The 72,089-nt window shown below is 45.0% G+C and overlaps 1 protein-coding gene, 1 non-coding gene and 1 pseudogene across 2 annotated transcripts in view; 2 read left to right on the forward strand and 1 right to left on the reverse strand.

Annotated features, from left to right (window-relative positions):
* The window catches only part of Dctn6 (dynactin subunit 6), an 11,560-nt gene extending 9,961 nt beyond the window's left edge, over positions 1-1,599 (forward strand). Inside the window, 1 exon segment of the mRNA XM_032919082.1 lies at positions 1,185-1,599. Within this exon segment, the coding sequence (XP_032774973.1) occupies positions 1,185-1,283 (99 nt within the window). The 3' untranslated portion in view covers positions 1,284-1,599.
* Positions 1,600-16,042: 14,443 nt separating this feature from the next.
* LOC116914345 lies at positions 16,043-38,473 on the reverse strand (annotated as a pseudogene).
* A 23,142-nt stretch (positions 38,474-61,615) lies between these two features.
* LOC116915196 lies at positions 61,616-61,760 on the forward strand. The gene has a single exon (XR_004389850.1). It is a non-coding gene; the product is annotated as a small nucleolar RNA SNORA29 (small nucleolar RNA).
* The last annotated feature ends 10,329 nt before the right edge of the window (positions 61,761-72,089 follow it).

A 72,089-nucleotide genomic window follows, 5' to 3' on the forward strand; every position in this document is an offset into this window, starting at 1 on the left:
GTTTCTAACTTGGTTTATGAAAGCGCCAGGGCTCAGTTATACACACAGCTTCTGAGGAGAGGAGGATGTTTAGATATTTATCAGGCTCACAGGAATCGCCCCTTCCTAGTAATTCAAGGGGAGGAGATGAAAGGCTCAGGCACCGGGCTTCCCTGAGACGGGAGGCATTCACACTGCGCTTGTAAAGCTCCTGTCTTGCCATACTCAGTACAGATTTCTTAAGCTTCTTTTCCTCTCTCCTCAAAGAAATTATTTTTAAGACATTTGATACTTGACCTTTCTTAATCATATTTTTAATCATAAACTAAAACCAATTCTTTCTAGATTACTTCACTTTTCCATTCTCTGAGTTTAGTGTAGGCCCTGCTGGTCTGGAATTCACCGCCACGGATGACCTTGAACTTCTGTCCTTCCAAGTCCAATTCCCCAGGGCAGGGATTACTGAGGCACCACTGTGCCTGCTTTGTGTGGTGCTGGGACGCAAACCCAGGGTCTCCTGCATGCTGAGCCACACCCTACACCCCATCAACGGGCTACTTCCTCACCCCGTGGATGACCTATGAGATGGTATTCCATAAACTAAAGGGGAAATTGAATTCTTTAAATTATCCTCCTGAATAATAGCAAAAGTGATTAAAGGGGGAAACAAACTAAGGATTGGAGAGAGACAGTGTGAAGTGAGCAAGAGCATCAGAAGTCTCGCAGACGGCATAGGTGTGCAGCCTGCTCGCACGAGTCAGGTGTGCAGCCTGCTCGCACGAGTCAGGTGTGAAGCCAGCTCCCAGATGTCACCAGTTGTAAGGATCAAGCAGTGGCCTTTATTGGGACAGCTTCCTTGAACTCTTTGACACGGCGTCCAGGACGGAGCCCCTCACATGAGTTTACAGTCAGGAGAGGGACAGTGCCAGCCCAGGGAGAGTCAACTTCAGCTGAGGGCATTGCAGGCTATGTGGGAAGCACTCTTAAGGCTTAGAAGCCAGGATAAAAATCTAAACAAAATTTGCAAGTGTTTTCTGTGTGTTTTATATGTAAGATTGTCTGGCTTTGTTCTCAGACTTACTGCATTCCATTACAAACTTAAGGCAGAAAAGGACAGAGTGGAAATTGTGTTGAGCTCCAGGAACTAATACCACTTCCCCCTGGTGTTGCTGACCTTGCTCTCTGTCCGTCCTCACTCTTTTCAGCCCCAGACACTACAGCTGGATTTCTTGATGAAGATCTTGCCCAATTACCACCACCTGAAGAAAACAATGAAGGGCAGCTCGACTCCAGTCAAGAACTGAGAAGATGTCGAGATGGGGCTCCGTCTTGTCACAGGCCCAGTGTGTCAGCATCGCGCTGACTTTACACTGGAGACGAGTTGGAGGGAGGAGGGTCCCATTGTCACTGCTGTTATAATTTATATGGGTCTATTGTTTCCCTCTCCTTGTTCTGGTAATGTATAGACTCGGTTTTTCTTTTGTTATATAAAATATTAGCCATGCAGTTACTGTGTAAAAGACTCCCCATGATAACATGTCATATTATGTGCTTATATCCTAATGTAACCGTATGCTGTAACTAAATACAAGTCTGGCTACTCGCATTAACCTTCCCAAAGCAGCCTCAATTTTCATTATTAATGTTTATGATCCTTCAAAGCTGAGGTCCCTACCTCTCATTCTTGTGTATTTATAGCTGTTTAAAAATGGAGGTGAGGTTCTGGAGAGATGCATCAGTGGTTAAAACACTGCTCTTCCAGCCAGGCTTGACTCCCAGCACCCACATGACGGTTCATAACCATCTGTAACTCCAGTTCCAGGAGATCTGACGCACTCCTCTGACCTCTGAGGGCACCAGGCACGCAAGTGGGGCATATACATATATGTAGACAAACCACATAAAGACTGAATGAGTCTAATGAAATTGTAAAACATGTGAGGGCTGGAAGGCTAGGCTCACAGCTGAAAATGCAGGTGTGATCTCAGCGTCGACTGAGGGTAGAGCTCAGTCTGTTTAAAGGATTATGCATCTGTATGTTTCTGCTCTCAGTAAGGAATGGTCTCTGATTCAAATGGCAAGCAAGTGACCTCAGCTTCGTGTATCCCTGAGCAGCTTCTGAGGATAATAAAACTAAGATTGGGTCTGGAGAGGTGGCTCAATGTGTAAAAGCTAAAGGCACTCGCTATCGGGTCTGCTGACCTCAGTTCTATCCCCAGAACTCACATGGCAGAGAGAACTGACTCCACAGTTGTCCTCTGACCCCCACACATACTCCATGGCACAGGTACACATGCACACACATACACGTAAGTATACAGATATAAATACTAAAATGCTTTGACATTTTTATGTCTATGACATTTTGACACAGTACTAATCACTAACTATTGGTATTTATAATATTGCTTATCTAATTACATAGAGGTTAAAAAATTAAGGACTGTATTGTAATCTTTTTTTTTTTTTCAATGTTGGGGCTTGAACCAAAGGCTTCATATGTACTCAAGGCTTCATACAGTCTACCACCAAGCCATACCTTCAGCCTCTCATATCTTAATAATCCAATCCAATAGAACATACAATCAATAGAACACAACTCTTCAGCTTGTGAATCTGAGGACATTAATACCAAGATACTAAATCAGATGAATACTAAGATAGTGCCTCGATACTTAATATTCTTGTGAATAGGACCTAGAACTCTCTTTATATTTCTGAAACTGGTGGACAGATAATCCAGAACATGGGGCTGGAGAGATGACTCAGCAGTTAAAGAGCACTGTCTGATCCTCCAGAGGTCCTGAGTTCAATTCCCAGCTGCACGTGGTGGCTCACAACCATCTGTACTGAGATCCAGTGTCTTCTGGTATGTCTGAAGACAGCTACAGTGTACTCATGTACATAAAATAAATCTAATAAAAAAAAAAATCCAGACCAGGGCTGGAGCACTCAGCTGTAGTAGGCTAAACGGCCATGGGAACCGGACACCATGGTGCTGATGCCCGTTTTTTTATAACGGTCATTCGATCAGCAGCTCTGATGGTGAAGTCAAAATTCTGTTGCTCATGGTAATTCTCTCAGTACGACATCAAACTTACAGAACTGAACCACCTGCCTATAGGAGCAGCCACAGCCCACTGTTCCTCCTGAGGCCTCCCATGGCTGCCTGGTTCTGCTCTCTCCAGAGCATGAAATCTCAGGGACTCTGAGTGGGAAGATAGAACATTCAAAGTCTGCCTGGGCTATGTTGTGAGTTCTAGGCCAGCCTAGTCAACTTAGTGAGACCTCTCAAACAGTGAAACCAGAGCTGAATCTGTAGCCTGGAGTTAAGAGTATTTGCTGAAGATGTATGAAATGTAGCCTTCCATCCCAGTGCCTTTAAAAAATACTACCTTCGAAACTCTATTCGGGTTCTAAAATGCTCTTGGGCAGGTTCTGCTGTGCTGTATATCTGGTTCTCTGAAATGCAGTTAGCATGTGAGGGCAGCAGTGGAATGAGACACTGCCTAAGGACTTTGCAACAAAGCCCCAGAGAGTTCAACTTAATGAATTCACATGTAGTGAGGGCTGGAACTGTAGCACCTACCTAGCATTGTAGGGGCAGTTCTGATACTCAGGTCCTGTTCTCCACTTGGTTCTTGATCTGTCAGTAAAGAAAGCCATGGCTGGGCGGAAGGTACAGTGAGTCTTCCAGGTCCCTGGAGGAAAAGGGAGACAGACACAAGGGAGAAGAAGTTTACCATGCTTTGGAGAGAGCAGAACCAGGCAGCCATGTGAGGTCTCAGGAGAAGCCGTGAGCTGTGGTTGCAGCAGGTGGTCAAAGATGTTTAGCTGGGACCAGATTCAACTGACCAACCAAGGTGAGGGTAGGTGGGAGGTGAAGAGCTAAAAGTAGTGATAAGGGCTCATTTTTTTTCCAGACGGGAGATTGTAGCACCCAGCAATTGTGCCAAGAAGGCAAGTTGAAAATGAACAACTGGTGTGTGTGTGTGTGTGTGTGTGTGTGTGTGTGTGTGTGTGTGTGTGTGTGTGTGTGTGTGTGTGTCTTTCTTTTATCTGTGGAGTCAAGGGAAGCTGGGAGGGGGCTGTTAGCACAGCCAAATCCTGGAGCTTAGGTGGGGTAGGGCAAAACTACCTGCGACATAGCATGCATTAGGACCAGGTTTTGTTTGTTTGGGTGGGTGGGTATTTGGTGAGAAGAACCTTTCACCATGAGTGTGTGGCATTCCTCATACACTCTGTAGGTTATGAAGGAATATTAACTCATCCGATGGCAGAAAGTGTGAACAGAAACAACTTAGCACAGTAGATATTAGAGAAACGGAACACAGAGAAGGTACAGTGTTCCTCATGCATCGCCAATCCAGGGGCTGTAAGCCATTCTGGACTCTAACTCTAGTTAGAGTTCTCTCATTTCAAAAGACCCGGCTGTGGTTTGAGATAAGCGGAACATATCTGCATGCAGCCAGCTTCTGTTTCTAAAGTGTTAACTGCAGGCCTATCGAGACCACCTTCTAGTTTCAGGCCCAGCTGTGAACTTCATTCTAGACAAAGGAAGGGCTCTGGTCAGGAACACTGAGTCCAGCCTGCATATAGAAACTTCAAAGGAGCTTTCTGGCTTATGTGTTTGTCTCGTGTGAATTTGGTTTCTGTGGATTTGCCCTTGGGCTTTCATTTCCCAGTCTCTGAATATTTTGGTAAAATAGTGTTTGATCCGGCAAGATGAAGAACCAACGTCCAGACATTAGGCTGCTGTCTTCCTTCTATAGCAACCAGCCTCTGTGGCATGCTCCCTTTGACACACCCCTGAGTTGCCACACTTAGCCTGAACAGTAAGTTCCATGGTAGAGTAAGCCCACATGCCCTGGCTGTGGTACAACCAGGCAGAGAAGAAAGAAACTGTTTCTTTCCCTGAATCTTGAGTCAGGGGGATGGATTTTACTAGTCGAAGAGTTACAACTTGAGCCAGCAGAGTGAAGGAGAAGAGGAGTGGGTGGGGTGGGGTGGAGATGTCATGGGCTTCATTTCTTTGGGGCCACCGCCCTCCCTTCATGGCAGCGTGTTGCCCACCGGAAACTCAGTGAATGTCACTCGAGAGGTTTTTGTCCACTCTCCAGCTCCTCTCCCCTCCTTGGAGTTTGTGGGGTGAGGTTGAAGCATCATTTTCAGTCTCAGCGGACATAGGATGGAAGGTTCCAGAAGCTTGTGGAATTCAACACCAGGAATCAACCAAGACAAAGGCCAAATATTTTTGTCTTACCATTTAGAAACGCCCCCTAAATATAACATAAATCTCATTAGGCACCAGTTTAGCTTGTCTAGGCCTAATAGGAATTATTATTAACAAAAGCCTTGAAGGATAATACTCGGTGGGAGAATGCTGGAAATACTAAACTACTTCTGACACTAATAAACACGTTGAATCAGCTCTGACTTTAAAACAAATTGTGTTTATTAAGTTTTCATGGAGGAGCTGGAGAGGTGGTTCAGCAGGTAAGAAAGTAAACTGGTCCTTCTCGAGGACTTACCTGAGCTCAGGCCCCAGCACCCATGTACAGCAGGCAGCTCACAAACACCTCTAACTCCAGCTCAGGGAGGATCTGGAATCTCTGGCCTCCAAGGGCACCTGCACTCCTGTGCACACTCCTGTCCCCTCCATACACATGAATAAAAATAATGAATCTTTACATATGCATGGAACTTACTACACACACACATACACAACACATGCACATAAACACACACATAACACACAAAACGTGCACACACACAACATGCACATGCACACACGTACAATATGCATACACACACACGACAGTCTGTTTATTCCATATTGACTCCTTCAGTTCTTTTAATCTGATAATAGCACCTGTATTTTGCAGATGTGGAAACTGAAGCATGAAAAGGTAACTGCCCGAGGTCCCTAGGCTCGTAAGTGACTTTGGGGCCCCACAAGAGGCAATCTAAGTCATTGGTTGTTGCCTTTGCAAATCTCCCTTCTAAAATCCAGGTTCTGTAGTTTAGTGAGTTGGCTGCTAGGTAGGGAAAGGAGATTTGGATTTAACGTCTTCAGTCTATAAGATTCTTCATCTATGAGAACAAAAATAGGGGAAATTTTTTTAAAGATTTATTTATTTTATGTATATGAGTGCACTGTCCCTGTCTTCCTGCACACTAGAAGAGAGCATCAGATCCCATTACAGATGGTTGTGAGCCACCATGTGGTTGCTGGGATTTGAACTCAGGACATCTGGAAGAAGAGTCAGTGCTCTTAACCACTGAGCCATCTCTCCAGTCCGGGAAATTTTAAAAAGAAAAGCTACTTAATTTTTCTAAAGGATGTGATCAGAATCAACCAAACAGGGGCTCTCTTGCTTGAGGCTCCCTGCCAGGGCACTGAAAGCTCTAAGCCGGGCCACAGTGTACAACTGTGCTGGTACTTTGCACGAGTGTTTTGCTTTTTAGGTCTTGGTTTCTACTGATTAGAGTGATATAATTTCATTTCCAATGGCTTAGGAGGTGAGGAAGAAACCTAATTTCACAGTCCACCCTGGAACACTGCCGCTTTTCCTCGTGAGGGCCCCTTTTAGCATGCAGTCCAGTCAAACGTTGACGAACTGAAGAGCTCCAGTTCTCTTAATCGACCCAGCCACAGCCCATCGTCTGCGTTATCCCTAAAGGCTCCGTCAGTGGTCTGTTGCCTCTTCCTGATGCTTGTAGGTACTGTAGAGGCCTCATGGAGACTTTTATCACCCTCTTCAGACTTTTTCTAACATAAACCAGGAGCAACTTCTTTCCTGCCTCCTCTAAAGAGTTACTATAGTAAACTATTTCAGAGTTAGCAGAGACCAGTCTCCTAACTAAATACATCCAACAGAAGGTATGGGTCATGCTGTCCTATGGGGAAGTGTTACAGTCCTACCAGAGACCTGGCCGAGAATGGTCGGATGATCTCATCACTGGCACCCCTTCTGAAGGCCTCAGCGCTGCTTACCTTCATGTGGTTTGAGCGGTGCTAAGGTCCCAAAAGTACATTTTCCTTGACACCTATATTTGGTTTTTTGGTTGCCATTTGTTTTTGGATTTTTCCAGACAGGCTTTCCCTGGGATGGCTTCAAAGTTGCAATCCTCCTGCCCCGTGCTTTGGGAGTGCTAGGGTTCCAGGTGTGCACCACTAGGCTTGGCTGAGGTTTCCTCAGTCTTCACGTCTGTGTGGCGTACACCTTTGAACTGCCTTTGTTTTGCCTTTTCACAACTATGAGTCGCCTGCCCGATGGTGGGTGGATCGCATCCCTCTCTCCATCCTGAGCTTTCCAAAAGCTAATTATATTCCCTCCCGACCTTCTGTATGCAAGTTGTACTTTGAAATTACATCATTTGACTCAATATCACCCAAGCCAAACAACTACGAGTGTGAAGAGAGTTGTAATCTTATGAAAATAAGTTGAATATTTGAGGGTTGATAAAGGCTTAATTTAAAAGAGAAAAAAAAAACCAAAACCTTGTAGAATTAATTACATGTGGACAAAGCATCCTGAAGGTTTGGGTATGGGAGGAAAACCAAAATCTACAAAACTTTTCCTCTCGCTTTGCAAGTGTCCCGAGTCCTCACATGAGTGACCCTCAGCTTGGTAATGCCCCTACCTGTGCTAGCAGGGGTCTTACACAGTCCTGGTTGGCAGCCCGAAGTCAGAGAAACGAATTATGTCTGCGGGTGACAAAGGAATGATAGAAATTGTCGATGGAGTTACTTTTTGATTTTTGCATTTAAAATAAAATCTTGATGAGCTACAATATAATTTATGAATTCCCCACTTTAAAAGATGACTCTGGTCAAATTCAGACTCTGACTGCTTAGGGAAGTGAGGTTTCTACAGCCCAGTGCCACAAGCTGGCCAGCACAGGAACGCAGCGTGAACTGCCTGTCCCCGAGCGTGTCCTTGGTGCCTGTGTGTACTTTCAGAAGAATATACTCTGCTGCTTATAGAGGGACAACGCGGTAACCCTAGCATGGGGAGGCTGAGACAGAGAGATCCCAAGATTGGGGCTACCTTGATCTACAACGTGAGTTGAGGATAGAAAATAAAAAACAGAAATGCTTCAAGACCTGGCCAAATATGGACTTCTGTAAGAGCGATAATCCATTTTCTCCGTGTTTAAACTAGAAGCAGAGGGGTTGCCTTTACTAGAAAAAGTTTGGGGTCTAAACTGTTACAAAATAACAAGCTCGCCTCCCTACTTGCTGGCGGGTTTTGCTGGTTTAATAAGCACTCCCCACCCTGCGCCTTCTGCGGCTGTGGAGCTGGTGAACTAAGGAGAGACTCAGTGTTTATGTGTGAGGAAAACAGGTCTTGTCTAACAGGAAATGGTGAAGGCTTCGGGATCTGGTAATAAACACATGGACACGTAAAGAAAAAAAAAAGGTTCAGGAAACATAAGACTCACACATAGACTGGATATTAAAGATCCATCTGGCTTCTGGGAACTGCCTGTTCATAGCAGTACCATCCTGGTAAGATCCTTCCTTCCTTCGTTTTATGATTTGGTTTTGGTTTTGGTTTTTGGTGTTTTGGGTTGTATCAAGACAGGGTTTCTCTGTGTAGACCTGGCTGTCCTGGAACTCCCTCTGTAGATCAGGCCAGGCCGGCCTTGAAATCACAGAGATCGACCTGCATCTGCCTCCCAACTGCTGGGATTACAGGTGTGTGTGTGCCACTATTACCAGGCTTGGTAAAATATCGTAAAGTATTAGTGTCCCAGCTTTGAGCTCGACTATGAGCTTGGTTTGTCACCTACATCAATCTACAGTAACTCTGAAGTGGAAAGTTTCCTACACGGTCAAGTCACAGTCAAAGAGGAAAAACCTGAGGAAGGATCCTTCCTCTAGACACCAGAACAGGACTCTCAGTGATATCGTGCAATTAGGAATATATACTTGGTAAAAATCATGATGGTGGTGACAATGGTGATGATGGTGGTAGTGATGATGATATGATGATGACGACGATGATGAACAATAAGCAAATGCCCTCAAAGGGCAAAAATCAGCGTTAATGGGGATGGGGTTAAGGGAGACCACCACCACAGTTCTCACAACAGCACTCACCCTGCCCAGGTCTCAACAGATAAATCCAAAGTCTTCAGCAAATGAAGACAAAAACTGCCAAGCAAGAATTCTGACTTGGAGCTGATGAGACGGCTCAGTGGTTAAGAGCACTGATTGCTCTTTCAGAGGTCCTGAGGTCAATTCCCAGCAACCACATGGTGGCTCACAACCATCTATAAAAGAGTCTAATGTCCTCTTCTGGCATGCAGGTGTATGGTGCAGGCAAAGTACTCCTACATTTAAAAAATACATAAGTTAAGTAATAATAATAATAATGATAATAATAATAATAATGATAATGATAATAATAATAATATTGATGATAACAGCAACAACAACAAAAGAATAAGAAAAAAAAAAGAATTCTAATTTAGGAGACTGGAGATGGTTCAATAGCTAAAAACAAGTACTTACACAGGACCTGAATTTGGTTCCCAGCACCCACATAAGACAGCTCCCTGCTGCCTGAAACTCCAAGGATCCACACCTCTGACCTCTGAGGGTGCAGACATCTACAGTCAGACACACATGCACACACAAACACATAATTATGGGAGTTTTGTTTGGTTTTGGTTATTGTTATTTTGGTTTTTGTTTGTTGTTTTTTGAAACAAATTCTCTATATTCTGTAGCTCTGACTGCCCTGGAACTCAATATGTGGACCAGGCTGGCCTTGAACTTACAGAGATCTATTTGCCTCTGTGTATATGCGCACGCACGCACACACACACACACACACACACACACACACACACACACACACACACACACAGACACACACACACACACACACACACACACACACCTGCCTGCCTGCCTGCCTCCTTCCTTACTCCTTCCATCCAACGAGTGCTTAATTTCTTAAATTTATTTGTGGCTTTGTTCATATTCATTTCTAAAATCTACCCTGTGCCTGTTGGAATGTGTATTTAACCAGGAAAAAAGCATTAATACTACACAGAGAGAGAGAGAGAGAGAGAGAGAGAGAGAGAGAGAGAGAGAGAGAGAGAGAGAATGAATTATGCTGTGATCATGAAAAGTAGAAAAGCGGAGAAAATGGTGTATTTGTAGATCCCCTGCCACACTGTTAAATCCTCCAGCCTTCTTCCTTCCTGGATTCTGGCATTCAAGATCTCTAGAAGAGATGGCTCGGTGGGTAAAGTGCTCACTGGGCAAGAATGAGGAGGGGAGCGCAGATTCTCTAGCACCCACGGAAATGCTAGGGGATGTGGTGGCTCACCTATAATCCCAGCACTCAGGAGGAAACCGGCTAACTCGACCATCAAGCTAGGGAGAGGTAATGCCTCCAGGAAGACAGTCAGTATCAACAAACACGGGCCACACACACATGCAATTAAAAAAAACAAACTTCAGAGTTAATCATAAAAATCGATAGATGTGGCAAAAGGCTGCTTGTACTCCCATGGGGCAGAACTGGAACGCACATGTTTCCGCCGGGATGTCACTGCTGGCGAATGAACTCTTGGTAATCTGGTTACCAAACCTAGCCCGTTTCACCTGCTTCATAGGACTTGGGTCCTGAAGACAAGTATGACAAAAGAGAATTTATCCATTAGGTGACCAAGTGTGGAGATAGTAAGAGCCTGTCTCAAGCCCACCTCCTCGAAGATGGGTTTTTGAGGTATTGATGAGCTGCGGCACTGGGAAAGGGAATCGGAGCTTAGGAAGGGACCAGTGTTTTGAGCATGCGCAGTCTCACTTTATCAGCCGCTAGCATTACAGGGTAAAGCTGTTCTCTGTACTTCAGACGCTGTTGAGTTTTGAAGTCGCCTCACATCAAGCAACTAAGAGTTAAGTGACGAGGGTTAGGCCCAGAAGTTCAGTGCGGGCTCTCCTTCAGTTAAAACTCTGTTACACACAATCGCTTATTCCTTTAATAAAGCCAAATATTCAGTTCGCACGTGGTAGTTTGTAGAAGTGCTTAGCCATGAGGGAGGCAGGATTGTAAATGGTTGACAGCAGGCTGGATTCTTCTGATCTCAAGAAGAGGGCTTTGCTCCTTAGGTCGTGACCTTTATCAATCAGCCCTACACCCAATCTCTCAGCGAAGAAGCAGCAGCTTCTTCATAAGACTTCTCCCCCGCCCCCACCCCTCCCCTACCCCCACCCCTCCCCCGCTGGAATGTCTCTAGTGTGAGATCAAAGCGAAACTACACACAGATATTTTTCTCAGCACAGAGCAGCAAAGAGAGGTATTGGTTCATGGTCCAGAAGCTCTGATCCCAGGGATGAGCAGAAAAGATTAGAGAGCATCCTACTTGATTTACCTTCTGACCCAGAACACCTAAGACCCTGGAGGTCAAGACGCGGTCTCTCTAGAGGTTTGAGTTATGAACCAAGCCAGTCAAGTGGGGTCTGGATGTTTTAAAGCTGGTAGGTGGAGGCAGAATGGCCCCGGATGTAACCAAACCATGTGCTGCGTGCCCCAGCGTACCTCCTCTCGTTCTACCTGCCTTCTTTGCTCTCAAGTGGCTCCGTCCCCTTGGGAGTTTTCTCCTGGTTCCCTTTGCAGCTTTCCTCAGCCTGATCAATCACACCGCAGCTTCCAGCCTCTGCTTAGCTCTTTCCTTCCCTCCCTATCTCAAATCCCACTGTCTCCTCTCCTCAGCAGCTAGCTCTTTAAGTACTTGCTTTTCTTGGCTCCGTGTCCTGGGTGATTTTTACCTCTGCCTCTGGCTTAAATGCTCCACCATGCTACTTATGTGGTAGTTTGAATCTCCTACTGGGCTCCCTCGTGACATCCACACCTGCCTCTCTGCCAGCCTTCCCAACAGTCCACTGCAATGTCCTGCTAGTACACTGCTCAACTTCTTGCATCTGAATGACCGATGTGTCCAAGTTGGGGATGTTCAGAATGTGAGTCCCAGTCTTCACAGCTAACAGTGGTTGACATCGATGGCATCATTAGAGACCGTAGAAAACTCCAGCAGGACTCTCTACCTCAACCCCTAGACTTGATTTCTTTTCCTATGATAACCCGTCGCTCCTACTTTCTGTCTTCTGCCAAATCCTTAGGCAACTGCCTTTTTTTTATTAGCCTAGTAAAGTATCTGAAAGTACTTTATAAAGGGGGAAAAAAACATTATTGTCTCTCAGGTGTCCCAGAATGCTACATGATAGGCAGCCACTAGCAAACTTTCTTTCCCACGCCAGGGCTGCACAGAGAAACCCTGTCTCAGGAAAAACAAACAACCAAAACACAGCATGCCTAAACACACCTAACCATATCCAGTTGCATACTCTTAAAGCACATTCAGAGTGCGGTGCCGCTTTGCATTATGGTCAGTCTTCATCAGCGGCCATCTTGGCTCATTCTCCCCAAATGCAAGACCGCCTGCAAACCCAATTGCCCTTTCCCAAGCACACCCTCCCCGGATTCCCACCATTGTCTCCTCATCTAGAAACCCTTGACTTTGCCTGTCTGTCCGACACCCCTTATCCTTTAAAATTCTGTGCAAACACAGCTCCCAGTCCCCCTGTGGGCAGAGTTCTTTACCCGTGCACCCATGGGCAGGAGAGCACTAGGTGACTATTTTACTTAACCCAGAACCAACTGCGCCCCCTAGTGTGCTTCACGAACCAAGAAGATGAGCTGCTCACCAAAATTAAAGAAGTGATTTGCTAGGCATACTGGAGTATGTCTGCGATCCCAGGACCTCAGGAGGCAGGACCTGCGGATCGTGAGTCAGAGTCCAGTCTGGGCTTTTAAAAAAAAAAAGCGTAGACGTTAGAGGCCTTTGCTCAACCGTTTCATTATACTTTATTACCCCCTCTGACCACCTCAGATGTTACATAAACCAGAATTGCATGTGATGGACATTTCTTGAAATGATGTCTGGAAACTTAAAGTCAGCTTGTGAGAGGGAATTCTTTCTGTGGAAAGCTACAGCTGAGGTGACCGGAATCCCACCATCTATGAGGCTTACAGTGGAGAGCTGAGGCAAAGGTAGAAAGGAGGAAAGGGGGACTTATTTCTCTCCAGTTAAAAGAAGAGGAAGTGGAAGAAGAAGGAGAAGGGGAGGAGAGAGGGGAGAGGGGGGAGAAGGGAAGGGGTGGGGAGGGAAGAGGAGGAGGAGGAAGGGGGGGGAGAAGTTAACTAATGTTGAAAACATTGCCAGGGTTAATGCCTGAGTGTGCAGTGAAGTAGACTAGTAGGCTCCACAGAGTAAATGACAGGACACAAGAGGAGGCCACCGCACAGGACACCTGGAAGCAGGATGCTGAGTGCATAGGATAATGGCCTATGCAGTTGCTATTGATTGACATAATTATTGCAACTGCTCTGTGGGTCTTCAGTGACTTGAAATGACTTGAATGCCCTTGTAACAGACAAGGCCTTAGCAGTGGTACAGACGTCACAGAACTCATAAGTCACAGAGCTGGAAGTAGTGGAGGAACAGAGATGCCCAAGCCCCTTGGGTAATAACTGATATGCTTTGTAAAAACATATGATGTTATGATATGGTGTTATGGTATGGTATGGTGGGAGGGGGTGCCTTAGTGCTTAAGTATCGCCCCCTGAGGTACCAGCTAGTCTAGTATAAAACGAAGTTTATTTGGGGGCATTGGGAGGGATGAGAAGGAAGTGGAGGCAGAGAAAGAGTGGGGACAGAGAAGGACACACACACACACAAACACACACAGAGAGACAGAGACAGAAAGACAGAGAGATAGAGAGACAGAGAGTCCAAACAGCCATTTTATAGCAAGCCAGAGTAGTACCTGGCTGTTGCTAGGTAACTTCGGGGCAGAGCCTAGAAGAAATGCTAATAGACCAGTAGGCTCACATCTTCCTGCACACCTTAAGTCATCATAGGTTACTCACCAAAAGCAAGCAAAACCCACCATGTGGAATCTGTGTGAGTCTGTCACACTCTGCTGCATAGGGGAGTTAGCAGCAAGGATCTGGCTTTGGGGATCACACATACAATTTATTTCCCAAATATTTTTGACCCACGACTGGCCAAATGTACAACTGTGGAACCCACCGCCAGGAACCATCGCTGAAGACTGCTAAGAGGAGGTTGAAGCGCGTTCGCCATGCATACGCACAGAAGCTCATTCCTCTGGGTGCCAATCAACCCAGCATCATTAATCCACAAAGTATGCGTGTCCATTTCAAAACATCACTCTGTTCACAGATGAATACAGTGTTCTGCTCGCCTATTAAAATAGGATGAGGTTGAGCACTGGAGCACAAATGAGATTAAGGCACAAGGAGATCAGACCCCTTGCCAAAGGACACAGAGCTGGCAGGTGGCCGGATCACAGCTTCACCTTAGTCTTTGCAAGAGCCTTGAGGCTGTCTTGGTTCCCTCCCTGCAGAACTGCTCTTCCTGGGCGAACCACTTCTTTCCTTTTTTTTTTTTTTTTTGTTAAGATTTTTTATTATATGAGTACCCCATAGCTGTCTTCACACCAGAAGAGGGCATCAGATCTCATTACAGATGGTTGTGAGCCACCATGTGGTTGCTGGGATTTGAACTCAGGACCTCTGGAAGAGCAGTCAGTGCTCTTAACCACTGAGCCATCTCTCCAGCCCACTTCTTTACTTTTTAACTCTTTTTTTTTCCTTTTTTCTTTTTTTCGGAGCTGGGGACCGAACCCAGGGCCTTGCGCTTGCTAGGCAAGCGCTCTACCACTGAGCTAAATCCCCAACCCCTGGGCGAACCACTTCTATCCATCTTTCCTGTCCCCATGCCTCTAGCATGGTCCCTTTGAGCACTCTGAGGAATACAGACCCTCCTTAGACTAAAGGTGATCTGGAAGGAGAACGCCCTCTACATCCCACAGCTCCCTGGGCTCTGGCGACTGCTGCCTGGTTCCGTTCACACGCTTAGTTCTCCTGGTTTTACTCCTGCATTTTCTCCTCTGGTTATCCAGGTACCTCTGAGGCTTTCACCAACGACCTCCTCGGCCTTCTAGTTGCTGGGCCATTTTGACAGAGGAAAGGATACAAAATAGAAAGACAATGCCAGAGACTCAAACCAAGGGAGAGCCATCCCTTAAGGATCTAGGAACTGCATACAGTTGCAGGGTAGAAGCTGCTCGGACGGCCGGGAGAATTTGAGAAGAAGTTAACTGAAATCTTCAAACATGAATAGAAGTTTGTCAGTGGTAACTAAAAATCTGCTTTCTTTGGAAGTTATTTGGCTCTATTGTATGGACAAAAAAATAAATAAATAAAATTGTCCGGGCATTTTAATGCCAGCCAGGAGATGACAGACACAGTGGCTGAGACTGACCTTGCTTTGGAATACCCTTCTTAGGAACCTTGAGTTTACATGGACTCTACAAACTTTGTTTCAATGTAACATCTTTTCAAAGCAATTAGAAACACTTTACCCAGAGGCTGGCATCCAATTTTCCTCCCTGAACCCGTATATATTTTTTAAAGGAGACTTAATTAAATCTAAAATAAGACCTAATTATAAATAGCCTGCTTTAAAAAAAAAAAAAAAAGAATCAATAAACTCTCCTTAATCCCTGCCTCCAGTGGGGACAAAAAAGAGACGCCCTCCCTGTCTTCCCAAAAAAGTCAGTATTTACACAAAGGTTTGCGGTGCCAGACTGAGAGCGCCGAGATGCCCTGGGCTCCATGCAGCTGCCCGCGCGCTCCGAGCCTAGCATGACTTATTTGGCGCTAGCTAATCTCGGCTCCAGGCTTGCTTACATTTTTTGGGTTCCCCTTTCGCCTGGAATGCATCTCTATGTTCTCATTAGAGCTGTCGGCCCAGCCGGGGCCTGAGCTCTTTCGTTGCTGTTACTTTCTGTACTGCCATTCGTAATCTTGACTGCCCGAAGCACAAAGCCAGGCGCTGGTGTGTTCCTTGTCAACCTGACACTTTCCCTTCCTGGGCCAGGCCACAAAGAGGTTGAGACTTCTCCCTCTCTCTCCCGTCCGGTCCTCAGTTGCAGCCTTTCTTATGGTATTTATAGGATGATGATGATGATGATGACGACAACGGCGATGATGACGGTGACGATGGTAGTGATGATGATAGTTCTGAGCATAGGAAGGATGGCGAAGCTTTCTACCTGAACCATTGTGTCTTGGAGACCCCAGTATGCCCAGCTGTCCGCTGATATCTGCCACTCGCTCTATGAGCCCCTCCCATGGCCACCGTGGTTCCTATTCCGCAGGGATGAGTCTCTTCAGAAAATGACAATGTGTTTCCTCTTAAAAGTCATCATTTTAAAAATAGTTTTCTAACTATAAAATATTTTTGTTTGGCATAGAAATCTACCGTCATCAGAAAACACCCCTAATTCTCCAGAGGCAAGCACTGTTGGATGGTGTGATTCTTATTTAAGGGTGTATTTCGTTGTGTTTCGTTCATTGCAGGAGTAAAGAACCTTTGATATGAGAAGAAAAACTTCTATAGGGTAATTTTTACCCTGAAACTTAAAAGTTCTGGTTTAATTAAGGAGAACATCAGGCAAACATAAACGGAGGCACAGTCTACAAAATGTCTAACCGGTATTCATCAAAACCACCGAGGTCGTGATAACCAAGGGAAAGCTCTGGGAGGGGGTGGCACATACCTTTCATTTCAGCCCGTGGCGCAGGCAGAAATCTCTCTGTGATTTCAAGGCCAGCCTGGTCTACAGAGCAAGTTCCAGGACAGCCAGGGCTTCACAGAGAAACCCTGTCTTGGAAAAAAGCAAAAACAACAAAACAAAAGACCCAAGGGACATCTGGGAAAATGCCCAGGGGAGCTTAGAGGATGTGCCCATAAGCAAGCAGGGTAGCCCTAAAGGCCAAATCCTAGACTGGAAACCAGTAGATGGTGCTTTGGAAATCCCCATAAGGAGCAGGCAACACTCGGGAAACAGAGGCAGGACCACAAATCCCGGGCCAGCCTGGGTTACACTCTGAGACCCAGTCTCAAAAAATGAAAGGGGCTTGGGATATATTTGCCCTGGGTTCTATGCCCGGCACTATAAAAAATAATATAGGTTTAACCGGTACATAAAATTTCCAATTCCACTGTGAACGTGCTCGCATGGTTCAAACCAGTACTGGCTCTTTGGTTGTTCTAAACACAGAATTTAGCATTCGTACAAACGGAATATTGGGTTTGAGAACTCTCTAAATCTTTGCAGCTTTTCAGTACACCTAAAACTCTCAGATTTTGAAAGCATATTTCCTAAAAGCAAGCCATTATCAGGGAGAGGGGATATGTAGGTAATCTAGAAGCATGTAGAACTGGAGGCAACCGGAAACAACCGGCTTTCTGTTTCCCTCTCCCCAGGGCACTGGCACAGTCTTGGGACTATTTCCTCTTATTGCATGTTTGAGTTCATGTTGCAAATACAATTTTTTTGTCTTGGCTTTTTTTGTTTGTTTGTTTGATGCTACAACATAAGCCTTCTCTGGCACTCTGAAAAAATTCTTCCTGAAGCCCACTTTAGAGGTCCCACAGTGTTCATTGCGCTGTTCTCTTGCCAAAAATAGTTTGTGAGCCAAGCCCGTGTTTCTGAGAGTTTCGTTCTAACCATCTACACTTGAGAATGCTACCTTCTGCACAGAGCCATTCTTTCCCCCCTCCAGGCATCAGGGAAGTCAACAGAATCTTCATCTTTGATCTCCTTGGGTCTTCCCGAATTCATTTCATCAAATTTATTTCATGAGAGTTTGGGTTTAAAAGATTTTCTTCTCTGTGCCTCATGAGAAAGACATTTATCACCCAGTAGGCCTAATCTCGATACTGACATCACCGATGGCTAAAACCAGGACTGTGTGTATCAACCGATGTAGGTGGAGTTGTGGGTTCTACAAACTTGTCCTCCTGGAGCCTCATTCCCATGCATGGTCCTTAGTCTAACATGACCTTATTCCAAAATGAGGTCTCTGTGGATGTAGTCTGGAAAGTACATTAGGGTGGGCCCTAAATCGAGGGACCAATAGCCTTACCCCATGTTCGTTTGTTTGCTGTTCTGCACTGTCCCTCAAAGGCACACGTGTGGTAAAGGCGTAGTCCTTGTCTTGATTCTCTTGGGATGGGTTTAAAAGGTGGGACTTTACGGGGAAAAAAAGGCAATTTAGTCATTAGGGTCATGGTTTTAAAGGGAACAGTGGGACTTTGTCCCTTCCTTGCGTCCTAGCCATACAGCACGATTTTGCCCAACTACAAATCCAAGTCGTGAAGGACTTATTTAGCGTACACACACACACACACACACACACACACACACACACACAGAGGACCAATCAGCCATGGACACATCCTTCCGAACCATGGCTCAAAATAACCTCCGCCCCTTTATAAGTTGTTTACCATGGGTTGTTTTGTTCTGTTGTTGCTTTGTTTACAGTCACGGAGAGCTAGCTCACACCAGATGAAGTCACAGAGATACACACAGAATTCAGTGTGACAGCAGGAGAGACTAGAACAATAATCTATAGGTCACAGGACACCAGGGATCACCAGCCTCCCCCAAGGACAGGACAGAGCAGGGATCAGACTCCCGCTCTGAACCCTACAAAGGAACCAACCTGCCAACCTTTTCTCCACCAGACTCCAGAACCGAGAGCTAGTAAGTTTCGGTTGTTTTAAGCCACCAGCTTGGGTCGTTTTATTATAACAGCCCTAGGAAATTAAACGCAATGGACCGTGGCCTCAGATGACTCCTGTTCAGGCTGAGCTCATGGGAAACGAAAAGAGAGAAAGGGAGAAAGCTGTGGTTCTGCCCGTCAAGGTCAGCAACAAGGGACTCACAGATGTGGATGGATCACTCAGCGAGGGGCGGGGCCAAACACAGGTGTGCGATGTCAGTTTCCTGCTTGGCTCTCCTCCTGAAGGCCATTTCCTCTGGTTGGAGAGAGGGCCACGGTGAAGACTTCCTTCCCTGTCATCCGGGCCCGTGCTATTTCTAGACGTGCTGAGTTATCTTTCTCCAGGATAAGCCTTTAGCACACAACATCTCTGGTTTGAGAAGACACTGGTTTCAAAACTTTGGCTATGGCATGATAAACAACCTTCTCACTGGGGCTGGAGAGATGGCGCAGAGGTTAAGAGCACTGACTGCTCTTCCAGATGGACCCTAGTTCAATTCCCAGCACCCACGTGGCCGCTTACAACCATGTGTAACTCCAAGATCTGACAACTTCACATGCAGGCAAAGACATAGCAATGTGCATAAAATAGAAATAAATAAATTATTAAAAAAATAATCTCACCACTCCCCTCACTTTAAGTCATTTGTAATTAATTTTCTTTGGAAATACACACATGCCTAAGTTTAACAATGGCTGCTGTATATATTTTCCAACTTTTCTAAAGTGAGCAAGTATTTCTTTTACAGTGAAAACATTGTTATGAAATCTCCTCTAAAGGAGGGTCACATATAAACACACACACACACACACACACACACACACACACACACACACACACACACACAATGTGACTGGGTAAACAGATTCCTCTCAGAGGAGAGGCGTGTGGCTGGTGAAGAGAATACAATATTAGAAATAACTCTTGAGTGCTGGAGAGATGGCCCAGCAGTTAAGAGCACTGACTGCTCTTCCAGAGGTCCTGAGTTCAATTCCCAGCAACCACATGGTGGCTCGCAACCACCTGGAATGGGATCTGATGCCCTCTTCTGGTGCGTCTGAAGACAGCTACAGTGTACTCATGCAGTGTGCTCATATGCACAAAATAAATAAATAAATCTTAAAAAAGAATAAAAAGCTTTTAAAGGGTATCTTTCATCTCAACACCCAGGAAGCAGAGGCAGGAGAGTCTCTGTGAGTTTTAGGCAACCCTGTTCTATATAGATGAGTCAGGGCTACATAATGAGATGTGTCTCAAAAGAAGGAGAGGAGGGGGAGGGGGAGAGGGAGGAGAAAGAGGAGGAGGAGAAGGAGGAGGGGAGGGGAAGGAGGGGGGAGGAGGGAGGAGGAGGAGGAGGAGGAGGAGGAGGAGGAGGAGGAGGAGGAGGAGGAAAGAAAGAAAACAGGAGAGAAACTTAGTGGTGCACATCTTTAACCCCAGCACTCAGAAGGCAGAGGCGAGAGATCTCTGAATTTCTGAGCTTCTCTGGGAAGGAACTAGGAGTGGGTTCGAGGAGGATTCTGACTTGAGCCACCTCAGGAAGCTACGGGAGAGGGAGGGAGGGGAGGGAGGGAGAGGAGGGAGAGAGGGAGAGGGAGGAGGGAGGGAGAGGAGAGGGAGAGGGAGGAGAGGGAGAGGAGAGGGAGAGGAGAGGAGGAAAAGGAAAGAAAATAACTTTCTGGAGACCTCTCAGGTCCAAGGCACCATTTTTTTTTAAAGGGGGTGTTCACAGACACCCTAGGATCTCAAGATGAACTCATCAGGGCTTTAGTCCCTTTGCAGTATAGAGGGTGGAGTCTTAAAAGAGTTTTGTAGTGAGAATTTTGGTCTCTTTGTTTTTTGTTTTTTTTTTTTTTTTTTTTTTTTTCAGGGCTGGGGATCGAACCCAGGACCTTGCGCTTCCTAGGCAAGCGCTCTACCACTGAGCCAAATCCCCAACCCCGGTCTCTTTGAAAGACACAGAAATATTAGGACGTGAATATGTCTTCGTTTTAACCCCAGGTGTTGGATACGAGGCTGCTTCAGATTGACCACAGCAGCTGACTGTGATTTGCTTTGTCCTCTAGCAGAGGCGTGATTTTTGCCAGCTGCAGATACTTTTTGCTATTGTGGGATGTTTAGAATGCTGGGACTCCTCAGAGGGTATATAACTGCTAGAGCCCCGAGTGGTGGGTTGCTGGTTGGCTGCAGTTTGTTAAGTAATTGTAAGCAAAGAAGAAACAAAGAAGAAATTAGATATCCTGCCCTCAAGAAGATCAAACCTGTCCCGAGGAACTCGCCACCCTTAATCAGCAGGAAGCCGTATAACAATAACATCACCCCATTTCTCCCTATCCTTTTTTTTCTCTCATTTAGCATTAGGAGGTTGAAAGGCTGGGAAAAGGGTGGCAAGGGTGGAAGAAAGAAGAATCCACAAAGTAGCAGAAAGTTTGGCTACAGAGTTTAATGACTTTTGTTACAACTCTGGAGTCTGGAGAGCAAGAGGAACCATCTCTCAGACGTCCCTTGGACTTAAATGGGAAGTAAGGAAGGCTGTGTGAGCTGTTTAGCATCTGTTGTTCTCCATAAAAAAATGCAGACCACGCCTTCGGAGTGGGACCTTCAGTTTCTGCTCAAGATCCCAACAGGGCCTCTCTGCGCCATTTCTCTAATAATTTAACCTCAGGGCTTACGGTCTCAAGCAACAGTCTGCATGTAATCTGAGCTTCTCTGGGTAGGGAACTCATGGGTGAGTTGGCAAGATGAGTCTGACTTGAGCCTTTTCAGTCAGGAGGCTCAGTGTGAAGCATGAACCAGGTCTGCAGGACCTACTTCCAACATGGCTCCTTCACGTGGCTGGCAGCTGGTGCTAGTTGGGGATAGGAAGGCGTCTCCACAGTGCTGGCTTCGTCCAAAACAACTGACCCAAGAACAAGCATGATGGTTGACTTAATGTCATTACTTGTTGGTCATCCTTGGATGATGACCAGGCAACAGATCCTGGGGCTGGAAGTATTTAAAACCCTAGTACCAACTTTCTGAATCCAGAAGGCGAAGCATCCAAAATATGCCTGGCTGCATAGAGACCCATTAAAAATGAACCAAGAGGTCAGAAAACCCTGACAAGCACCATGACCAAAAATCAAGTTGGGGGTGGCTGGAGAGATGGCTCAGTTCTTCCAGAGATCCTGAGTTCAATTCCCAGCAACCACGTGGTGGCTCACAACCATCTGTAATGGGATCTGATGCCCTCTTCTGGTGTGTCTGAAGACAGCAACGGTGTACTCATACACATAAAATAAATCTTTTAAAAAAATCAAGTTGAGGGGCTGGAGAGATGGCTCAGCGGTTAAGAGCACCCGACTGCTCTTCCAGAGGTCCTGAGTTCAAATCCCAGCAACTACATGGTGGCTCACAACCATCTGTAATGAGATCTGATGTCCTCTTCTGGTGTGTCTGAAGACAGCTACAGTGTACTTATATATAATAAATTAATAAATAAATAAATATCAAGTTGGGGAGGAAAGGGTTTATTTAGCTTACACTTCCACATTGTAGTCCATCATTAAAGGAAATCAGAACAGGAACTCAAATGAGACAGAAACCTGGAGACAAGAGCTGATGCACAGGCTATGAAGGAGTGCTGCTTACTGGCTTGCTCAGCCTGCTTTCTTATAGAAGACAGAGTCACGAGCTATCGGTCACTAATGAAGAAAATGCCTCACAGGCTGGCTTACAGCCCCATCTTATGGAGGTGTTTTCTTAACTGAGGTTTCCTCCTCTTGGGCAACTTTAGCTTGTGTCAAGTTTATGTAAAACTATGCAGCACATATGCCTGTTCTACCTCTGTCTCTGTCTGTGCCCCACTTGTGTGCCCAGGACCTCAAAGGGTGGGAAGACAGTGTCTTCCTTGAAACAGGAGTTGAAGTCACTCTGTAGGTGCTAGGGATTAAACCCCAGTGCTTTGAAAGTGCGCTAAATGTTCTTAACCACTGAGCCATCTCTCCAGCCACTCTGAGAGTTACCAGGCTGGTTTTTAGAAGCATTTCTTTCTTTCTTTCTTTCTTTCTTTCTTTCTTTCTTTCTTTCTTTCTTTCTTTCTTCCTTCCTTCCTTCCTTTCCAAAACTGAAGACGAGCCCAGCCAGCCATAGGATGCCCTCTAATCTGGGAACATTCTGATCTTCATGATGCTTTGAGAGAGTCTGTGAATGAAAGGTTTTTTTTTTTAATTTATTTTTCAGTTTTTATTTTTTCTTAATCAAATAACTCAACAATGCCATCACGACTAACTCCACTGATAGAAATGAGGAGAGGTGGGGAGCTATGGAAATAGATAAGGAAATGACAAGAGGAGAGGAAGGATGGGAAAGGCATCTTATGGGTTGTCGTGATCAAAGGACAGAAACACATCTGATAAAAAGGAGAATCTGGACCCGGAGCTTCAACCAACCTTCTAGAGCAAAACCGGACCCTGAGCCTCCCCTCCGCCACCGGAGGATGACTGCCACAGCGCTGCCACGGTGGCCAGCCCAGAGCACTTCTCTTTCCTTGCTAGTCCCCGTTGTGTCTGTCGTTGTTGGTTTTTGGTGCTTCCCGAGTGTGGCTTCAAGTTTTTAACAGCTGCTTCCTTGGTCTCTAAAGAGCGAAGACATTTTTGGCTAAACAGTTTGACAGATTCAAGCTGCAGAGTTCCAAATGGCCAGCAGGGGTCAACCAACTAACATGATATTTTCTCCTCTATTTAAAAAAAAAAAAAAAAAAAAGTTCCATGGAACCTAGGCAAGGGAAACCTGCGCTCCACGGCTGTTCAGAGTTGTCCTAACAATCCTTCTTCCTTCCTTTCATCTTTCCGTTCCTCCTTCCCTCCATCTTTTTTATTATTTTTTTTTATTTCTTTTTTATTTGCAATGCTGGGATCAAACCAAGGGCCTGCTTCCTACATGCCAAGACTACAACATATTCCACCGCTCACTTCTTACAGCCTCCGTCCCTCCCTCCCTCCCTCTACTCCCTTCCTCCCTTCCTGCCCAGCACCCATTGAATTGTCAAAGGTTCATTGAACACTTCTCATTTATAAGATGCTCTGTTTGGGCTATGGAGACAAAATTGGAACAGTGATTTCATCCCTGTTCTGAGAACTGTCTGCTGCTTGGCCTCCAGAAGGCTAGATGGCTAGAGGAACGCATTGGTAACATGGCTATGACTCCAACTATCAGCTTAAAGAAGATACAACCTGTTTATTTCTCAAACAAGAGAGCAGAGAAGAGTGGTCCAGGCTGCTGGCGCCGTTGAGCTCCTTTGGGTCATTTAGGGACGTGGCTCTTTCCCATCTTTTGTTGCATCATAGTTCCTAGGATGTTGTTCTTGGCTGCGCAGTCAAAGCTGGGTCATGACCACCTTATGTTCGGTCCAGAAGAGGGGGAAGAGAAAAAGCAGACAGCAAACTGTTTCCTTTTAAGCAATGAGCATAGATGTTGCACTCGTCCATTATATCCACAATCTAGAGCAGGGGACTTAGTCATATGTTTTGGCCTTAGCCACAAGGAAGTCTGGGAAATGTAGTCATTTGTTAGGTTGTGATAGGCCTAAGGTATTGTTAATAGGGAACAGTTAGTAATCTTATCAGAAACACCTCTCTCTCTCTCTCTCTCTCTCTCTCTCTCTCTCTCTCTCTCTCTCTCTGACACACACACACACACACACACACAAACCCTTCATATCTTCTGATATGGCTACCAATTGTAACTTCCCACCATCACCGTTTAGAATATCCTTCAGAAGTTTACCGTGCACGCCGCTTTGCTACTGAGATACAATGCTACTACCGCCCCTCAAGGGTGACAAGTATCACCATGACAATTAAGGTGATTAATTCCCAGTAAAATGAAACTCAGACTAGAGATTATTTTCTGTGCATGAGAATGTGACATTTGAGTTGACTCTTTGAAGCATGATTAGAAGCTAGTCAGGTGTAAAAAGAGGAAGAACATTCCAGAGTGTGCACAATCTGTGCAGAGCCCTGTAGTCATGGATGGTCAAGCGCATTCATTATGGAGCGTGAGTTTGGGTAGGGAGGCAAGCAGGAAATGGAAGAAAATAAGACATCAGACTATGCCAGATCTACATTCCAAACTGTAGAGGTAGATTTTGCCTTGCTGGGCAAATGCTATGGCCTATTTCGCCTTGGTTGGTGTGTGTGTGTGTGTGCGTGCGTGTGTTTTCTTGTTTGTGTTCTCCCCTCCCCCTCCCTCCTCCCCTCTCTCTCCTCTTTCCCCTCCCTCTCCCTCTCCCTCTCCGTCTCTTTCCACTTGCCTGTTAAGGTTCACTTACCCATGAGTGTGCCCATGTAGGCCAGAGATCAAGTGTCTTTATTGTTCTCCACCTGGTCTTTTGAGATTGTCTTTCTCTATACCTGAAGTTCACCTCACGGATTGGTAAGCTCTGAGGAACTAGCCATCTATACCAGTGGTTCTCAACCTATGAGTCGTGACCCACTGAGGTCACATATCAGATATTGATTCATAAAGGTAGCAAAATTACAGCTACGAAGTAGCAATGAAAATAATTGTATGGTCTGGAATCACCACAACATGAGGAACTGTATCAGAGGGACGCAGCGCTAGGAAGGTTGAGAACCTATACGCTCCTAACACTAATTCCTGCCTTCGCTCTTTTGTGGATGCTGGAGATTCAAGTTCAGGTCCTCATGTCGGTGTGGAGGTCAGTTTACCACCCGGGCCATCTTCCCAGGTCCCCATCTTCCCATTCTAAGAGCCAGTCCCTTGTCCCAAGCCTTGCTGTCTGTCACTTTAGGGAGAGCTTGTGTGTCTGGCTCGGATGAGTTGCTCTCAACTGGCCAGCGTTGCTGAGGCTGACCCAGGAAAGACTATGAGCTCAAATGCCCCTTCAGGAATTTGTGAGTGGGAATGAAGCCATCAGTCATTGCTTACCTGAACCACCATGGGCAGCGCAGAAAGCTAAATTGGTCAGGAGTAGGTTGTTTTTTAAACAACCGAAGGCAGTGGTAGGTGTGCAGAGGGAACCAGAATGAGTCAGAAAGGTCTCTTTGGATTCCATCCCGGTCTCCAGTTTCAGGATGCAGTTCCTTCCCGAGGCTGAGGCACGTTTTTCCACTTCAATAGCCCTCCTTATCATTCTCTGTGGCTTCAGTACCCACAGCCAATCAGGCCCCGAAAGAGGTTGAAAATATTAAGTGGAACATTCCAGAAACAATTTGCAAATTTTAAACAACACGGGGAGAGGACCGTGGCTCCGTGGAGCACGTGCTCGCTGTGTAAGCATGTGGATCTGAGTTCAGGTCCCAGCACCTACATAAAAAACTGGTGTGGGAAGGGTTGGAGCGACTGCTCGGTAGTTACAAGGAGAGGCTGTGCTTATAGAGGCCTTTGCTTTCCTGAACTCAACATGGAGTTTCCAACCAGCTGTAACTCCAGTTGCAGATCTGACACCCTCAGGCATACACGTGGTGCACACACATGCATGCAGGCAAAACACCCCTACACCTACAACAAAAAAATGGACAAATCGTGAAGAAAGGTAGATAGAAAGGCAGGCAGGCAGGCAGGCAGGCAGGCAGGCAGGCAGGCAGGCAGGCAGGGAGAGGGAGGGAAGGAAGGAAGGAAGAAAGGAAGGAAGGAAGGAAGGAAGACAGGAAGGAAGGATAGAAGGGAAAAAGGAAGACAGGAAGGAAGGAAGGAAGGAAGGAAGGAAGGAAGGAAGGAAGGAAGGAAGAAAGGAATAAAGGAAGAAAAATCTGGTGTGGTGGCACACTCCTGTAATCCCCGCACTGGTGGGACAGAGAGGGAAGTCCCTGGAGTCTTCTGCCCAGTCAGTTTAGCTGATTGATGACACCATGTCGGAGACCACAAAAAACAAAAACAACAACAAAAAAAGTAAAACAAGGCAGAGGAGGTGGAGAGATGGCTCAGCAGTTAAGAGCACTGACTGCTCTCCCAGAGATCCTGAATTCAATTCCCAGCAACCACATGTTGGCTCACAACCGTCTGTAATGAGATCCAATGCCTTCTTCTGGTGTGTCTGAGGACAGCTACAGTGTACTCACATATATGAAATAAATAAGTCTTTAAAAAAAAAAAAAAAACCACGGCAGAAAGTGATAGAGGAAGGCACTTGGTTTCGACTTCAGGCCACTCTTCAAGCTTGAGTCCAGACACTCGTGTGCACATGAGTACACCATATACTCAGCTGCCACCCACAGAGTAACAACGAGTATATACATTACTATATTTATCCTATTTTATTCTTAATTAACTTTCAGGTTCACATCCGAGGGGACGTCAGGTTTCACCGTAAGGGTCTCATATGTGTCTCATTTTCCTTCTTCACTATTCCCCTCCCTACACAGGTTCCTCCGTGCTCCCTCTTCCCGTGCTCCCTCTTCCCGTGCTCCCTCTTCCCTTCCTTCCACCTATTCCATGGTTTCCTTCCAATATCCTCATTTCCCATCTCCCTTAACACATCCTCCTCCTTTCCTACCATATCCGTTTCAATTTCATAACACACACACACACACACACACACACACACACACAAACACGACGTATTTTAACTTAAGAGATGGTGGCACATGCCTATAACTCTAACACTCGGGATGCTGAGGCAGGAGGACAGTCCATTTGAAGATGGCGGACAGACGAGGCTGTATATCTCACCTTGTCTCAAAAGCATAAGCAGACACAGTATGATCCTTTGAGATCTGAGAACACGGAGTAAAGATTGAGCCAAGCCAGTGGATGACCAAGCAAGCCTTGAGGTGAGTGGCTTGAACTTCTCAGAGCCAAGAGTCCCATCACTTCAGAGGTCTAGGCGCTGTGTATCACGGGGAGTAAGAACAGGAGGAAGGGGAGCCACGGGGAGGGTGACAAGAATGCTGAAGTTCATTTCTTCATTTTGCCCTGGTTTGCCTCTAAGCATATTTACCCTGCAGACACCACTTCTCGTCAGGAGCCGAAGAGTAGAGCTCAAAGAATTTACCAGAGGTTCAGAGCAACAAAGTAACGAACATTCTAGTCTTCCCCTTCCCTGCCCCCTCCCACCAAATTCTGTTACCTTCTGTCTTTTACAACCTCCTCCTGAAAAGGCATGATACAAGAAAAGAGATGAAACTCTAGGGAGAATTCCAACCTACAGTTTTCTTTGTAAAAGATGTGGTGTGTGTGTGTGTGTGTGTGTGTGTGTGTGTGTGTGTGTGTGTGTGTGTGTGTGTACCTAAATGAGTTCATGTGTACCATATTCCTTCAGGTACCCTCAGAGGCCAGAAAGGAGCACTGGAAACCTGGGAGCTGGAGTTACAGTGAGTTAGCTGCCCAAGGTGGGTGTTGGGAAGAGAACCCAGGTCCTCCGTAAATGCTCTTAACCACTAAACCATGTCTCCAGCCCCCCATATTTTGATTTTGATGGGAAACACAATAGGCTTTACTTGTTTTCTTTTGTTGCTATTTACATGCAGTAGCGATGAGACAGATAGGTCACATGGGGCCTGCTTGCTGTTTCCCATTTAAGATGAGCTCTTCCTGGTCTGGGTCCATATCACCTTGTATATCGTCCGTGGCACAGCAGGCTCTCAACTAATATTTTCCTGGATGAATGAACGAACTGTGGTCAAGCAGGCCGATGAGGAGGCCAGGAGCCCTGAGGAGAGTCAATAACTAGCGGGCGTGAAGTATGGACAGGACGAGCATGGGTCACATTGTTGGTTGAAGAACAAAGAAGAACTCGTGGAGACAGATGTTCTGGTTACACCAACAGGTCAAACTTTGTGACCTTAGTAATAAAAACTGGAAAGAATCGATGTATGTCTTTAAGTTGTTTGTAGATTTTTTTTTTTTTTTTTTTGGTTCTTTTTTTCGGAGCTGGGGACCGAACCCAGGGCCTTGCGCTTCCTAGGTAAGCGCTCTACCACTGAGCTAAATCCCCAGCCCCTGTTTGTAGATTTTTTTATTCTATCATTAACGTTTATTGATGGGATGGATAAATACAGATTGAGAAACACACTTGACAGCAAGATATCAAACTGATAGCCAGACTGTAAAATGTATACGATATCCTTCTTTAAAATATTTTTGAGTTTTTAAAGTTTTTTTTTGTTTTGTTTTTGGTTTGTTTTTTTTGTTGTTGTTGTTTTTGTTTTTGTTTTTTTACAAAGAGCCTTTATGATAACAGTCACTTCCATCCTAACATCATTCACCAAACAGTCATAGAGATCCCAGGAGTAGCACCCAAAACTCAGGTGCCCTATGGAGGACAGAGGCAACAGCAGAATAATATGCTGGGCTGTACAAAAAAAAAAATCAGACAAAAAAACAAAAACAAAACCTCACCACACAATTGTACCTGAGTGACATAAAAGTGTGACTTTGCTTTGCCTGTAGATTTTTAACTTAGAAATGTCTAATTCATTTCAGTCTACTAACCTTGTATTTGCTTGTTTGTTTATTTATTTATTTATTTATTTATTATTAGCGTTGTTAACTTTTCTCCAATGTTATTTTTTTAATCATAATGTCAGTGGTCTGCAGTGAGGAGTCAGACCCCACATCACTGTCTTTTAAACTCTAGTTACTTTTCCTTTTAACAATGATTTCAAGAATTTAATTATTTTTTTCTACAATTAAAAGTAACCTGTTCCAAAGGGAATTTGTTGGAGACCATAGCAATTGCCAGGTTTCGTCTCTAAGATAGTCAACTATAGATGATTAAGATGCTGATGATGACAGGAGGAGAAAAATTAAATTTAAATTAACTAAAAACTCAGGCAGAAGTACACACCCCATGCATGGCATGTCTAGACAGCTGAGGACGGTAGGCTTTAACGATGCCGACAAAATTCCCTACAAAATGAAAAATGATCCTCCAGCAAAAAGAAAGGTTATTATTTTTTGGGGGGAGGGGGTTAGGTCTTTCCAAAAACAACACATTTTAAGTGGTGACTTAATATCCATTAAAAGAAGGTGAGAAGTGTGTTTAGCAAGAACCATTAGCTTTTCTTGTTCTTTCAAAGTTACAGGAAACACTACAAAGTTCACACCATAAGCACTGATCCATAAATGAATGTCATAACATCCTTCATTTCCCCATTTTCTCAGAGCAGTTCCAACAAGCATTTCCCCCAGTTTCTCAGGCAGCGAAGGCTGCACAAAGTCTCCTGGGCAGTAATGAGAAGCTCCAGGAGCCAGTCTGGTCCCTGATTTGACTTGCCCTCTTGCAGGTAATTGTCCCTGGAGAAACTGGACAGACTGATAGACCAGCCAGCTGATACTGAGGGGGAGACTGAGTTCCAGGAAGCTGGCACGAGTGTCAGATTCCTTCCAGACTGTGCCTTAGTGCCGAAGAATGTGGCACAGTTCCTGGCAAGAGGCTGTGTCAGAAGGGCAGACACTTTCCATCCGGTAGCTGACATGTGGTATGCGTAGTTTAGAAGCAAAGCTTCTATGTGCTTCCCTTCTAAGGCAACTGTGTGTGTGTGTGTGTGTGTGTGTGTGTGTGTGTGTGTGTGTGTGAGAGAGAGAGAGAGAGAGAGAGAGAGAGAGAGACTGTGTGACTGTATGTGCATATGTGCACGTGTGACTGTGTGTGTCCTTGTGTGATTCTGTTCTGTGTGTGTTCCAGACACACACCACTTGCATGCCTGTTGCCTTTGGAAGTCAGAAGAGGCCATCAGATCCTCTGGAACCATGGGATTAGAGACAGTTGAGAATTCCCGGGTGGGTGCTGAGAATCAAACTTGGGTCCTCTGAAAAAGAAGCAAGTGTTCGTAACTGCCGAGCTGTCTCTCCAGCCTCTAATTCCACAACTCAATTCTTTACAACTGAACGAATCCTCTTTGTGTGGATATGCATTGGTTTTATAATTCAGTCGTGGGTCATAAAGTCATCACAGTTTTTGTTGCGTTGAGGACCCCTTCCGTGCTGGTTTCCATATTGGCTAGACTAATTAGCATTCTCACCCACAGTCCCACAGTGCTTTCCGACTCTGACTTCAGCATGTAGCCCTCCCATGGATATTATGTGAGAATTCACTGTAACAGTTTAGCTGCAGAGTCCCCAAGGATTGGGGTTACAGTGTTTTTGTCATTGTGGCAGCTCTGTTGCCTAACACAGGGCACTCGGAAACATTTGTCGGATTAGTAAATTAAAAGATAGAGAAGTCTTTGGTTCCCAACAATCATAACCCCCAGAGGAGGCCGGTCAACAAGTATTTGCAAACCAATACTTGCAATTATTAATTACTTACATTTATTAGTTTATTAGCATTACTGCTACATGTTGAGATGCTCTTCCGGGTGAGTTAAGAATCCTGAGGAAGGGGGGACGTTGAGCAGAGAAACAGCGTGACTTTGGACTCCACGGATCACTCTGCCTGTGAAGAGAGACTCACCTAACTTAGGTGTCCATGAAGAAACTTCAGTGGATGGATGCCTTTGCATTAGAGTTGAGTCACGGGGCATTCTAGACCGCATAAGCAGCCTTATTCTTGGATGAGAAACATTTGCAATGGTCAAGAGCCAGATATCAAAGGAAAATCAAGGGGACGTGCACTGGAGAAGTGGGCAGGGCCAGGTCACAATGACAGATGTTGTTCCTAGCCACTCCTGGGCCTCACTGGCTTTTTATAGACATCCCCACAGAGCAGGGGAGAAGAGATTCCATTTCCTGTGCTCTTTAACTTGGTCCCCACAGACCATAAGCATTTAGCCATCTTCCTAGTCCCTGGTCACAGAAGAAGTACCTTAAGAACTCGTGGGTCACATCACACCCTATATGTGGTGGGAGAATTAGGCACTCTCTTGCTGCCAGATCTCCCACCTGTGCAGATGGCTGCTTCCTCTCTCAGAGATGCCTGTCTCGGGCAAGAAGGAGGTGATGGATGCCTCTGTTGTTCCAAAGCAGATGGTCTTCTTTCCAAGACGGTCAACTCTGTCTCACCCATTCATGTGTCTCTGACTCTTGTGTAAACAGACCCTGGGTGGTCTCACATCCTGTCCTTTTAGCCATGCCTGAACATGTCTGCGTTCCCATGGATACCCTAATTAGACACTCACCCTATCATGCTCACGATCTGTGTAAACACAGCTACGCCACATGCAGGGACTCATGTACATCCATGGAAGTGTTTGTATACACGGATGGCATTCGTCATCACACCAAGCTAAAATTATAGGAATGCGGTTTCGAGGCTCTGAGAAGGGTTTCTCCTCAAGCTCATGGTCAAATGATTGGGGTTGTGGGAAAGGAACAATGTTACTTCTCCACGTTGCCGTAGACTTGAAGAAAGAGCCCATTTGTGTGTTATTACAGTTACTATAATTTTAGATTAATTGAGGGATGAAGGAATTTTCCATTGAGGCTTTGACCTTCCTCTTGAAAGTCTATTGTCTGACAATTTCTATCTGCCCTCCCCATTTTTTGCTTGCTTACTTGCTTGCTTTCTGTTGTTTATGTGTTTGCTTGTTATAATGTTTCAACCCAGACACTCAAACGTTCAATATATAGGACCCAGGTGAGGTGGCCATAAAGAGAGTGTGGAGCAATAGAATCCACATCTCCTCTCCCACTGGAATCCATGTTGGCCCTTCTAGCTCAGAGTCCCTGACTCCAGTGCCACTGCAGACCTGCAGAAAAAGAGACACTCGAGCCTGGCTCAAGATTTAGCTAAAATGAAGGAAACCGGCTCGCAGAAATTGCAGGTTTTGGCCAGTTTGTTTCTTAGATGAGTAATGTAAAGCCTGTGGCAGTATTTGGAACGCCAAAGGCAGGAGCGTGAGAAACTCAAAGCCATTCTCAGCCACATAAGTTCATGGCTAGCCCGGAAGCATAAGACCCTGTCTCAAAAGAAAAAAGAGAAAGAAAGAAAGAAAGATTGATTGATTATGGGGAAAGAAGCTGGAAATGTAGCTTAGTGGTGAAGTGCTTATCCAGATTTCATCCCCAAAACTACAAAGAAACAAACAAAATAATTTGCTATAAAAGAAATTATATAAATAATTTTATTACTATAAGAGGGCTTGTAATAAAAGGCTGGGAAGTTGGGGGTTGGGGATTTAGCTCAGTGGTAGAGCACTTGCCTAGCAAGCACAAGGCCCTGGGTTCGGTCCCCAGAACCGAAAAAAAAAAAAAAGGCTGGGAAGCAGCTCAGTCAGTAAAGTGCTTGTCACTTGATCTGCAGATTCCCCATGAAATAAAGCACGCATGTGTAATTCCAGCACTGAAAAATCAGAGATCTGGTGGCTCACTGGTGGGCCAGCCTAGCCTACTGGTCAAGTTCTAGTCCATGAGAAACCAGGAGTTGGAAGCCATCGTCTGCCTCGGCTGGCTTCTGTCCCACCTGAGCTTCATGAGACCCTGCCTCAAAATTAAAGACAAAACAAAGTGGATAAAGCTCCTGAGGAATGACACCAGAAATGGACTTATGGCCTCTGTGTGCATGTACACACATGCAAACACACACAACACACACACAGGATGATCTCTTAGGCAAGGGAATCTCTAGCCAAAAGCTATGGAAATCTATTACATCAACATGCTATCAACTGAAACCCTGAGTAGAACGGCAAGCCAGCATAATACCAATTTATTGTGAATCAAAACAACATCCCTGGAGGCCGGAGAGATGGCTCAGCGGTTAGGAGCACCGACTGCTCTCCCAGAGGTCCTGAGTTCAATTCCCAGCAACCACATGGTGGCTCACAACCATCTGTAGTGGGATCTGATGCCCTCTTCTGCTGCGTCTGAAGACAGCTACAGTGGACTCACATACATAAAATAAATAGATCTTTATTTTAAAAGGTTCTGAAAGAGGGATTGTTTCATGAAGAACAGAGGGAAATCACTTGTTCTTTTTAGCAAGAGAAGACGTGGGTAATTTTAAATGATGAAAATTAAATCGTTCCAGAATTTTTGCAAGACAAAAAAGAAAAGCTGTCCACCATCTTAATTTACCATGTCTTTATTTTTGAATATTCTTTCCCAATGACTTGGTTTTAATGCTGCCTTCATTTTGTCAGTGATCTGCTTTGAAATCCCAAGGGGATTCCCAGTACCGACTAATAAACTTCAGATGAAAAGTCAGCCTCCTTTAGAAACCAGTAACTGGGGCTGGAGAGATGGCTCAGTGGTTGAGCGCCTGGCTGCTCTACTAGGGGACCCTGGTTCAATCCCCGGAAAGCACACGTCAGCCTACATCTGTCTGTAACTCCTCTTCCAGGGTATCCGACACCCTCACACAGATATACTTGCAGTCAAAACTCCAATGTACATAAAAATAAATTATTTTCTTAAAAAAGAAAGAAAGACAGTTGTCAAGTCCCAAAGGAAGCGGGACAAATGGTTAAGTGTGGAGTCTGTAGTGTCCGTTAGCGTCTCGAAGTGTCTGCTTGGCCTCCAGGCCCACTGGGTATCAGTGGTACCAGTGGCCCCTCCAGCACTTCTCACCCTGCCCCTACCCCAAACCTCTCCAGCCCAGGGGCTTCCCTTCCCCACTCCATCCCCACTCCGGCTCCCCTTTCCTATATGACTGTTTTGGCCATGCGCTGTCTTGGTTCTCTCTCTACCCGCCCCCCCCCCCCGCCCTTCCCTCCTCCCTCTTTCTGCCCTCGGTTCTTGGCTTTCTCTTGGTCCCCTTTCTTGACTCTCTCTCTCTTCTTTTTGTCGTTCGCTTTCCCATCTCTCTCTTCTCAGGGCCTGGTTTAGTCTGCTACTCTCTCCCTGCTCTGGACTCTTCCGGATGTCCGGATGTCTCTAGCTGTACTCTCCCTCGTAGCGACAATAAAATCCTTCTCTCAGCCATACCTCGGAGCAGTCATGACCTCATTTCAATCATCGACAGTAAGGGCAGTAAGTATTGCCTCTGTAATTCACTAGGCTCTCTCTCTCTCTCTCTCTCTCTCTCTCTCTCTCTCTCTCTCTCTCTCTCTCTCTCTCTCTCTCTCTCTCTCTCTCCTCTCTCTCTCTCTCTCTTCTCTCTCTCTCTCTCTCTCTCTCTCTTACTCTCTCCTCTCTCTCTCTCTCTCTCTCTCTCCTCAACTCTCTCTCCTAAACCCCAATGTTCTACCTCCCAACAGGCTCAAACAATGGATCCAAGGACTACAGCTTGAAGCCTCTTGACTCAGAAGCCAGAGTATACACATTTTTCCTCCTGTAAGTTGATTTCTTCAAATCTTTTGTCATAGTAATAAGTAGTTGCTTAACAGAGAGCTCAAACCTATGTTAATATCTTATATTTATGTATCATAAATATATATAAATATATAGAAACCATAATATTCAATATATTAATATATGGTACTTATAAAATTAATATATATTTAATGTAATATATAAGGTATATATCAATGCTCAGTATTTATATGTACTTGTTTAAAGTATGCGTTAATATTGTAACAACATGGTCAGGCTCTGTTTCCCATCTGACTATTCCCCATTGTGTACCACTTGGGGTTGTGAAAAGCTCTATGCTCCTGGCCTATCATCTAATGCCAAGAAAAGACTCATTTCTGATATTGCTTTTGTTTAAATGATGCTGTATCGTTCTCAGAAAGTTTCACGTAATTTTTATTTAATCCTAAGTTTATGAGTAAAATCATCTCTGGTTGTTAAAAAGCTATTAAAAATTCTTTTTTTGTAAAACTAACATCTGACGTTCCTTTGGGTCTATAGTGTCCTCTCCCTCATCACAATTAAAGCAGCACTCTGGAGAAGAAGGTGAACGGGCCAAAGTGAGTGTGGCACCTAATACAATTTCAGAGACAGAAAATCGTGCCTGCTGTTGAGGTGAAGCGCGACTTGCACAGCTCAGAGGACTTCCTAACCGGAGCGCTCAGCAGGGGACCGGGGCGCGCAGCAGGGGCGGCTCCAGGGGCTTTTAGCTCTCAGCCTCGTGCTGTTTCTGTTATTAAGAGATTCTCACTCTACCCCTGTGGGATTTCTGTATTATTGGCAAGGCTCTATTCTTGGGTTTTCATTGTCCAAGTTTATCGATGCATCCTAAACTTTGCTTAGCTGTAAATCATCCTGGCTCTGACTGCAGCAGCTCAGTCAGAGGAAGCCGGGGCTGCTGAAGTAGTGGGTGAGCAGCTAGCGTCCCAAGCACTGGATGAAAGGCTGAGAGAAGTCACGGGACAGACAGGAAGCTTTTCTGGAAAGCAGAAGGCAAGGCAGGGTCAAACAAAGCCTCAGCTGCTCACCCCTTAGGAGGTCTCAGGCACTGCTGGTCAGTCATTAGCTTGACAGGAGAGAAAAGTCCAGGAGTGGAAAAGGTTACCTCCAAGTGTGTTGGTGATGTCATACTCAGAGACGATTCAGTTTTGAGGGCTCTGATTTAATCCCCTGTGGACATCTCAATTCCCACAGCTTCTCCGGCCATCTCTATGGCAGCCTGACCTTGGTCACCATCACCACACACCTGACAGAGACAGTCAGTCCTGATGCAGATGGAGTGAGTGATGTGTCCACACGGCAGGATAAGAAGGAAGTGAACCTCTGAGCAAATGCTTTGGAAAACTTCTTTATTTAATTAAGAAACGGGGCGGGGGGGCTGGAGAAATGGCTCGGCAGTTAAGAGCACTGGAGCACTGTCTGCTCTTCCAAAGGTCCCGAGTTCAATTCCCAGCAACCACATGATGGCTCGGTTGTGGTAGACCTGAGTGTGTACGTCAGAATATAGTTCCTCCGTTCTGGAGGTGCCTGTGTAGCCTCTATATTATTCCCAGAGGAGGATATTAACTGGAAGAGCAACCTCGGTTTCTGGCAATCACAGGTATGCAAATGTCCGGCTAGCCAATTATCAGCCATTGCCCCTTTCACTTCAGTAATTGGGAGGCTAAACAAGTAAGGTTAGAATGGAGTGCGCTTGGGTCTTAGCTAAGAAGATTGGGCTTGGGAGGGAGAAGAGTGGATAAAGATGAGGACGGATATTAGATCAGTGTGGAGACCGGGAAGCTCCCCGTACTGTGAGAGCCCAGTCTATTAAGTCTACAGAAGGGTACAATAAAGGAGTAGTAAAGGAAAGAAAACAAGTGACAAAAGAGAAAGAGACACAGGGGTTGGGGATTTAGCTCAGTGGTAGAGCGCTTGCCTAGCAACCGCAAGGCCCTGGGTTCGGTCCCCAGCTCCGAAAAAAAGAAAAAGAAAAAGAAAAAAAAGAGAGAGAGAGAGAAAGAGAGAAAGAGACACAGCACAAAGGGACAAGAGTGAAGAGAACAGAAGAGAGGCCCTTTAATAAAGTGGGTGGAGACTCAGAATCAACGGCCATGAAACCTAACGGAGCAATCTACTAACATCAGCAGACCCACCCCAGACGGACGTACCAGAGGGGACATTAAATAGTGGTGCTAAGAGACGAGAACACTTAGGGCAGGAGCCGCTGGCACAGCTGCAGCAAGTTGAAAAGAGTTCTCAGATTCTCCGGCCCAGAAAAGCTCTACATCGGTGACTCGCACCCTTCCTAATGCAGAGACCCTTTAATGCAGTCCCTCGTGTCGTGGTGACGCCAACCATAAAATTATTTTGCTACTTCGGGGTTGGGGATTTAGCTCAGTGGTAGAGCGCTTGCCTAGCAAGCGCAAGGCCCTGGGTTCGGTCCCCAGCTCCAAAAAAAAAAAAGAAAAGAAAAGAAAATTATTTTGCTACTTCATAACTGTAATTTTGCTACTGTAATGAATCATCATGTAACTATCTGGCATATGGGAGATATGATATACCAAACCTGTGAAAGGGTCGCTCGACCCCCAAAGGTTGAGAACCGCTAGTCTACGTAAGGCTCTTGGCTGTCCGCTTTCATTCGGAAGAAGTTGAACTGGAGGCCACCCGAGAAATATTTCTCTGGAGACCATAACTGTTCGTCCCTGCCCTCGCCAACCTCTTGTGATACGCGACGTAAAACAAAACGGCTAATTTTGCTGAAGCTGACAGTAAGGGGACTTCCTGTGACTCTCTCTGTCTTTGCCTGACAGATGACTAACTATGCCCTCTGCCATGTCCTTCAGGATAATACAATATCCCACACTGGGCACTGACGAGCCTTTGTTCAAAAGCATATATATATATATATATATATATATATATATATATATATATATAATTTATTTAAATCATGATAGAGAAATGTTAAGGAGAAGTGAAAAGCTTTAAGGCTTTTGAATTTTATATTATCCTAGGAGCATTTTATTTATTGTTTTTTTATGATCATGATTTTCTTAATTATGGGTCTCGTGTGTGTGTGTGTGTGTGTGTGTGTGTCTTGTGTGCACATGTATGTGTGTGTGTTCACGTATGTGTTCACAGGCTATGGAAGTCAGAAGTTGACCCCAGATGCCTTCTGTTTTGTTTTGTTTTGTTTTGTTTTATTTTGTTTTCAGGTTTATTGAAAATAAGGCATAACGGATTAAACAGCTCCACGTGTGTTTTGAAATTCATCCCAACCATAGGCTGAGTGACCTGGCATTGGAGAGACTGCCAAAGTCCAGAAGCTTCAGCATTTCCTTGGTGTCAGGATCTACCTCAATGATCTCCTGATCTAGGGCTGAGACCTCAGGAACATAGTTATCTCTCCTCTCCCTCTCTTCTTCCTGCAGCTTGATGGAGATGCCTCTCACAGACCTCTCTGAATCTGCTTCAACAGGTGCGTGACGTAGCCGGCTATCTTGTTCCGAAGGTTTTTGCTGGGGATGATGGCGATCTCCTCATACACGTGCTTGTTGGTGTGGAAGTCATTACCCAGGCGCGTGTAGTACTTCTCGATGATGACCTGGGCTGCCTTCTTCATGGTCTTGGTGCGAACGTGGCCCATGTTGACGGGTCTGGGTAAAAGAGGAAACAGGAAGCACAAGAGAGGCCTATTCCCCAGATGTCTTCTTGATCACTCTATACTTGGTTTATTGACCCGGGATCCCTTAAGGAACCCAGAGCTTGCCCATTTGGCTAGTCCAGCTCGACAGTTTGCCCTGGGGGTTTTCTCTCTGTCACTCCACCTCCACAGTCTTTCTGCGGGTTCTGGGAGTCTAAACTCCAGTTCTCATGCTTGTGAGACATGAGCTTTTTCTACTGAGCCATCTGCCTTCTCCCCTCTGCTAGCAAGCGAGAAACAGCGAGTCATATTATGAAGGCACGTCCGCCAGAAGAACCACAATGATAATAGATTGGTTAAAGAAATCATGACGTTTCTGTGGGATACAAATCTATGTGCTGATGAAGAGCTGTTCCAAAAGCTTTCAAATTGCTCCCCGAAGTCCTCTTAGAGTGTGAGTGGTGATGGGTGGGGGAATGTGCATCAAATTGCAGAATTATGAGAGATGGGCGGAAATCCTGAGGGATCATTTGACCCAGGCCCCTCCTTTGCACCTGGAAATAAGGAAGGCCAAGTACGAGGGTGATGCTTTATGGGGATGTCTCTGACTGTCCGGTAAACAACCCCTGGTTAGCCCTGGTTAACAAATTTATATGAGCACACTGTTGCTGTCTTCAGACACACCAGAAGAGGGAGGGCATCAGATCTCATTACAGATGGTTGTGAGCCGCCATGTGGTTGCTGGGAATTGAATTCGGGACCTCTGGAAGAGCAATCAGTGCTCTTAACCGCTGAGCCATCTTTCCAGCCCATATTTTTTAATCTTAATTTTTCCTGGTTTATTTAAATGGCTTTCTTTGCCTAGATAAATCTTTTCCCCGTGGAGAATCTTTGAAGATGGGACTATCATTCTGACATTTTATTTTCATGCTCTGAAGCTTTGCCCATGTCTTTCCTGCCTTTCCGCAGGTCCCTTTGAAGACCAGTCTACAACCTTCCATAGGCACGCTGGGCTCTGGTGCATGCCAGCCAGCTTCCCTCCATGTTCCCTAGCCATTTCCATCTCTTTGGCCTTGACTTTAGCTCCGGTTCTGGCACCGTGGCCTATGACCTGCCTGTGAGCATTGAAACCTTGTAGAGATCGTCTTTTCCATTTCAAGCCTCATGAAATCTAGCTTCCCACCCCACCCCCACAAACTATGCTCACTTCTGTCTTCGTTAATTTTCTATTGCGCTGACAAACAACGTGGCCAAGGAAACTTACAAAAGAATACATTTGATTTGGGAGCTCACCGTTCCGGAGGGTCAGTCCGTAACCATCAGGGCAGGGAGGCAGGCGGCAGGCAGGCAGACATGGTGCTAAAACAGTAGCTGAGAGCTTAGATCTGATTCACAAGCACCAAGCGCACAGCTTACTAGGAATGTCAAGGGCCCTTGAAACCTCAAAGCCTACCCAGAGTGGTACATTTCCTCCAACAAGGTCACACCTCCTAATCCTTCCCAAACAGTTCTATCAACTGCGGATCAAGCACTCAACTATATGAGCCTATGTGAGCCATTGTCATTCAAACCACTGTGAGAGCAAATCCTCATTCTCTCAGCTTCTTACGAAGGTGGGAGAGGGTGTGCTGAAGGCATTTTGCTGCCTCCTCTCCAAATTGTGTGATGGGATTACGCCTCTCTTCAGCTCTAGGCTACTGTTGTACCTTCATAGTTTTGCCTCTAGGATGCCTCATGTATCTAGTTTCATTTCTGTTGCTTTGATAATACACATTATCAAAAAGCAACTTAGGGAAGAAAGGATTTGTCTTGTGATCCCAGGTTCTATTACTGCAGGCAAGTCAAGGCAGGATCTTAAAGCATAGCATCCACAGTTAAGAGCAGAGAGAGGATAAGTGCATGGATGCTTGCTTGCTTGCTTGCTCTCAACCAGCTTCCTCCTTTCTTATACCATTTAGGTTGCCTTGCCTAGGGAATGAAGCCACCCACATTGGGCAGTCTTTTTATATCAATAAACAATAAAAATAATCCTTCATGCCCACAGCAAAACCTAATATAGATAATTCCTCATTAAGACTCTCTTCCCAGGGCTGGAGAGATGGCTCAGTGGTTAAGAGCACTGACTGCTCTTCCAGAGGTCCTGAGTTCAATTCCCAGCAACCACATGGTGGCTCACAACCATCCATAATGGGATCCTTCTGGTATGTCTGAAGAGAGCAGCAGTGTACTCACATACAAATAAATAAATAAATAAATAAATAAATAAATAAATAAATAAATAATACTGTCTTCTCAGGTGATTCTAAGTTGTATCAAAGTGACAGTGAAAGCTAAAAAGCACATCATACAAACTATATATATTGTTCTTCTATTACTATTGCTGCTCTTCCCTCAGATTAAAAATAAGCAAGTTAAGGTAAAATTTTCGGGATCTGTATCATCAGTATTATAGATATTATACTTAATCCCAAATAATGCCTTAAGGATGGGAGCAGACAAAGCACAAAGATGGAAATACAACTTGACAGGTTCGACCCACCAGGAACCTTGGAAGCAGAGGCTGGAGGAACTGCTATATTTACCTTTAAAATAATTAAGTTCCTTTATGATAATATTTGAAAATAGCCAGTGTTCAATAGAACGAGAACCTGCCAATGTTCCCAGTGAGAATGTAAACTGGAAGTTAAAACCCAAAAGCCTTTAAAATGTCTCATTCTCTTTTATTTTTTTAAACATATTTATTTATTATATATAAGTACACTGTAGCTGTCTTCAGATGCAACCAGAAGAGGGCATCAGGTCTCATTACAGATGGTTGTGAGCCACCATGTGGTTGCTGGGATTTGAACTCAGGACCTATGGAAGAGCAGTCAGTGCTCTTAACCACTGAGCCATCTCTCCAGCCCCTCATTTTCTTTTAACAATTCTCTATTATAATTGGACATAAACCTTAGATTCCCACAAGGGTTTTTATTACATTGTATTTAGTGTGCGTGTGTGTGCGTATGCATGTGTTTGCCCACGTGCGCACACCTATGTGTGTGCACATGTATGTCTGCACACTCCAGAGCATGCCAGGATCGAGGACAGCCTGCAGGTGTGGGCTCTCTTCGTTTTCCCTGTGAGTCCCAGAGACTGAGCTCAGACTTACTGGCAGTTGCCCTTATCTGCTGAGCCATTTCTCAAGCCCGGGGCAAGTGCTGCTCGGACGAACATTCTGCTTGGTACCAAGTTATAGGAAGAGTGAGAAACCACCTAAGGCCCAGCATGTGAGGTGTGGCTGTACGGTGAGGTCAGTTGTACGGTCTTGAAGGAGGACAATGGCCACACCCAAGTAGCCAACAAGTCTCTGGCTGCTTTCTTTAAATCTCAGATGACAAAACAGAGAGTTCTGGCGTCCAGAGACTTGTTTCTTATTCAACAGTTCGTGTGTTAAGCTACCTTTAATTGATTAAAAAAGCAAAATAGGGGGCTGGAGAGATGGCTCAGTGGTTAGGAGCACCGACTGCTCTTCCAGAGGTCCTGAGTTCTATTCCCAGCAACCACATGGTGGCTCACGACCATCTGTAATGAGATCTGACGCCCTCTTCTGGTGTGTCTGAAGACAGTACAGTACACTCATATACATTAAATAAGTAAATCTTTTTTTAAAAAGTAAAATATAGTAAGAGAACACACACACACACACACACAATTTATCATACTGCCTAACCATTTTTCTGACCACACCAGTTGATCACAATTATCACAGTAATAAATAATATGTTTTTACTTTAATCTTGAGTGCTGACCCTGTCTGGGAGGCCTTGCTGCTTTATATTCTCTTGGTTTTGCTGGTCCTAGGGATGGAACCCAAACACACCCCACCGCGCCTTGTTTTCATTTTACACATTTTGCACAGCCTGCGTCTGCCTACACTGCTTTCCTTTCAGGCACTGGATCTGCATGTGGGGATCCAGGCACCCGAAGTGGGGACTGTGACCTGGTCCATCTGAACATTAAACAAATCACACCAGCTTCGCCTGGCAGACAGCGCGTGCGCACACACACACACACACACACACACACACACACACACACACACACCAAGTGTAAAGTCAGGAATCAGGGTAGGGCAGGCCTTTGTGTTTTGTGGTTTTGTGGAAAGTATTAGCCCCTTCCCACCCACACCTACGCCCCAGGAGGTGAAGGACCCACGAGCTGTGCCTTTGGGATTGGGGAGTGAAGAGCCCTTCTTCCACACCATCTGTGGCTGGATCCTGTGGATTCGTCCAAGGCTTGATTGCTCCCTTTCGTGCCACATCTGGACAAGGGAGGTTTCTCGGCCCTACTGCTTTGGAAAAACTCTGGAAATCATTCCTATATTGAAGTGGAAACTTCAGGGTTCTTTGGAGAGTCCGTTGTGTTGGACGGTGTTTTGCTGGGGCAAGAAGCGTTTCCCTGAAGTGGACACAGGTGAAAAGCTGAGACAGACTCTTGAAGGATCATTTCACTGAGGCAGACACAGGAGAGAGGACGCTCTGCTAAAGCGAGCCCGTGAAAGGATATGTGATGAAAGATTCTTTGCTAACAACAAGCATGTATTGGTCTTTTTAAAAAAAAAAAAAAAAAAAAAAAAAAAGTACATTGTGTACTTGAACTCAGTTTATCAGGACTCTACTGACTCCGGCTGATTGGATACACATGCTGAGGCAAGACCTGTGCTGTGCTGTGCTGAGGCAAGGTACGTGGGAGACATGTGATGTTTGGAGGTATAAATAGGATTCCATGGAGTGACAGAGAGACAGAGCTTGGCTTGCTGGTACAGCTAGTTGTGCAATGCTTGTGGGTCTCATGTCTGCTGATCTTCGCTTCCCTGAGAGAGGAACAGCGCAGAACTTTTCCTGGTGTTCCTGCTGGTCCCTCCTGCTGACTCAAGCTGAGGCAGAGGGCTGGCTGTCTCTGCTAGGTAACTCCACTGCTACTGATTCCTGTTCGCTATCGGGATCCTACCAAACTGGACTGCTGCTGTTTCCGTGAAGTGTTTGCGAGTGGATTGAGCTGCTGCTGCCTCCTGAACTGAACTGCTGATCTCCAGACAGCACAGACAGGAGTTGCTCCAAAGAATCTTTCTAAACAAGGCCACATCCCCCATATCCTTTCTTTCCCACTACCTCTGGTGGGTGGTGGACTACAAGGGAGGTTAAAGCATTTAAGAACTGTCATTGAAAGTAAGGTTTGAAAAAATTAAAGTTGCACTGTACTCTCAAGGGTGAGGTGAAGAAAGTTCAAAGCAGTCAGCAAAAAACTGAGCTCTAGAAAAGCTTGCTAAGCCCCAAGTAGGCCATCCTGGAGGCCGAGGCACTTAAAAAATGCATTGTATAGTTTAAAAATTAAATGCCACTAGAAAACAAAATTGTGTTTGTGTGTCTGTGTGTGTCTGTGAGTGGTGTCTGTGTGTGTCTGTGTGTGGTGTATATCTGTGTGTGTGTATGTGAGTGGTGTATGTGTGTGTGTCTGTGTGTGGTGTTTATATGTGTGTGTGTGTGTGCGTGTATGGTATATGTGTGTGTGTGTGCGCGCATCTGTGTGTGGTGTATCTGTGTATGTGTACCTGTGTGTGTCTTGTATAGTGTATATGTGTGTGTGCATGTCTCTGTGGTTGGTGTGTGTGTCTGTGTGTGTTCATGTGTGTGTGTGTCTGTGAGTGGTATATATGTGTTTGTGTGTGGTTTATGTGTGTATATCTGTGTGTGGTGTATATCTGTGTGTGTGTGTGTTCATATCTGTGTGGTGTATATGTGTATGTTTTGTACAGTGTATATGTATGTGTGCATGTCTGTGTGTGATGTGTGTGTGTGTGTGTGTGTGTGTGGTGTATATGTATGTGTGGTATATATGTGTATGCATGTTCTATTGTGCCTCTAATTAGGTAATTTGTTGTCTATGTGTGACCCATTTCTTTGTCCACTATTGTGAATGTAAGTGCTTGCATGTGATGTGGAGGACTGAGCCCTCATGTGTCACAGCCTGTAGGAGTCAGAGGTTAACTCTATGGTATCAGTTCTTTCCTTGTACCCTATGAGGGTCTAGCTTTAGACCTAGGTTCTAGGTTTTGAAGGCAAGTGCCTTCCCTGCTGACCCACTCTGCCTTCCTGTTAACTCCTTATTTTTTTTTTTTGGTTCTTTTTTTCGGAGCTGGAGATCGAACCCAGGGCCTCGCGCTTCCTAGGCAAGCGCTCTACCACTGAGCTAAATCCCCAACCCCTATTTTTAAGTTATAAAGATCCCTAGCTGTCACTCAATCTCTCAGCTTTAAACAATGACTACCTCTCAAGAACGAAAGCCTTTAAACTCCAGACCTTTATTTAAAAAATGATTTTTTGGGGCTGGGGATTTAGCTCAGTGGTAGAGCGCTTACCTAGGAAGCGCAAGGCCCTGGGTTCGGTCCCCAGCTCCGAAAAAAAGAACAAAAAAAAAAAAATGATTTTTTAAAAAAGTCAGAGCATGGGGCTGGAGAGATGGCCCAGGAGTAAAGAGGACCCAGGTTTGATTCCCAGCACCCACTTGACTGCTCATCTTGTGTAACTCCAATTCCAGGCGCTCTGGTGCCCTCTTCTGGCCTCTGAAGGCATCAGACACGCATGTGACATACAGCCCTACACAAACACCAATGCACATAAAATAATAATAGTAAACAATTTAAACCTCAGAGCAATGTTTGCACACATACCTAGGCAACTGTGCACATGAGTGGTCTTTATGACGTTATTAGTTGTGACAGAAGAGAGCCACAATCTAAGTGCCTGGCAGAGGGGATAGATAAATAAGCTATGCCTGCCAAGATGAATATGGTTCAGTAATCATAAGAAGGAATAAATACCCCTCTGTATTGCACAGGAAGAATGGGTGTTATCACGGGGAAGGCAAATGTCAGGACATTGTGTAGTGCAAACCCACACAATCACTCCATTCCCTGGGAACAGAGAAGTGTGTCTACAAAATGAAAATGTTAAGAAGTGTCCAAAGAAAGTTTGGGAGTGGGGAGGGAAATCTCCAAATGGACTACTGAGGTGATGGTTACTGGGGGGGGGGGACTAAGGGAGGTTTAAGATTCCCCAGAAGTAAGGAAATGTTTAAGGAGAATATTTGCATTTGTCACCTAGGAAACAATGATTAACATTTAAGAAGGCTCAGTGGTAAGGAGCCCAGGACCCAGCAACAGTTCAAATTATCTCCTGTAACTCCTGCTCCAGGGAATTGAATAGTCGCTTCTGGGCTCTACAGGCACGTACACACACACACACACACACACACACACACACACACACACAAACACACACATACACACATATATACACACACATACACACACACATACACACACACACGTACACACACACAAACACATGTACATACACACACAAACACACACATACAAACATACACACATGCACACAAACACAAACACACACATACACACATATACACACACATATACACACAAACAAACACATGCACATGCACACACAAACACAAACACATACACACACAAACACAAACACACACATACACACATATACACACACAAACACGCACACATACAAACACAGACACACACACACACTTTTTAAAAAGAAAAATGAGATGAAAAGTTGCAGCTTTCAGTCCACCCTTTGTCTACCATGTATACTTCTGCTCATGAGTGTTTAAATATTTGGGATTTCATACTCAGTACCCTTTATTCAGAGCCAAGGCAAAACCAGGCCCAGAGAGCCCCTGCTTTCTTCCAGATATTCGGCTGGTGCTGGGTACTCCATTGTAGTAGCTTATGGGTAGATGTCAATCTTCCGGTTTCCACAGGAGACCCACTTCATCGTCCAGGTACCCTGCTCCTCCACTTTACTTGTACAAATGCTTGGGGTCTATAAGCTGATTAAAAGAAAAAAAGAAAAAGCCAGTTGGTGTTTATGACTACAGGGAGACTCTGACTGGACTAGTATGGGGAGGGAATAAAGAAAAGACAGAAGACAGACAGGCAGTCAGGCAGACAGAAGACAGACAAGCCAGGAGCTGGTGGACAGGACTCTCTGCTGGAGACATAACAGTACCTTGGAAGCTTGTCGTGTCTATTATAGAGTTGAACAGAGAGGCGGGGTTATTAAACACAGATAAACAAGGAGGCAGGTTTGTGGCTCACAGCTGGATTAATTAGATGGATCAAGATCAAGTCGGTCTTAGACAGTAGAGCCTCTGTAAGGGAACAATCTTCAGACTTTGGCTATCTGGGGACAGAAAGCTATGGTGGACATTTTCTGTATACACTATCAACATCCTCACTTGGACCAAATGATGGCTGGGAGTCTCACCCCAGGGCCATACCAGGTTCTCCATGACACTGAGGCTCTGGGGTCCTTGTCATGACTGGGCCCATGCCAACAGCACACGTGCACTCTGGACTTCACTCGTTCAGGATTTTCTCTGCTCCCTGCAAAGCTAGTGACACCCACTTTTAATTAACTCAGCACTTAGGAGGCAGAAGCAGGCAGATCTTTGTGAGTCTGAGGTAGCCTGGTCTATATAGTAAATCCCGGGCCAGCCAGGGGTACATAGTAATTCTGGCTCAAAAAAACAAAAAAACAAAAAAACAAAACAAAACAAAACAAAAAACAAAAAACAAAAAAAAAAAAAACAAAAAGAAAGAAAGAAAGAAAGAAAGGAGAATAAATAATGTCACTTGAGTCATTTCCCTCCCCCAAGGGCACTTACACAACATTATGAGGAAACACCAGTTGGGGGAGGGCACAGAGTGGGGGTGTGCTGTTCAGGATCCAAGAAAAAGGTTTCTGAGACCAAATTTCAGATTTCTATAGGAGGAGTTTGGAGACTTGGATATTTGGGTGGCATCCCTCATCCGCTCCATTCTCTGTGCGCTTTTGGGAGGAATCCACGGGCCACGAAAGGGTTAGAAATCAGCCGACAGGAGCCTTGAAGAGGGAAGACCAGCAGGGAAAGACAGGAACCCAGGGTCTCTGAGGGAAGGCTGGCAGATTGCAACTGCCCAGGCAGTCCCATGCCTTGCTAAATAGAGCTGTTAAGTAAGCCACGGTCCCAGGGGACATTCTCAAGGGTGGACTCAGACAAAGAAAGAATGTCTGCAGTTTCAGGTCAGAGGTAGCTCAGAGAAGGCACATTCTCTCCTCAGTGCGGTGGCGTCCTTGTTTTTGATGTTCCCAGAGAGCGTGCCCGCCTGTGCCCTCCACTCGAGAAAGGCCATCCCTGGGCAGCTTTGATGGAGCGCTTGCATTCCACTCCACTACTTATCAGAGCATTCAGAGCCAAAAGTAACGGCCGATGGAGGAGGGTCTCTGCTCACAGCACTCCAGACACCCTGGGGCTTTCTGCCTGGAGTGCTGATCTGAGGAAAAGAGCACTGGGAGAACCTGGGCTGTGTGCCTGTTGAACCCTCTGGTGTCCCCTGCTTTGCTTCCTTGGTTCAGGGGGCAGCCACCGACCCGTGTCACAGCATCCTCTCACGAACATGCTTCAGTTTGCACCAAAGGAGCTGAGCACAGACTTTGCCGACTGGAAACCATGGCCTCGGTTAAAAAATAACAACAGGAAGGAAAAAAAAAATCTATTGGCCAAAGGACAGAGTGGATTCAGAGAGCAATTATACATCCCAGAAAGGACAACTCTTGCAACGTCCAAATGTTCCCCCGGGCCTTACCCAGAGCTCCTCAGAGGAGAGTTTCATAAACCAATATTCCCCTCTTATGCTGAACTTTGATTTTGTTAATGAAAGAAAAATGGTAGTTCTCCCAGTGCAGGCTATGAGTAGATGCTCCACTGCGCATGTGCACACACACACACACACACACACACACACACACACACACACACACACACGCATGCCCACAGAACCAGACGTTTGTAACACATGGGCTACACAGGGCAGACATAAGTTATGAAGGTAATTTGTTCCCTCTGGAATGTTTAGGCTGCTTAAATCACCAGGCACTCACTACTGAGTGTTGCTAAGGGTCTCTCTGGCTTTGCCCACATTAATAATGTCCCAGGCACTGGTGAAAGGGATCTAGGGTGTGGCTAACCTACAAGTTTCTCCTTTGATAGTTGACTCCTTTAAGTCTCTTTCTGGAAGCAGGATGAGGGTGGCAGGTTTCTCTAACCTTTGCTGGAAGGAAGGTTGTGCGTGCATCATGCAGGTCCACGGGCCAGTTCTACTGTAGGCCTGTGTGGGCTCTGAGATTCAGAATTTCTCCTTCTTCTGAGTCAGGGTCTCATTCTTTTTTTTTTTTCTTTCTTTTTTTTTTTTTTTTTTTTTTTTTGGAGCTGGGGACCGAACAGGGCCTTGCACTTGCTAGGCAAGCGCTCTACCACTGAGCTAAATCCCCAACCACCAGGGTCTCATTCTAAAGCTAGACTGGCTTCAAACTTATGACAGTCTTCCAGCAGCAGCCTCTACGTTAGTAGGGACTCCAGACATACACCGAGGGGCCCTGCAAAATTAGTGGGACTAATTTTGAACCCAAGATCTTGTGCATGCTGGCTATGTACTCTACCACTGAGCTCTACTCCCAGCCTGAGATCCGGTATTTCTAAATAACTCCCAGAGAAGGCTAGTGCTCTTCCAACAGCACTGAGTGCTGAGAACCACGAGGACCTTGTGAAGACAAGTAGGCAACCTGTATCTTACCTCAGAAGTGCCTTCAGTTTCTATGCTTTTAAGCTCCCCTTCTTGTGGTCTCGGACTTTTAGCTGCCTTGGTAGACAAGGTCCATACTTTATGGTATCAGCTCAAGGATTGAATGACACACCACATACACTGTCCTCCATTGATCCCTACTGAAAGTTTTTCATATCATCACCATCGCCATCACCATCTGTGACAGGCACTCTGCTAATTAGCTACTTTACATACATTAAGAATCACTAATGGAGTATATGGCCACCTGTTGTGGTTTGAGTGGGAAGTCTCCCCCATGGGCTTGTGTATTTATTTAAACACTTGCTCTCTGTATTGGAGTTTGCAAGTTCTCTCAGACCTGGGGTCCTAGCTGGCAGATGTAAGACTGTGGGGTAGGGGCTAGAACAGCAATTCTGAACTGGGGTCAAGACATCTACATTACAATTCATAACAGAAGCAAAATTACAGTTCTGAAATAGCAAGAAAATAATTTTATGGTTGGGGGTCACCACATACGAGGAACTGTATTAAAGGTCAGAAAAAGGTTGAGAACCACTGGGCTAGAATGTTTTAACACAGCCGGGTTTGAGCCCAGGCTCCTTCTTCCTGGTCCACTCATATGTGAGAAAGCAGCCTCTTGATCAAACTGGAGTAAATGGAACTGTTCCTACTGCCATGCCTCCTCTGACATGACATACTGTGCAGTCTCGTGATGGTTTGTTTACACTCGGCCCAGGGAGTGGTACTTTTAGAAGGTGTGGCACTGTTGGAATAGGTGAGTCACTGTGGGCATGGGCTTTAAGACCCTCATCCTAGCTGCCTGGAAGCCAGTATTCTACTAGCAGCCTTTAGATGAAGATGTAGAACTCTCAGCTCCTCCTGAACCATGCCTGCCTGGATGCTGCCATGCTCCCGCCTTGATGATAATGGACTGAATCTCTGAACCTGTAAACCAGCCCTAATTAAATGCTATTCTTATAAGAGTTGCCTTGGTCATGATGTCTGCTCACAGCAGTAAAACCCTAAGACATATCTCAAACCATGAGCCAAGATAAATCCTCATGAAGTGGCTTCTATGGAGTATGTTATCATCAAAATGAGAACAATCGCAAGTGACTCACTGGCCAGAAAGAGCACTTGCTGCTCTTGCATAGGTCTAGTGTTAGGTTCCCTGCACCAACACGGCAGCTCACAATCAGCTGTAACTCCAGTTTCAGATCTGACTCTTCTGGCCTCTGCGGGCATCAGGAAGGCCTATGACACATAGATTAGAAACACATGCATACAAAATAGGTATACGCATAAAATAATAATTTATAAAAATTAAAAAGAGGCCAAATGGTAGTGGCACAGGCTTTTAATCCCAGGATTTAAGAGGCAGAGGCAGGCAAATCTCTGAGACCAGCCTGACCTACAGAGAGTTCCAGGACAGCCAAGACTACAGAGAAACCCGATATCATCATCATCATCATCATCATCATCATCATCATCATCATCCTCGCCACCACCACCACCACCATCATCATCATCATAAATAGGAGGAGGTAACGAATATAACCCTGATCCAGGAATGGACTCCAAAGCCTTCAAGCAACTAAATGATTTGCCAAAAATTCCAGCTAAGAGACAGATGAGGTCATCTGGGCAGCACAGTGGAGCTGGGTAGCAGGGAAGCAGGTGGCCCAGCCCTGAGGTGGTGAGTGAGGAAAAGCCCTGTCACTTGTCTGTAGTGCAGTAGTGTAGGCCAAGGACAGATGCTCTCCCCAACTCTGTGAGCCTGGAAGCCTTTGGAAGGCTGCTGAGCCAGCTCTGAGGTCACCATGCACCAAGATGGTGACAGTGGGAGAGCTGGTCTCACCCCTCACCAACTGCAGCACTTGGGAGAACGGGCTGTGCACCTTGCCTGGGCAGCACAGTAGAGCTATCCCTGATGGCCTGGGGGCAGGAGAGCTGTCCCTGTCCCTTACCAGCTGCAGCCCAGGGCAGTGCTGGAGTGTTCAACCTGGCTGTGTGGATGCAGGAGAGCCAGTGCACTGACCATCTCAGCTACCACCCAGGTCAAGATCTAGAGCTTTGAGCTGGCCCACCTCAAAATTTACCTCATCTATAAACTGCATGAAAGGGCCAGTCCTGCAGATGCAAAGCTTCAAGATCTCCATGACCCGGGGCAACAACAGGATATCTGAGAGGAGTCATGGTGAGGATCCAGTATTGATAGCATAGCAGAAGCCAGGGGCCTCTAACCAGACCAGTGACTCATTGCAATGAGCATTTGCAAGTAAAGATGTGTGGACAAAAGGGAGTATGCATGACATCCTTCAGTTTCCATAATGAAGGGACAGGAGGATGAGTGGGATTGGGGAACATGATGTGAAATTTACAAAGAATCAATAAAAAATTTAAAAGGAGAGATAGATAGGCAGGCAGATGGTGGAGGACTGGAGAGATGGCCCAGTGGTTAAGAACACTTGCTGCTCTTGTAGGGGATCCAGATTCAGTTCCTAGCACCGCTCATTGTTCCCAAATGTAAAAAATGTCAAAGGTCAGGTAGCTAGGAGTGCTGGCTTCATCTGTCATCCCAGCACTTGGGAGGCAGAGGCAGGAGGATCTCTGTGAGTATGAGGCCAGCCAGGTCTACATAGTGAGTTCCAGGAAAGTCAGAGTTATGTGAAGAGACCCTGTCTCTAAAACAAAAACCTGGAACTCTTTACCTCTGTTGGACCTGAGGCAGAGTCTGACTGAACCTCAGGTTAAGTTGTTGCTAAGGAGAAAACTCAGATTCCACACCAAATATTTGGATTTTCGTGTAAGAGAGTGAAGATGCTCATGATGTGGGCTGGAATAGTATTTGCCCGTCAGTTAAGTTTCTTTCATTTCAAGCATACTAGAAGTAACTGAGCAAGCCAGCCAGGAAATAGTTGGGGAGACACTGGTATTAGAATGTCTTCGGCTTGCATGGGGACTCAGACACAAAGCAAGCTCTGAACACCATGCCTTGGAAAGCATGGGGACAGGAAAACAGAGTTCCTCCAGGGACCTCAGGGACTCTTGGACAGTTTTTGGGGGGCTGCTACTCTCACAGGTCTCAACCCCACTTACGTCTGTCTATGTCTTCATTTCTATGAGAAAAACCAGCAAAGCTTAAAGTTCAAGAATCTCTACCCTGGGGGCTGGAGAGATGGCTCAGTGGTTAAGAGCACTGACTGCTCGTCCAGAGGTCTTGAGTCCAATTCCCAGCAACCACATGGTGGCTCACAACCATCTGTAATGAGATCCAATGCCTTCTTCTGGTGTGTCTGAAGACAGCTACAGTGTACTCATATAATAAATAAATCTTAAGAAAAAAAAAAAAGAACCATTCTTAAGAATCTCTACCCTGTAAGGACAGTTTGCACAAACATGGTCTGTACTAGTTAGCTTTTGTATCCTGTGACAAAGTACCCAAGGAATACAACTTTCAAGTTGTGGGAAGAGAAATTTGTTTTGGCTCTTGGTTTCAAAGGTGTCAACCCATTGACACTATTGCTTTAGGACCTCTGGAGATGATACCAATAACATGATATGATGGAGGAACAATTCTGGAAGTGTTATGACACCTGGCCTCAAATTATAGAGCAGAGACATAATAACAAAACAGACATGAAGACCAACTAAAACTAAAATCTAGAGGGAAAACCCAAACAGCTAAAGCCATCTATCCTTGACAAAGGTGTCAAAAACTTACACTAGGGCTGGAGAGATGGCTCAGCGGTTAAGAGCACCCGACTGCTCTTCCAGAGGTCATGAGTTCAATTCCCAGCAACCACATGGTGGCTCACAACCATCTGTAAAGAGATCTGATGCCCTCTTCTGGTGTATCTGAAGACAGCTACAGTGTACTTATATATAATAAATAAATAAATCTTAAAAAAAAAAACTTACACTAAGGGAGAAAAACCTCCTCTTCAACACAGGGTGCTTAGAAAGCTCGATATCCAGATTATTCATTTTATATAGCACCAATGCTCATTTTTTTCACTCTTTACTCCATTGTTGAGCTCAACTATTTCACATAGCATCACTTCATGCCTGAAGTATGTCCTTTAGCATTTCATTTAGGACGTTTTGTAAATGGTGAAGGTAACAATTTCTACTTATCTAGGATGTGTGTATAGAGAATGAATAACAAACCAAAGAAAGGATACTACTGAAGTTCCAGCGTGGTCAAACAATCAATGTATTGGGTTACTCACAGGAAAATGGGTGAGGGGTTACTTGAAAGAGCAGGATTACTCAAAGGTAACTGAACAACTGAAAGCCCATCCCCGTAAAAGATAACAACTCATAAAAGCTGGGATGCTGAAGCTCATGGCATAGCCTGGGCCTGGGAGCAGCTAGAGAGATTGGGAGTACGTCTTCCAAGCAGCTCAACTAATCTTAGTCCTTCTTCCAGGCACATCAACCAGTTTGTACCCTTCCAGGAAGATCAGTTTGGAGAGTCTCTCAGCAATGTATATAATCTTGAAGAAGGAAGAGTCTTCTTTGTATATCTGGTTGGCTCCAGGAACTTCCTGAGACTTGGAAGTTGTTTAGTTCCTGAATCTTAAGGAGCCTCCCTTTAGAACTTTCTAACTTTCTCCCTGTAGGGTGGAGTGACAAGTGTTTGTCCCACCTGATCTATTTTATTGGCTTTAGACCTTATTTTGAAAGAGAAGTTCATTCAAGAGGAGACATGGTGGTTTTCCTACTTTCATTACTGCTGAAAATCTGCTGTCCTTCTGACTACTGCACCACTGAAGGCTGCCATTTCTTTTCCTCTCTTAACTGGCAAGTCAGAAGAATTTTGTCTTCATCTTCAGTTTTCCAAAATTACTCCATGATGTGTCTAAGTTTTTGGTTTTGTTCTGTTTCATTTTGTTTTTTTCTGCCAGATGATGGGCTCCCTTACTCTCTTTGTGGGAGTCTGAATATGCTTGGCCCTGGGAGTGGCACTATTAGAAGGTGTGGCCTTGTTGGAGGAAGTGTGTCACTGTGGGGGTGGACTTGGAGACCCTCCTTCTAGCTGCCTGAGGATGCTCAGTCTGTTCCTGGCTTTCTCCGGAAGAAAATATAAAACTCTGAGCTCCTCCTGCACCATGCCTGCCTGGATGCTGCCATGCTCTCACCTTGATGATAATGGACTGAACCTCTGAACTTGTAAGCCAACCCAATTAAATGTTGTCCTTATAGGAGTTGCCTTGATCATGGTGTCTGTTCATAGCAGTAAAATCCTAAGACACTCTTCTTGGACCAATGTCTAAGTAAGTATTGCTTGTGCCAAATGATTTCTGTTTCTTTTTTTTTTTTTTTTTTTTTTCCTTTTTTCGGAGCTGGGGACCGAACCCAGAGCCTTGCGGTTGCTAGGCAAGGGCTCTACCACTGAGCTAAATCCCCAACCCCTATGATTTCTGTTTCTTGATGGAATATTCACCAACCAGCATTATCTCCTGTGTCTTCTGGCCGCCATCTTTTTTATTGTCTATCCTGAAATTTTCATCCTTACTTTGCTCCTTCACCCTTTGTTTTGCTCACTTGTTTCTCATCCCAGTTTCCTGAGCTTTTCATTTCTGTGAAAATCTCTTAAATTTCATTATTTCAAACCACTGACTTTTTTTTTTATACTTTCTTGAGTTTTGAAGATATTTATAGTTCTTTTTTAAACAGTAATGAAAAATGTTTTACAAGTTCTGAGTGCTATGTTAATCTAAGATCTACATGGAATAGTATCAAAAATTCATTACCATTCTTGTCAAAGTTCCAATGGCATTCTTCAAGGCACACTCATGCACGCACACAACCTAAAATTCACATAAAAACATCCCCCAAGGGGTTGGGGATTTAGCTCAGCGGTAGAGCGCTTGCCTAGCGAGCGCAAGGCCCTGGGTTCGGTCCCCAGCTCCGAAAAAAAAGAAAAAAAAAATCCCCCAAGATCCCCCTAAAGCCAAAGCCATGCTTGCAGAAAGAACAATGCGAGAAATGTGATTCCATGTTGCAGTGAGCCGTATTGGATTTGGGCCTAGCCGCTTTGTGAATGCATAGCTCAAGGTGGCTACTTGACTCTGGGCTGCATGGCCACAGAGGTTTAACCTTGAATTGACTGCCATACAGACTTGAGGTTGTTGAACTAAGAGCCTCTCCCAGGAAGACCCTGGGAGCAATGACAGGATGTTTCAGCCTGAGCAAAACACCGGATGTCCCTGAGCAGATTCCTGAGAAGGGTTCGACCTTTTCAAAGAACATGTCCCCGGAAGACTGTTGCCTCTTTGTTATAGGAGGATATCTTGCAGTGTAGTGATTCACCTTATATCCTTGGGCACTTCCCAAACTCCCCCACCCTAAGCTTCAGTTCCTGCTTCATTTCCTGCCTCAGAGCTTTAAATGCTGTACATTCCTCTCAATAAACGAGACCTTGACAACAGAACTCTTGCTTGGTCTCCTTCTTCTCTTCACCCCATTTTGGCCCCAGGTAGAAAGCCTCTTGGGACCCTGAATAACTGGGTCCCCGCTAAGGGGACAAGTGGCGCCTGAACAGGGACCCCGGCACGGCCAACTACCGGACAGACGGAGACAGGAGATCCGCGGGGAGATTGAGGACTCTCAGGCTGCATCGCTCAGTGCATCACTGGAGAGGAGGTAAGACCGGTCGAATAAGTGTCGCCCCATCGCCATGGGGAAGGTATTGTCTAAGGAGGCTTGATTCATAGGAGAGATCAAGCGCTCATTCAGGGAGAGAGGAAAGAGTTAAGAAAAAGGATTTAATCAATTTTTTTTGTTTTGTTGATGAAAAGTGTCCTTGGGGTAAGATGGGCTAGAAAAGGCCTTGATGATTTGGGCTAGCGTAAGTAAAACTTGTAATAAAAAAGGGACAAGGTAATGGTAAAGTGTTTTTGTGTATGCGTTCTTTTAGAGTTATGTTTTAGTCTTTGGACCCTGACTAGAGATAGTTTACACCCTAGACATGAGAGAGAATGGGCTTGGGAAAAACAGTCCTGCCAGACTCTCCGCAGATGCTTTGGAGAAAGAGAAAAACTTTTCAGAGCTCTCCTAGGAACAGAGGGAAAGCAGGAGACGTCCTGCCTCTCTGCTGGCTCCTATTGGAGAAATGCTTATTTCTGGTTCTGGGTTCCATAGGTAGGATATGTGGGTCCCTTTGGTGGGACACCATCTAGTTTTTTCCTTCTATGTCTATTGTCTGTCCTTGGTGCACCAAGCTCTCCATGTCTGTCAGTTTATGTCTGTGGTTTTTGTTTCTCGTTGCTTAAATGTTTTATGTTTCGTGTTCAAAAGAAAAAAATGGTAAAAACTTTATCTGCCGGTCGTTCACACCTTGACTTGGTTTTAACTCGTTTCAAAAAGTAACAAATGAATAAAAAACAGTTTCAATCGGCCTTTGGAGCCCTATACCTAAAGCTAGGAGCTTAGGTCAGCTGGAGAAGCTGAAGGTGGGGTCTGCAGGAGCTGATTATTAGACTCAACAGGTGACAAAGTGCTTCTCTTAAAATCACAGCTAGAAAACTAAAAATGGTGCTTGGTGTAAATATTAAAAGACATGTGTGGCCACTTCAATTTTGTTTCTGATTGGTTTTAAATGTATAAATATGCTCTACATGCCTTGGTTATGGACTATTGGCTTTTAAATTACTAGATATGGTTAAAAAGGTGTAACATTGGTAACAGAAAGTTGGCTTAAAACTGTAATTTGGATGAAGTCATTCTAGACAACATGTGACATGGGCCAACCTAGGGAAACAGGTCTAAATTGAGGTAATATTTTTATGGAACTCTTATTCTAGAAACCAGGCTTCTAAAAGATTTTAGGGCAATGTCTCTTTGTCAAACTTAGTAGCATGAAGGACAGACTTGGTGTCTTTCCGAAGTTGTGGTCTGCCCTGAAGTTACCTGTATTTTGATGCTAATTCCACTGCCCCAAGGGCAGCTGCCTAGTCACATACTCAGAACTCAGGTGACTTCCCAAAGTTGTGGCTGTCTGGTGTTACAAGGAGAACTTAAAGATTGTGATTAAGGATTGCCAGTGTTACATTGACTAACTCAAACTTATTTATAATTAAAAAAAAAAAAAAAAGAGAGAGAATCAAACAGGTAGAGATTGTTACAGGATTTACAAAGGATTGATGAGGTTTTGGAACTTATGAGAGCATTACAGCCAGTTTGCTTACTCCAACTGCCATTTCAATGTAGATTTAGAGGATTGTTTTTATGCAAATTATTTACGTCCTGGCAATTGTGAGTTTTCATTTCGTGAGCTTGCTTATAATTTTAGAGAGCCCATAAAGTGATATCATTACAAATTTTACAAAAGAATGGATAATAGCCTTATATTATGTAATTTTGTTGCTTCTTCAATGTAAAAAGTTAGAACCTTGAATCTTTCAGTATATATGGAAATTTTTACTACAAACCTTTGCTCTCTAAATGAGCTTTAATATTTGGGGAGTAGCTGTTGCACTACTCCAGAAAAGAATGTTTGAAGCTAATTTTAAGCTTCTAAGGATATGTTAATTGGCTAAGTACCTCACCTTACCAGAGGACGTAGGCCTTTGTTTGTTATCCTCATTGGAGATAAAGCTTTTGTCGTATTAGTACAAAATTGTAGACTAGAGTCATGGAAGTATTTTTAAAAAGAAACCTGGTAAAACATATCTTATTCCAAACAGCAATTAATTGGTTATTACAAAATACTGATATTTGGCCTATTACATATAGAAATTTTCAGGCAAAATTGATAATTTTACTCTTTGCATGCTTTTCTATTTACTGTAAATTTGTGCATGCAACCCATAGAATATGCGCTTAGTGTATTTATAGGTGGTTCATCTAATGAAAAGGCTACATGTATGATTGGATCACTTGTTTATTCTCTTGAGTTTCCCCTGCTTCAACACAGACTATTAAATTACGTGCTGTAGCCACTGTTTTTAAATGTTAAAAATCAAGCTTTCAATTCATATGCTGATAGCCAATGTGTGGCTTGTGGTTTACAATTGATTACAATTACTTAATGCTTTATTGGAGACAAGTTTTCTACTTGAAATCAGTGAGTGATGATTTCAGTTAATGTCTGACAACTCACTGTCCTTTCAGTGCTCTGGCTCAGAGAACTAAACAAAACCATAGACCCAGCTCTTTGAAAATGGTAATGGAGTTGATAACACACCCTCACGAAAAGAGGAAGCTCCATTTGCTTACTTTCAACGCCCAGCCTCACCCTGCCGGCTCAGGGATTTCTAGTAAGACTGAATCTGGACAGTATTTATAGGATTTGGCATTTCTAATTAATGCTTATGTTTAGGTAAATAAAGCTGGTGAGGGGCTGGAGAGATGGCTTAATGGTTAAGAGCACTAAGTACTGTTCCGTAATAGCTCATTTAAGAACTCAAACTGGATTGCCTAGACCCCTTAGCAAGGGAGGACAATGATACCAGGCAGATTATAGGCCTTATATAGAAACAGTCAAAAAATCTCATTCTTTATATCACCAAAACAATAATTTGGTATACAAGTCAATTTATAAATACAAGTGCTCAATGTCCTCAATTTAATCCTCAAGGACTTATCTTAATAAATAATATCTTAACAATATCTTAATAAATAAAAAGGGGGAGTTATCCCTGTATGCTAAATAATACTCCTTTTATTTCAATGTTAAAATTTGTATGCCAAGGAACTCTTGTTTGGTGTTTATGGCACCCTACAACTAGGCATACTTCTGCCTAGGTGAAATAGAAAGACCCACATACTGGCATGATCCTGTCCAGGTATTTTATATGGGGAAGAGGGAATCTTCGTGTTTTTTCTACAGGATGCTACAAGAGTATGCCAGCTGCCAGAGGTGGTTGCTGAGACTTGCTGATCCTGATTACATGAAGATTCAGCTCTCGTGGTTCGGGTCCCTGGAGTCTTTCCTCTGCCCTGAGAGAAAGATAGAAGATCCCCCCTCATTCCCCTGGTGACTCTTGCTGCCTTAACTGGTGTTGTCTGAGATCTATATAACCGGGGCAGAGTTCCCTTGCCTGCTGGTTGTTCCAGAGAAGAATGACTGATCCTGAACTGTCCTGGGAAAGACCTTGGCACTTTCACTGCTATTGTAGCAGCCATTACTGCTGCAGCCATTGTGTCTGCAGTGTCTGGAGTTACCCTCCCCCAATCTATTGTTAGGCAAACACAGTGGGTGAACTTTCTGGAGCAGTTGCTAACAATTGGGAATTCTAAATTTTATTACAGGAGAGGCTTGACTAGGCCCTCGGTGGTATGGCCATAGCAGCTGAGGAAAACCAGATGAGGTGCCCACTACTTATCGGGAGAGGCTCAACTTCCACAATCTCTTATATTAATGCCATCTGGCTCCTACTCTTTCGCCCCTGGGCTCAAGTAAGAGGAATGAGAAGATGATCCAATGTAGCTATCCTCAGGGACGGGCAACTTCCTCTGACCCTTGACCAATCTAAGACATGGTGCCTTGGGGGCGACAAGGTGATCCTATGACAGATAAGGCTGGGGTTCGAGAGGTCGATCCTAAGACAGAGGTGGCTACACCCCGTTTAAATGTACGGGCGGTCAAATGCTCCTCTGCCCAGTTCTCCCCAATAACACACACGATAGCCCAGAACGGTGTGTTACAGCATAAGTTCATTCCTAGCCATTGGGGTGCAGTCCTAACTGCAAGAGTGGCTCGCCATGGCCGAGCTGGGCACTCTGTGAGGCATGTCTGATCTATCTCAGACCACTACTTCCACCTAATGGTCCTTTTTTTTTAATAAAAGAATAACGGGGGAGATGCGGTGGGCGGTATTGGTTTTGGGCCTAGCCGCTTTGTAGAATGCATAGCTCAAGGTGGCTACTTGACTCTGGGCTGCATGGCCACAGAGGTTTAACCTTGAATTGACTGCCATACAGACTTGAGGTTGTTGAACTAAGAGCCTCCCAGGAAGACCCTGGGAGCAATGACAGGATGTTTCAGCCTGAGCAAAACACCGGATGTCCCTGAGCAGATTCCTGAGAAGGGTTCACCTTTTCAAAGAACATGTCCCCGGAAGACTGTTGCCTCTTTGTTATAGGAGGATATCTTGCAGTGTAGTGATTCACCTTATATCCTTGGGCACTTCCCAAACTCCCCCACCCTAAGCTTCAGTTCCTGCTTCATTTCCTGCCTCAGAGCTTTAAATGCTGTACATTCCTCTCAATAAACGAGACCTTGACAACAGAACTCTTGCTTGGTCTCCTTCTTCTCTTCACCCCCATTTTGGCCCACAGGTAGAAAGCCTCTTCGGGACCCTGAATAACTGGGTCCCCGCTGGCGGGGACACCATGTGGCCTCAAATTAGAGCCAAAATGACCCAGGGAAAATACGAGGGTGTGACTGATCCTAGGTGTCGTTTGATGCAAAGGTTTATTGTAGATATAAGGCAAAGAATAGCCAGAAGCATCCAGAATAGAGTCTGAACTGGGCAGCGGCGGGTGGGCGGGGTGGAAGGTGGGTAGGCGGGGAAGGGCGGGGATAGGGTGTCGGAGATAACTATGAAGAGGAAAGAGAAGGGGAAAGAGAGGGCAAGAGTGGAGCTGACAACCAAAAAACCAAGACTACCAAAGAAGACCAAGAGACTGTGTAACCAAAATGGCTGAGACTCTATAGGAATCAGAAGCTGGGGGAAGGGAAGAGAAGGTCTCGGGCTGGAGAGATTCCAGGATTCTGTGACAAGTGTCTGCTAGGCTGAGAGAGAGCTGTGGCCAGCAACTGCTTCAGAATGTCAAGTAGGGGCCTCAAGTAGTCCTTTTTCCCAGAGTCTTCGAGACCTAACAATAACAAGGAGGGCACAATATAGTCACAACAACAGACTTGTAAGTCCAATGTGGGGGCCAGACGCTGGTGACGCACGCCTTTAATCCCAGCATTTGGGAGGCAGAAGCAGGCAGCCTGGTCTACAGAGTGAGTTCCAGGACAGCCAGGGCCACACAGAAAAACCCTGTCTTGAAAAAGCAAAATTATACCAACCAGCCAGAGCTCCCAGGGACTAAACCACCACCCAAAGAGTACACATGGACAGACCCATGCCTCCAGCTGCATACGTAGCAGAGTGTGGCCTTGTTGGGCACCAAGAGGAGAAGCCCTTGGCCCTGCCAAGGTTGGACGCCCCCCCACAATGTAGGGGAAAGTCAGGGCAGGAAGGAGGGGTGATTGGGAAGGGGGAACACCCTCATAGAAGAAAGGGGAGGGGAGATGGGATAGGGGGCTTATGGATGGGAAACCGGGAATAACATTTGAAATGTAAATACAAAAATCCAATAAAAAAAAAGAAAAAGCAAAAATAATGAAACCTGGGATTTCTGGAAGACAAGCCAGTGCTCTTAACCATGGAGACATGGCTTGTTTCTAGAACCAACCGTAGGAAATAGCTTAAGGCTCATGACCTGTAAAGATTGTGTGTCCCATTTAACCATCACAGAATCTCTCGGAAGAGATTTTAGTAGCCATGCATATTGAAGCGTGCTTATAGATTAAAGGTGCTGTGATCCAGAGAGGGGCTTTTCAGTATCCTCCTTGTATATGAAATGGCCGGACACTAAGACAATGCCTGTGACACATGACACTCTTATGTGTGCTAAGACCCAAAAGTCGGAGTAATGGACTTGAAAGGTTCTCTGTCTCCCATATTTCAAACAGTGAAGCAGTGCACACTATCAGTAGAAACCCAAGGGTCGACATAGAAGAGACTGATTAATGCTGCTAAGACATCCATGTCTTCTCATTTAGTGGGTTCGTTTTTTTAATATGCTAATATTAAACCCACTACTTCTCAAGTAGTGGGTTTGTTTTTTTAATATGCTAATAAGTGTGCCGATGTTAAACACACAGGTGAAAACTGACTGACACAGGAGGCTGGAGCCATGTCTCCGTGGTTAAGAGCATTGGCTTGTCTTTCAGAAAACCCAGGTTTCATTCCCAGCATCCACTTGGTGCCTTACAGTTGCTCATGAGTCCAGTTCTAGGGATCCAATGCCCTCTTCTGGTCTTTATAGGCACCAGCACACACAGAGTACCTAGGCACTCAATCACATAAAATAGTTTAAAACAGGGCTGGAGAGATGGCTCAGAGATTAAGAGCACTGTTTGCTCTTCCAGAGGTCCTGAGTTCAATTCCCAGCAACCATACGGTGGCTCACAACCATCTGTAATGAGATCCGATGCCCTCTTCTGGCCTGCAGGCATACATGCAGGCAGAAAGCTGTACGATGTATACATAATAAATAAATATAAAAAGAAAAGAAAAGAAACAAAGAACTTGTTTATAGCAAGGATGGTGGTACAACACCTCTAGTCTCAGCACTCAGGAGGCAGAGGTAGGAGGATCTCTGTGAGTTTGAGGCCAACCTGATGTACAGAGTGAGTTCTAGATCTATCAGTGCTACACAGAGACCCCGTCTTTCTTTTAAAAGGAGGAAGGAAGGAAGGAAGGAAGGAAGGAAGGAAGGAAAAAAGGAAGGAAGGAAGGAAGGAAGGAAGAAAAGAAGAAAAGAAAAACAAAGACAATCTTTGTTGAGCTGCTCTGTGTCTCCCCTCCCCCCCAGGGAGAGCCCCTTTTGCTCTCTGGAAATTCTCTCTGTTCACTTTGTATTTCATTTACATCTTAGGTTTTCTTCAACTAAACTACAGGAGGAAGTGTGTGAGCTTTGTTTTTCTTCTTTGTGCCTCTTTTTCTTCTTTTTATTTTTTACATAGGGTCTCACAATGCAGCTTTGGCAGGCCTGGAGCGCACTGTTTGGACCAGGGTGCCCTTGAACCCCCAGATATGTCTGCCTTTGCCTTCCTGGTGCTGGGTTAAAATGGGCATCACTACGCCTGGCCAAAGGCTGCGATCCTTGCTCAGGATAATAATGTGAGGAACAAACACACAGGGGAGATGGTGATTTCAATTTAAGTAGGGCGATAAAATCTTTGGTCAAGGATAATTTGGAGTTTTACGTTGGTTAAGTAGGATCTCTAAAGAGGAGATGAGTATGATTGACCCTCTGTAGCTGTGGGTTCAGGTTCCACCAGCACAAATCAGGGACCGACTTTGCCGCAGTCACTAGCTAGGCATTTTAAAAACCATAGCCCATTAAAGTCAGAGCAAAAGAATTATGCCCTTGTGTGTTGAATGGGGAAACATGGGAAAGAGAAACTATTTTAGGACTAAGTAGGGAGAAACTGTCTCAGACATCCCTTGTAGGGTAAATATTTCAGGATGTGTCCTGCAGGCTCAAGGGTTTGAAAAGCAAACCACTTGGTTAATCCTTTAAAGAATGTGGTAAGAGTATTGGACCCAAGAGAAGCATTTTTTCCCTGCGTTGGCTCATCTTGCGTGTAATGTGGAGTGTCTGGAACCTGCCACACGCAACGTGAAGGTTCTTAGCGTGTGGCACAACAGGTACCGTTGGTTAAAGAAGAAAGCACCTTGTGTGCACGTGAGAGGTTTTCCTCTGGACCACCTTCCACTCCTCTCTCACACCAACTCTCTGGTTTCATGGGATCAAGGCTATTATTTACCAAACCACTTAGCACAGTGAATTGCCTCTGACCGGCCGTGAATAAGAGGCTGGGTTGAGTGCAGAGATTAAGTTCTAGACCTCAACTATAGCAGATGTAGGGTTTTTATCTCCAGCCAGCATCTTCCACCTTTCTCTCAATAGCAGCACCCAGTTTCCATCCTGCATCCCTTCCTCTCACATGTAGTCCAGATATGCTGGGGAAACCGGACCCACTCCATCCCAGGGGTTCCACAGCCTCCTGTCATCTTCCCACCGACTACGATTTGGTAAAAGATGGTTTCTAGATCAGTAAAATGCAAGACAAGGTGATATTGCTGGAGAGTGCAAAGAAAGGCGCTTTCTTCTCTACAGGAGGTACCTAGAGGAAAACCCATTTTCACCTGTGCATCGGAAAAGACTAAGTCTGTAAAAGAATTGGGCAGTGGTTTTGTGACCACAGTAAAGGCAGCCTTACAATACAGTGGGCAGTACAGAAGACAAAGAAAAGGTTTTAGTTAGGGTTTCTGTTGCTTCAAGAGACACCATGAGCACGGCAACTCTGATAAAGGAAAACATTTGATCAGTATTGGCTTATAGGTTCAGAGGTTTAGTCCACTATCATTGTGAGAAACAGGCAGACATAGCATTGGAGAAGTGACTAAACTTCTACTTCTGGAACTTCAGGCAACAGGTAGAGAGACACTGTACTTTCAAATAAATTGATTTATTGATTCAACAATTATTTAATCGCTACTGTATCCCAGTTATTAAACAAGGTACACAAAGTAATGCCACTGTTGAGTGTTTTGCCTGCGTGTATGTCTGTGTACTACGTGCATGCCTGCTGTCTGCAGAAGCCAGGAGAGCGCATTGAATCCCCTAGGACTGAGATACGGACAGTTGTAAACCACCATGTGGGTGCTGGGAGTCACACTCAGCTCCTCCAGAAGAGCAGCCAATGCTTTTAATGCCGAGCCATCTCTCCAGATCCTATAATTTCTTTTTAACTCCCCATTCTTCTGCGTCTACCTCCCAAGTGCTGAAATTGCAGACACAGCTCACTACACCTAGTTTTACATAGTGCTGGGGACTGAACTCAGTACTTTGTGCATGTTAGCAGACATAAAGAAGTGAAGTTAAGGGGTTGGGGATTTAGCTCAGTGGTAGAGGGGTTGCCTAGGAAGCGCAAGGCCCTGGGTTCGGTCCCCAGCTCAGAAAAAAAAAAACCAAAAAAAAAAAAAAAAAAAAGAAGTGAAGTTAATGCAGAACACTATAGGGATACAAAGACCGAGCATTAATGTTCACATGACAACATGTGCCTCTCCTTTGTAGCATGTGTCACAACGCAATTGTGATTTTATACTTGTGTGATTCTTGTTGCTGGGAATTGAACTCAGGGCTTCATGCATGCTAAGTTTGTATTTTGTTTGGGGTTCGGGATTTAGCTCAGTGGTAAAGGCCCTGGGTTTGGTCCCCAGCTCCGAAAAAAAGAAAAAAGAAAAAAAAAACAAAATAAACAATAACAATCCAACGAATATGTGTATATCCTTTTATTTCTTTTTTTAAATAGGTAACTGTCTTAGGTTTCTATTGTGTGACAGAACCACCAAGACCAAAGTGTTTTACTTGGGCTTACATTTTCAAATCCAAGATGGCAGAGTGAAGGCATGGTACAGGTTGTTGCTACAGCAGCTGAAAGATCATATCTCACAAACAGGAGGCAGAGACGACACACTGGGAATAGCTTGAGTCTTTTGAAACCTGAAAGTCGGGGTTGGGGATTTGGCTCAGTGGTAGAGCGATTGCCTAGGAAGCGCAAGGTCCTGGGTTCAATCCCCAGTCCCGGGGGGAAAAAAAAAAAGAAAAGAAAAGAAACCTGAAAGTCAGCCCCCAGTGACATACCTCCTCCAACAAGGCCATGTGTCCTAATCCTTGGTCAACAGTCTCACCAGCTGAAGATGAAATATTCAAACACATAAGCATATGGGGCCATTTTATTCAAACCACTTCGGTAGTTGATAAAATGTACTGTACTTATAGTGTGCAACATAATACTTAGAAATACGTGTATAAGGGTTGGGGATGATTTAGCTCAGTGGTAGCAAGGCCCTGGGTTCGGTCCCCAGCTCTGAAAAAAAAAAAAAAAATACGTGTATATCAGAATGGCTAAGTTAAGCTAAGTAATGTGGACATATAAAATCTACTGTCTTAGCAATTTCCAAGTATATATAACACCACAATTATTTACCATTTTGCAGAAGAGATCTCTTACACTCAATGAAAATAAAATGAAGGAAAAATTAAATGTGTGTTAGTCACCTAAGAATCCAGTAAATTCGTAGCCTCATAAAATTCTTTAGTTCTGAACCTTCAGGTTTAGAGTGTGTCTTAGTTAGGGTTTTCCTGCTGTGAAGAGACATGACCAAGACAAGTCTTATAAAGGACAACATTTAATTGGGGCTCCCTTGCCGGTTCAGAGGTTCAGTCCATTATCATCAAGGCAGGGGCATGGCAGCATCCAGGCAGGCATGGTGCAGGAGGAGCTGAGAGTTCTACATCTTCATCTGAAGGCGGCTAGAAGAATATTGGTTTTCAGGCAGCTAGGAAGAGGTTCTTAAAGCCCACACCCATAATGACACACTTCCTCCAGCAAGGCTACACCTCCAAATGTGCCAAGCATCTTCAAACCACCACAGAGCAGAAATACATAGCAAACATATGCAGGGCGTTTGCCTCATGTTAGGTGCTGTAAGCCTGTAGAAGGGGCTGGGAAGATTACACCCAAATATAGGTAATAGGTTATAGATAGGCTATGCACAAATACTATGCCATTTTAATTGAAGTACTTGAACGTCTTTTGATTTTGGTATCCTAACACCAATGCCCCTTGGATACTGAAGGGCAATTGCATTCTAGGAAAAAAAAAAAAAAAAAAAAAGAAGGGAAATCAAATGCACAATGTTGAATTATGTCAGTCAAAGAAGATGTAGTTGATCTGTGGGCTGCTGTAAGAAAGTACCACAGAGTAGGTGGTTCAAATGATAGTCATGTACGGTGTCACCGAAATCTAAACCAAGGTGGTGGTGGGGATGCTCCAATCGGAGCAAAGGAGAATGATGCCATGCCTCCTCTTATACTCAGGTAGCCTTGGGCTCTCCTTAGATTAGAGATGGCAGCCTTAGCTCCTATGTCTCACAGCCTCTTTCCCTCTGCCTCCATATTCACACTCCCTCCTAGCATGCGTAAGTAGCCCACTCATTGCAAATTACAGTCCCTCTATTGATTTCATTTTAACTTGGTGACATGCAAAAATCTGACTTCCAAATGGGGTCATAAGCACAGATACTAGAGGCCAAACTTAAAAGTATCTTTGGGGGGCTGGAGAGATGGCTCAGCCAGCGGTTAAGAGCACTGACTGCTCTTCCAGAGGTCCTGAGTTCAATTCCCAGCAAACACATGGTGACTCACAACCATCTGTAAAGAGATCCGATGCCCTCTTCTTGTGTATCTGAAGACAGCTACAGTGTACTTATATATAATAAATGAATAAATCTTTTAAAAAAAAAGTATCTCTGGAGGTCAGAAGGCTCCTAAGAGCCAGAGGACCAGGGTACGTACAAGATAGTATCTTCTAGATTTGACAGAAAAGCTGCACCCATAGTTGTCCAAAGAAAACCTACATAAAAACAACACCAAGTGACATGTCACCATGGGCAGGACAAATTTCACAAGGTACCATCCTAAGATGAAGAGCTACAGACAGTCAGTTGCTGCTGAGGGAGAACCTGTTTTTCCAGGGATGAGCTCCCATATAGGCTATCCAATCACAAGTGGTTATCCCTAAGCAAATAGATAGATGCTAGACAGTTACATAGATAGATAGATATAGATATGCTAGACCGACAGACAGATACATGGATGGATGGATGGATGGATGGATGGATGGATGGACAGACAGATGAATAGATGATGGATGGTTGGGTGGAGGATGGATGAGAGAGAAATGGGTGGGTAGATAGATAGAGCAAGAGAGAGAGAGATGGGTGGGTAGATGGATAGATAGGTAGGAAGATAGATGATAGATAGATAGACAGAGATTTGAGCAACACTAAACTGACTCAGCTGTATGTGTGTCTGTATGTATAGTTTCATATATATATATGATACAATAACTAAAGAAAAATGTTCTTAAATTTAAGAAGTTGAGAGGGATACAGGAGGAGTTAGACGAAAGGGGAAAGAAATAATGTAAATACAGTATTGATACATGAAATAGACCCAAAATAATTTTTTTTTTGATTTATTCATTTATTATATATATAAGTACACTGTAGCTGTCTTCAGACACACCAGAAGAGGGCATCAGATCTCATTACAGATGGTTGTGAGCCACCATGTGGTTGCTGGGAATTGAACTCAGGATCTCTGGAAGAGTAATCGGGTGCTCTTAACCACTGAGCCATCTCTCCAGCCCCAAAGTAAAATTTTAAATGGAAAAAAATCAGCTCTAATCTATAATAGTTAGTGTTAATATGAACATGGCATTTGAGCAAAAGCCTAAATGTGAAGATTGGCAAGAGCCTTCCAACCAATGAAAGGAAAGTCTGCACCCCAAAATATGCTGACGAGTTAAAATGGCCTACGTCGGAGGAGTAATTCGTAGCATCCTAAAGTATGGGAGTATAAGTATAGAAGGAGCAAAGGAGAAAACGCAGGCATGACCTGGAGCCTATCTGGCCACCTCTATGTTATTTTAAATTAATTCATTTATTATATATAAGTACACTGTCACTGTCTTCAGACACACCAGAAGAGGGCATCAGATCCCATTACAGATGGTTGTGAGCCACCCTGTGGTTGCTGGGAATTGAACTCAGGACCTGTGGAAGAGCAGTCGGTGCTCTAACCACTGAGCCATCTCTCCAGCCCCCTGGCACACTGCTAAATGAGCAGCACGGCACACCATGCTCCTGAAGCCATAATGCTGGATTCTGAAGTAGCGTGAGGAGCCAGTAGCCGGCCCTTGGCCGAGCCTGCATTCTCCATGTTTCCTTCAATGTGCTTCCTCCCATTAGAGACTCTGGTGGTGTGAGTACTCCCTATTCAATCCAAGGTGGTGGGCTAACCGGTCCAGTTGATAGGTTCCCACTATGTAAGTGGCTTTTCACAAGCAATAAAACAGATGCTGTTCCCTGAAACTGTCTCAGGGATGGTTTATCTCCGCCCCCTTTGCTGACCCACGGCATTGCTGGCTTATCAGGGGATGCCCCAGTAGCAACGGCACCATCCCATGTTTCAAAATAACTAAAGGAAGGAATGAGGATTTCGAAATGTCCCTAACACAAAGAAAGAATAGATATTTGATATAATAGATATGCCAATAACCATATATAATATGCTCTGATCGTTCTGCACGTATGTATTAAAATGTTTATCCCCTAAGTATGTGCAACTGCTACATGTCAGTTAAGGAAAGAAGAGAAGGAAGGGCAGGAGAGAATCTAAATAGGGGATCAAACCAGTCTGGTATGGTGGTGCATCACGTGACCCCACCACTTGGGAAGAGAAGGTGAGAGCATCATTAATGGAAGGCTAGCCTGGGCTACACAGTGTCATTATACAACAGGAAAGGAAAAAGAGATAATAAGATTCTTCCTCAGAAGTTCAAGAAGACAGAAGGAAACAGAACGTCACGTGATCTTCAGAAATTAGCCCATGTCCCTCAGACATTTCAAGAGAGTTTTTGGGGTCTTCCATAACCTCCTAGTCTGTCCCTAATACCCCCAAGAGCTTTCTGTTTCCTGAGAACACTGTATAAGGCCAAGCAGAGTCCCTGTCCACCCCAGCTGCCCCTCCTCCTCCCCTCCCCCATCACTCATTCCTCCCAGTGGCCAGGCAGGGAACATTTATGGACGATGCAGAAGGCACATTTGCCAGCATCTTCTCCATTGCCAAAGAGGACTGGTGGGAAGGTTGTGTGATGTTTCAAACCTAGCACAAATGGCCACCAGGTTCTCCCAGCATCCCTCAGTCCTGGCCTGTTACAGGGCCCCCCTGGCTGACATACTCCACCCCCTCCCCTAAACCTCTCCAGGCCAGGGGTGGGCTGCCCTTCCCCCAGCAGCCCTTTCCTAAATAATCCAACCATTTTGGTTTCTAGACCTTCTTGGGCCCCCTGGCTACTGCACCTGGTTTCCCTCTCAGGACCATCTGTCCTCTGGGCTCTCCCACATGTGTCTGTGGCTGACTGCGCTCTCCCCTTTCATCTGCAATCAGCTTTCTCTTGCATCACGCTCGGAACAGGTCATGATCCATTTTATTTCTTTTGTTGCTGTTGTTGTTCTTTTTTTTTTTTTTCACTCAGTTTGCGCTGCAGACAGGTGAGGTGAAGTCAACAAAAGGAGTCAAGTTTATCCAGGGGACATTTATCACTGTTGACCATTTATTACTGTGCTGCTGTCAGGGCTGGCTCCCGAGGCTGTCAGCTAATGGAAGGAGACGGATGGTTTTAGTAAAACTCTTCAAACAGGTGCCAGTCTACCACCAAAGGAGAGACTCCTGGGTGTTCAGCAGGAAGAGCTGTAGAGCTGGGTATTACTGCTGGATTTCACCACACACACACACACACACACACACACACACACACACACACACACACACACACACACGCACACACACACACACACACCCCAAAGCTGGAGCCTTTCAGAGGTTGTGACCAGCACCTTAAGCACATAAGTGTTCGGGAAGGGAGCATGGCCAGCTTAGTCTGGGGCTGGAAGCCTGTGTTCTTTTCAGCTACCGCATTTCTCACCAGAAACTCAAACATGAGTAAGGACACCAGTGCTACTGAGGAGGGGCCGCCGTGGAACGATTCTACTCCCAGCCCCAGCCTTTTTTTTTTTTTTTTTTTGAGGGCTGGAGACCAACGCCCCAGCCTTAAAGAATCCAATTAAAGCTGATTTTTTTAATTAATGTATTCTCTCCTATATTACATTCCCTCCCTCTCCCCCCCCCGCTACCAAATCTGAATCTTTTTATATCCTGACTGAGAGTTGATGTCCAATAAAAGGTGACAATCATTTGATTTGTAATTTGTAAATTAATCAAACAAATTAAAAAAAAAAAAAACTACCTGCATGCCACTGAAAATGAAGAAATGAAAAACTTACAAACTGGCTGTGGTGGTGCTCACCTTTGATTCCAGTTATCCAGAAGCAGAGGCAGGTGGATCTCTGTGAGTTCAAAATTACTAGGGGTTGGGGATTTAGCTCAGTGGTAGAGCGCTTGCCTAGGAAGCGCAAGGCCCTGGGTTCGGTCCCCAGCTCCAGAAAAAAAAAAAAAAAATTACTTGCAGAGTTCCAAAGCAGCGGGCTACCTAGGTTGACCTGTCCCAAAAATATTAAATAAATAACATTCATTTTTGTAATTTTAATTTTTGTGTTAAGGGGAGCTGACGCACAAGAGCTCGTCTCATAAGGTGGGGGCAGCTACCCTTAGGAGAGAGCTGACAGCAAAGTGTCCCTGTGTGAAGGGGGAAATCAACATGTCATGCAACTTTCCCTAGGGAACCAGGCATGGTAGGTAGCACATAACCTTTATTCCCAGTATTCAAGAGGCAGGAGGATCTCTGAGTTCAAGGACAGACTGGTCTACACACTGAGTTTCAGGACAATCGGGGCTACAAAGTGAGACCTTGTCCCAAAAAGCAAAAACAGACAAAACAATCCTTTACATTGGTGGTACAAGGCTCACACGCACAAGGTCCTGAACAAAGGCTTGACCCTAGTACTACAAAAGGGAGATGGGGTCCTCTTTGCTTTAGTTTTACTGACATAGGAGTGAAATCACAGACTTCCTCTGAATGGTGCCTGGCCTTTCTCCTTCCACTTATCTGCAAGCTGGAATGTGCTCTAGGCCATCAGCAGTCACCCACGCCCAACACCTCCCTCCCCCTCCGCACTCTACCCAGGCTGGCCTCAGATAACAATCCTTTCCACTCTGGCTTGGGTCCTGCCATGTTTGGACTGCTTCAGAGTAAACACTGGAGTCCCTTCATTACATTCCGTTCACCTTAACACATTCCACACCTTGCCCTTGGCTGCAGGGGAGGCCTGGCTGTTTGCCCTCAGGACTCCATCAATTGTGCCAGCTTTGTTCCGGGCTTGCGGTTGAGACCAGAGCCCTTGTGGCTATCCTTGTTGCTCTGGGTGTCCTTTCTTGCTATCTATCCCAAGTCTGCAACAGTCCCTTCCTTGTCTGTGAAAAGCCTGAACCTTATCCAAATCCAGTGGCTCTGGGCTTCCCCCATCATCTTGGAGTGAGGCCCTAGGAGGTGGCCAGAGCCCTGATAGGCCGGCAGATAGGGAGAGACGCCCGGAAATAGATAAG

This window comes from Rattus rattus, chromosome 13 (genome assembly GCF_011064425.1).
Source record: "Rattus rattus isolate New Zealand chromosome 13, Rrattus_CSIRO_v1, whole genome shotgun sequence".
Classification (NCBI taxonomy): domain Eukaryota; kingdom Metazoa; phylum Chordata; class Mammalia; order Rodentia; family Muridae; genus Rattus; species Rattus rattus.